Raw genomic sequence first — 72089 nt, 5'->3', positions numbered from 1 at the left:
ATTATTCAAAGAGTTTCCGTCACTTATTTCAGAGCCAGATTATACTAAACCTGTTAAACATACAACAGTACATCGACTTGTATCAGAAGTTAGTCTTCCATTTTCTAAGCCCAGGCGCTTAGATCCGGTAAAATACAAAGTCGCGAAAACGGAGTTTGATTTCCTAGTCAAAACAGGCATTTGTCGGCCTTCAAATTCTTCAGTAGCATCACCACTTCACCTTGTACCTAAAAAAGAGTTGAATGATTGGCGTCGATGTGGCGATTTTAGAAGATTGAATATTGTAACTGTTTCCGATCGATATCCCTATTGAGTTTTTAGGACATAACATTTCCGAAACAGGTATTCGACCTTCTGATGAAAAGGTATCAGATATTCGCAATTTCGAACGTCCAAAATCAGTTAAGCAGGCACAGAAATTTATTGGTATGGTAAATTATTATAATAGATACATTCCAAAACTAGCAGAATTTACAAACAAAATTTATGATCTAATTAACAAAGTAAGTAAGAAACGTGACAAAACTTTGGTATGGGACGAGAATTCGAATGAAGCTTTTGAATGCATTAAAGATAAATTTGCATCTACGATATTGTTAAATTATTTTAACAAAATGCTAAATTATCTTTAACAGTAGATGCATCTAACACAGCGATTGGGGTGTTATACAACAAAATTACAATAATAAAATTGAACCCGTTGCATTATTTTCTAAAAAACTTTCTCCAACTGAAATTAAATATAGTGCTTTTGATATGGAGTTATTGGCGATTTACTTAAATATAAAACATTTTAGATATCTTTTGGAAGGACGACAATTTGCAGTTTATACGGACCATAAACCTTTGACTGCTGCTTTAAATTCAAAAACAGAATGAAGTCCTAGACAAACGAGACACTTGGAATTTATAGCACAATTTTCTGATGACATAAAATACTATAAAGGAGAATCCAATGTTGTAGCAGATACGCTATCTAAAGCTTTTTAGGTTAATGCAATATATAATACAGAACTGAATTTTAAAATTTTACAAACTGAACAACAAAAAGTTGATGACTTAAATCAACTTGTATCTGATTCTCAATATCTAAATTTAAAACTAATTAGTATTCACATTTTAAATTTTAATATTTGGTGTGAAATTTCAGGAGAGACTCATAGGCCATTTGTACCGAGTAATTTGCGAAACAGTATTTGATATTTTACATGGAATAGCACATACGGGTACAAGAGCTCACGACGGCTCATAGTTAAAAAATATGATTGGCCTAATATGAATAAGGATATTAATATTTGGTCAAAAGAGTGTCTTAATTGTCAAAAATCTAAAGTTTATCGTCATACAAAATCCCCTGTTGTCAAAATTCAAATTCCCAAGAATAGATTTGAACACATCCATTTAGATATAGTTGGACCATTACCTATTTCGAAAGGGCATCGCTATATTTTAACAATTATTGAAAGATTTACCCGTTGGCCTGAGGCATATGCATTAAAAGATATTTCAGCAACTACAATTGCAAATAAGTTTTTTAGAGAATATATTTCTCGGTTTGGAGTTCCGTTAAAGATAACAACTGATCAAGGTAGCCAATTTACATCGAAATTGTTTTCAGAGTTAACTAAATTACTTGGTAGTCACCAAATTACAACATCCGCATATCACCCTCAAGGGAAATGGTATGGTTGAAAGGTTTCATAGACAATTAAAGACTACTATTATAGCTAGAGAGGACACAAATAATTGGTATGACAAGTTACATGTCATATTACTTGGTTTGCGATCTGTTTACAAAGAATATATTTCGGCTACACCAGCGGAAATGGTTTTCGGTCAGAATTTACGTTTCCCAAGTAAACTTGTTATGCCATCAGCTAAACATTTCTCATCAACTGAAATTTTAAGTAACTTACGTAAACATTTTCGAAATGTTAGATCAAATTTAAGTCATCATAAAGATTCTGATACTGGAATTTACGTTCCAAAAGATCTTCAAACTTGTAAATTTGCATTTGTTCGAGTCACTAACACAGCCATATGAAGGACCTTACAAAATTGTGGAAAAAGACCAAAAATGTTTTAAACTTGAAATAGATAATAATATTAAAACTGTTCCTATTGATAGATTAAAACCTGCAATAATTGAAACAACAGACACAAACACCACAAAGAATTTACATAAATTGAGAGTTACGTTCAATTTGTTTAATGTTAAATTTTCTTGAAGGGGGAGTAATGTAGGGTTCTTATTATTATACTCAGTTGAGCAGAGCTCACAGAGTATATTAACTTTGATTGGATAACGGTTGGTTGTGCAGGTATAAAGGAATCGAGATAAATATAGACTTCCATATATCAAAATCATCAGTATCGAAAAAAAATTCGATTGAGCCATGTCCGTCCGTCCGTCCGTCTGTCCGTTAACACGATAACTTGAGTAAATTTTGAGGTATCTTGATGAAATTTGGTATGTAGGTTCCTGGGCACTCATCTCAGATCGCTATTTAAAATGAACGATATCGGACTATAACCACGCCCACTTTTTCGATATCGAAAATTTCGAAAAATCGAAAAAGTGTGATAATTCATTACCAAATACGGATTAATCGATGAAACTTGGTAGATGAGTTGAACTTATGACGCAGAATAGAAAACTAGTAAAATTTTGGACAATGGGCGTGGCACCGCCCACTTTTAAAAGAAGGTAATTTAGAAGTTTTGCAAGCTGTAATTTGGCATTCGTTAAAGATATCATGATGAAATTTGGCAGAAACGTTACTCTTATTACTATATGTCTGCATAATAAAAAGGGCAAAATCGGAGAACGACCACGCCCACTTTTTAAAAAAAAAATTTTTTAATTCAAATTTTAAAAGAAATGTTAATACCTTTACAGTATATAAGTAAATTATGTCAACATTCAACTCCAGTTATGATATGGTGCAACAAAATACAAAAATAAAAGAAAATTTCAAAATGGGCGTGGCTCCGCCCTTTTTCATTTAATTTGTCTAGGATACTTTTAATGCCATAAGTCGAACAAAAATTTACCAATCCTTGTGAAATTTGGTAGAGGTTTAGATTCTAGGACGATAACTGTTTTCTGTGAAATAGGGCGAAATCGGTTGAAGCCACGCCCAGTTTTTATACACAGTCGGCCGTCTGTCCTTCCGCTCGGCCGTTAACACGATAACTTGAGCAAAAATCGATATATCTTTACTAAACTCAGTTCACGTACTTATCTGGACTCACTTTGTATTGGTGAAAAAAATGGCCGAAATCCGACTATGACCACGCCCACTTTTTCGATATCGAAAATTACGAAAAATGAAAAAAATGCCATAATTATATACCTAATACGAAAAAAGGGATGAAACATTCTAATTGTATTGGTCTATTGACGCAAAATATAACTTTAGAAAAAAACTTGGTAAAATGGGTGTGACACCTGCCATATTAAGTAGAAGAAAATAAAAAAGCTTTGCAGGGCGAAAACAAAAGCCCTTGGAATCTTGGAAGGAATACTGTTCGTGGTATTACATATATAAATAAATTAGCGATACCCGACAGATGATGTTCTGGATCACCCTGGTCCACATTTTGGTCGATATCTCGAAAACGCCTTCACATATACAACTAAGGGCCACTCTCTTTTAAAACCCTCATTAATGCCTTTAATTTGATACCCATATCGTACAAACACATTCTAGAGTCACCCCTGGTCCACGTTTATGGCGATATCTCGAAAAGGTGTCCACATATAGAACTAAGGCCCACGCCCTCTTAAAATACTCATTAACACCTTTCATCTGATACTCATATCGTACAAACCCTGGTCCACTTTTATAACGATATTCCGAAAAGGCGTCCACCTATAGAACTAAGGCCCACTTCTTTTTAAAATACTCATCAACACCTTTCATTTGATACCCATATAGTACAAACAAATTCTAGAGTCACCCCTGGTCCACCTTTATGGCAATATCTCGAAAAGGCGTCCACATATAGAACTAAGGCCCACGCCCTCTTAAAATACTCATTAACACCTTTCATTTGATACTCATATCGTACAAACAAATTCTAGAGTCACCCCTGGTCCACCTTTATGGCGATATCCCTAAATGGCGTCCATCTATATAACTATGGCCCACTTCCTCTTAAAATACTCTTTAATACCTTCTACACTCAGAGAAAAACGCCGTTCTAAAATCCAGCACCACCGGACTCATTTCAAGCTTTTCATGTTCTTACTTTTTTGTTCTTGAAAAACGAACGACCTGTTCTCAAAACAACAACCTTGTTCTTGAACTGACAACCATTTTCTTGAAAACAGAACGGCTGGTCTTAAAATATGAACAAATGTTCTAGTAATGAGAACAATGTTCTTAAATTAAGAACAATGTTCTTAAATTAAGTTCAAGAAAAAAGAAACGGTATAATTCGTGTGCACTAAAATGTTAAATACAACATTTGGCACACTCTATCAAGCAGTTGTAGTGGCTCAGCGGCTACGATGTTGCGGTTGTAATCGTGTGGCTCGAGTTCGATCACCGCCAAACTCTGAAGTTTTTTAAAACAATTTTTTTATATTCTATTTTTTTAACTCTTATTTTTCGTTCAGTTCCACTCATATATGTACAGCTAATTCTCAAACTTGTTATGAAATGTTTTAAGTATATATTCAGATTGCATCAATAAAATGAACAATTTCTCAATAAGAGAAAGACATGAAAAAATGCATATTATGCGTTTTTTCATCTTTTGGTCTTTAATAATAGCTTTTTTGTTATTAATATTTTTTATTAATTACAAAAAAATTATTATTAATAAAAATAAATAAATGAGTACTAATTGGAAAAATAACCTTCCCTCTCCATCCCCCCACCCCCTCCAACAAAGATCAAGAACAAACCGTTCTTGAATTGATACCGAAAAATTTTAAATCGACCACAAATCGTTCTCGAAGCGTGAGAACGAAAATTCTTAAATCAAGCACAAGTATTGCTTGAAATGAGCACTGAATGTTCACACATCAATACCAAAGTGGTCATAAAATACGAACGGTGTGCTTGGAAAAACTGTTCTTAAAACAAGCCCATCGGTCACGAGTTAAGAAAAAACGTACTTAGCAGACTTTTGTCAACGAATGTTCTTAATTTTGAACTTGTTTCGTTCGTTTTAGAACGATTTTTTCTCTGAGTGTATTTGATATACATGTCATACAAACACATTCCAGGGTTACCCTAGGTACCCTAGGGTGATTTTCTCTTACTTTGTCTCCACAGCTCTCAACTGAGTATGTAATGTTCGGTTACACCCGAACTTAGCCTTCCTTACTTGTTTTTATACTCAGTTGAGCAGAGCTCACAGAGTATATTAACTTTGATTGGATAACGGTTGGTTGTTCAGGTATAAAGGAATCGAGATAGATATAGACTTCCATATAACATAACATAACATAACATTTATTTAATTAATTTCATTGTACAACTAAGACTAGTCAGTCTTTTATATGTACATCAGCAATGGGATACATTCTATTATTTAGTATTATATTTAAAAAAACATTACTTAAAAGATAAAATAAAATATTTGATTCAAGCTTAATACTAATGCAATGGCACTTAACAATTTAAAAGGCAGTAAGTGATATAGATAGTAAGTGAAATTTAGAAAATAGAGAGAGACAGAAAATAGAGATTAAGATACTAGCAGCTTATTTGTATTTACGAGGCCAGTGTCATATCAAGGTCACTAAAATATTTGTATATTAGCTTTCTGAAGTTGCTTCTATTTAGTTCTGATTTTAAATTTTCTGGAATCCTGTTCCACATTTTAATTGCACTAATGAAAAACAGCCGGCTAGATGTTAGTGTACTATATTTCGGGATTATTAAGCTGTTTAGTCTCTGAGATCTGGTTAATTGAATCTTGTCATACAGATATTTAGGGGTTTTCCATTCTAGCAACTTAAACATGAAAATACAGTTCCTCGCGGCCAAATATTGCATAATACTACAACCCAAAATTTTGTCGTGCCATGGTGATATGTGAGCATAACGACTTATGCCATAAACATACCGTGTAACATTGTTGAAAGCTACATTTACCTTATTTGCTGATAGCGAGTCAAGTTTACTATATACTAATTCCGCGTACGTAAAATGGGGCACAATCAATTGTATCGCGAGTTTTTTACGTGTCTCTTGTGGCGTAAACGCTGCAGACATTCTCAACCTACGCAGAATAAAATAAACATTGCTTACCAATTTGTTAACATGATCACCACAGCTAAGTTTATTATTTATTAAAAACCCAAGGTTCTTTATTTTGTGAGTGATCTCAAGGGTGGATGTACCGATTACTAAAGGCGATATATCATCAGGGTCTATTTCGGTTTTACATATGGGTACAACATATGATTTACTTGCATTTAAACACAAAACATTTTTTTGCGCCCAGCACAATATAGCAGACAGATCGTTATTTACTTTGTAACATAAATCTTCTACAAGACGGATACGATTTGAAAGATATAACTGAATATCATCAGCATACGCATGCGCACTAACATGTTTACACACTGAAAATACGTCGTTAATAAACATACTAAACAAGAGCGGGCCATGTATTGAGCCTTGCGGGACACCTGTTTTGATAGCTTTGAACTGGGATGAGGCATTACCACATATAACACGTTGAACGCTTCCCGTTAAATAACTTAACAACAGTTTCGAAGAGCTATCAGAGAACCCGAAAAAATGCCTTAGCTTCCAGTATAACAGAGAATGGTTGACTGGGTCAAATGCCTTAGAGAAATCTAAGAGGCAAAGTATAGTTATATCTCCTTTATCAAAAGGCGTTCTTATATCATCTACAATTTTAAGCATAGCAGTAACACAACTGTGGCCAGGCCTAAACCCAGACTGCAATGGAGAAAGCAAATTATTATTTTGAATATGCACCGCAATTTGGTCAGTCATCAAATTTTCACACACTTTGGAAAATAATGGCAGGATACTAATTGGTCTATAGTCACTCGTGTTGGACGCAAGAGGTTTTTTAGGAGTCGGAAAAATAATTGCCTTTTTCCAAGCATCCGGAAAATAGCCACTTGTGGAGATATGGTTAATAATGTGAGTGAGAGCACCTACTATATACGGAAGTAAAATTTTAACAAATTTCAAGTATATACCATCATTTCCAACTGCGTAAGACTTGATCGCCATTACAGCTTTGTACACTTCATTTTCGCTGACGCAGATGAATTCAAAGGGGTTTTGGATTAAAAGTTGTGAGGGCAACTCTGTGTCGTCACTAATACTGACGGAGCTTACATTCTCAGTGAAATTCTCAGTGAAATAATCGTTTATAACATCAGGGTCAATTTCACATTGCACATTATTCTTTCCATGGATGTGCAGACTTTTCAGATTGCTCTACAGCTTCTTAGATGGGAGAGACGGATTCAATTTTAGTTGACAGTACCATCTTTTTGCTTGCCTAGTAACAACTGTCGCCGAGTTGCGGGCAACTTTATACTCACACCATGATGCATTCGTCTTTAGTCTTCTCCACTTTGCATGCAACTTATTTCGTTTTTGGATTGCAGCACTAACTCTCTTGTTAAACCATTGGCAAGATTTATTTATGACTTTAGCACTACGTAGGGGCACATGTCGATCAAAAAGGAAAGTCAATTGATTATTAAAAAACTCGAGCTTTGAGTCTACCGACTTGTAATTCCAACACTGATTCCAATATATGGCGTTACAATGAGAGAACAAAGCACTGGTATCTATAGAACGGAAATCACGGTACGAGAAAGTAACACCAGCAGCAGGACGTTCTAACACTACATCAACAGTACAGAAAAGCAAATCATGGTCCGATATGAAAAATAGTTGGTCAAATTTAAGAACTAAGGCCAGATCAGTGGTAATAAAAAAATCTAGAAGGCTTGGCCTAGCGTTATTAGCGTTTCTTGTAGGTATTTTCTCATTAACAATAGTTAGTCCAGCTGCTGATATTTGATCACGCAGTTTGATACTAATCGAATCTTTGACAAGTAAGTTTACATTAAAATCATCACATATAACATAACACTCATACTCAATAACATGAACAGATAAATCAGAAAAGTAGCCATCTAATAATAAACATTTATTCGGGTTGTATACGCATGAAACAAGTATTTTGGTGATACCATCTGTAACTTCTGAAATAATATATTCAGTACCACAACCTTCAGATTTAACCAGAGTTTTGATTTTAAGCGATTTTCTGCAATATATAGCTACCCCACCCCCTTTTTTGTGCTTTCGATCATTTCGCACAACATTATAGTTGCTAATGCAGCAATGAAGGTCAGTGACATGTTCACCGAACCAGGTCTCAGATATACAAATAATATCTACCAACGAATTATTAAAAATATATCTAACATAGTCCATCTTATCAGAGCACAGGCTCCGTGCATTAAAGTGAACTACGTTAAGACCATTCGATTGTTTACACAGTATATCCAACATCACCTTGTGTTTATCATTAGAGCCGAATATTTGTTGAACACGTTAAAATGATACACAACTTCAATGAAAACATTTCTAATCAGCAGTAAAACAAATATGCAAATTTGCCTAGTAATACAAGTAAGGTAAAGATAGGCCAACAGAGGGCAAGTGAATAGTACAGGAAAAACAAGTGTAAGAAGAATTGAAGAAGTAAACAGGAAAAAGAGGAAGTGTAAGCAAAAATTAGAGCAAATAAGAATACAGAAAAAAGCAACACCAGAGATTGAAAAAGCAATAAGAGATGTGAGGGAAAAATGCTTAGTGAAACTTAAATTAAACATAACAAATAAATCACTGCATGAGAGAATCATTCATCCTAATTTATGATGTGCCGACAATTTCATCAATTTCTTGTTTAACATTTACACAAGTCGCCTTCTCCCCGTCTCTTTTACGTACAAACACTTGCCCGCGTATCGAGAAAGCAGCTGCCAGATGTTTTTGGCGTTTGAGCTGGGCTGCATAATGCATTAGCTCACGTTTTGCTCTCGACAAACTTTCGTGCAGGTGAATGTTCGCTGCACCTTCAACAGCAATATCATATAAAGTAAGAGCTCTCTTATTGGCTTTGCAGTAGCTAGCTACCGACATGAAGAGTTTACTGCGAGCGTAAGACGAGTGAAGTTTCACAATGATGGGTGAGGAAGTCGACGTCGAAGTGTGTGGGGAGCTGCTGCCACGGTTTGATTTCGTATCAGGTACTCGGAAAATTTCTCTTACTGCTGGCATCTCATGTTTCACTGCTTTGCAAATATCAGAAAAGATCTCCAAGCAACTCTTATTTGAACAATTGGGTACGCCGTTAATTATAATGTCAGTAGCAGCAGCTGCGTTCTCTTGCTTTGCCAACTCATTTTTCAGCAAAACCACCTCTGCCTTAAGCGCGGCAGTTTCTTCACACGCTGCTTCTACAGCAGTCAACCTCACATCAAATAGTTTGACAGTGGTCTTAATACTTTGCAACTCTACTGCAATGTCATTGAATCGCTGCATAAGTCGCTCTTCGCTGCTCTTTATGTTTCCACTTAAATTCGCCACCATGCTCTCCAGTTTACTCTCCATTTGTTTCATTTGTTTCAGCCATTGCGCCGTTTGTGGGCTCTCACCGTCTCTAACTTTGCCATGAAGCGGGGTATTACCCTTCAGCGGGGATAACTTTGTGCTTCTTGTCACTTTTTTATCAACCGTAGACATTAGAAAAAATTATGAAAATCAATATTTACGCGCAAAAAAGTTAACTATAATATAATATTTCAATGCCCGAAAGACAAACAACAGATTAGCACTCAGTTTTTGGCTACTTTACGTGCATATACAAATTATAATTACAGGAAAAAGTGACAAAACCAGCAGCACAACACAAACACGTCTACACTTGCATATTATTATAACACTTATATATTAAAATCATCAGTATCGAAAAAAAATTCGATTGAGCCATGTCCGTCCGTCCGTCCGTCCGTCTGTCCGTTAACACGATAACTTGAGTAAATTTTGAGGTATCTTGATGAAATTTGGTATGTAGGTTCCTGGGCAATCATCTCAGATCGCTAATTAAAATGAACGATATCGGACAATAACCACGCCCACTTTTTCGATATCGAAAATTTCGAAATATCGAAAAAGCGCGATAATTCATTACCAAATACGGATTAATCGATGAAACTTGGTAGGTGATTTGAACTTATGACGCAGAATAGAAAACTAGTAAAATTTTGGACAATGGGCGTGGCACCGCCCACTTTTAAAAGAAGGTAATTTAGAAGTTTTGCAAGCTGTAATTTGGCATTCGTTAAAGATATCATGATGAAATTTGGCAGAAACGTTACTCTTATTACTATATGTCTGCATAATAAAAAGAGAAAAATCGGAGAACGACCACGCCCACTTTTTAAAAAAAATTTTTTTAATTCAAATTTTAAAAAAATGTTAATATCTTTACAGTATATATGTAAGTAAATTATGTCAACATTCAACTCCAGTAATGATATGGTGCAACAAAATACAAAAATAAAAGAAAATTTCAAAATGGGCGTGGCTCCGCCCTTTTTCATTTAATTTGTCTAGGATACTTTTAATGCCATAAGTCGAACAAAAATTTACCAATCCTTGTGAAATTTGGTAGAGGCTTAGATTCTAGGACGATAGCTGTTTGAAATAGCTGTGAAAAAGGGCGAAATCGGTTGAAGCCACACCCAGTTTTTATACACAGTTGGCCGTCTGTCCTTCCGCTCGGCCGTTAACACGATAACTTGAGCAAAAATCGATATATCTTAACTAAACTCAGTTCACGTACTTATCTGGACTCACTTTGTATTGGTGTGAAAAATGGCCGAAATCCGACTATGACCACGCCCACTTTTTCGATATCGAAAATTACGAAAAATGAAAAAAATGCCATATTTATATACCAAATACGAAAAAAGGGATGAAACATTCTAATTGTATTGGTCTATTGACGCAAAATATAACTTTAGAAAAAAACTTGGTAAAATGGGTGTGACACCTGCCATATTAAGTAGAAGAAAATGGAAAAGCTTTGCAGGGCGAAATCAAAAGCTCTTGGAATCTTGGAAGGAATACTGTTAGTGGTATTACATATATAAATAAATTAGCGGTACCCGACAGATGATGTTCTGGATCACCCTGGTCCACATTTTGGTCGATATCTCGAAAACGCCTTCACATATACAACTAAGGGCCACTCCCTTTTAAAACCCTCATTAATGCCTTCAATTTGATACCCATATCGTACAAACACATTCTAGAGTCACCCCTGGTCCACTTTTATGGCGATATCTCGAAAAGGTGTCCACATATAGAACTAAGGCCCACTCCTTTTTAAAATACTCATTAACACCTTTCGTTTGATACCCATATTGTACAAACCATGGTCCACTTTTATAACGATATTCCGAAAAGGCGTCCACTATAGAACTATGGCCCACTTCCTTTTAAAATACTCATCAACACCTTTCATTTGATACCCATATAGTACAAACAAATTCTAGAGTCACCCCTGGTCCACCTTTATGGCGATATCTCGAAAAGGCGTCCACATATAGAACTAAGGCCCACGCCCTCTTAAAATACTCGTTAACACCTTTCATTTGATACTCATATCGTACAAACCCTGGTCCACTTTTATAACGATATTCCGAAAAGGCGTCCACCTATAGAACTAAGGCCCACTTCCTTTTAAAATACTCATCAACACCTTTCATTTGATACCCATATAGTACAAACAAATTCTAGAGTCACCCCTGGTCCACCTTTATGCCGATATCTCGAAAAGGCGTCCACATATAGAACTAAGGCCCACGCCCTCTTAAAATACTCATTAACATCTTTCATTTGATACTCATATCGTACAAACAAATTCTAGAGTCACCCCTGGTCCATCCTTATGGCGATATCTCGAAAAGGCGTCCATCTATAGAACTTAGGCCCACGCCCTTTTAAAATATTCATTAATACCTTTCATTTGATACCCATATCGTACAAAATAAATTCTAGAGTCACCCCTGGTCCACCTTTATGGCGATATCTAGAAAAGGCGTCCACCTATAGAACTTAGGCCCACTCCCTTTTAAAATTATCATTAACACATTTCATTTGACACCCATATCGCACAAACAAATTCTATAGTCAGGCCTGGTCCACCTTTATGGCGATATCCCTAAAGGCGTCCATCTATAGAACTATGGCCCACTTCCTCTTAAAATACTCTTTAATACCTTCTATTTGATACACATGTCATACAAACCCATTCCAGGGTTACCCTAGGGTGATTTTCCCTTACTTTGTCTCCACAGCTCTCAACTGAGTATGTAATGTTCTGTTACACCCGAACTTAGCCTTCCTTACTTGTTTTTATTTAAATTTGTATTTTAGTTACTTTGAACTTTGTAATTTTAAAATGTTTTATCAATATTTTAATTTTCAATATTGATTTTTCAATTTTCAAAAATTTTCATGATGGTGAAAAATTTAAAGAGATATTGACGCATACATTTAGGCGTATTCTTTATTGAATAAAAGTTTCTTTATATATAAAATTAAAAGTGGTTTTAATCACTACAACCACATACGATGGAACCATTTAAGAGCGCGTTCAAAAGTTATGTAAAGGAGGGGCAATTCCTATGGCATCGCAATATTGAAAGTGTCTGTTGAGAGCACAAAGTTCAATTCAATTATCGAAAGTAGTACAAATACCACAGTGAAAACGGGGATGTGTGAAACAGTACCAACATAGAGACGAGCTAAATTGTAGGCTTATAGTTGTCCCGTTACCGCATTGTACTCGATTACCGGTGCCCATATTTTCACCGATACCGATTAATCGGCCGGGAATCAAATAATAGGTCGACACCGATGCCGATTACTCAAAATAAACTGAATGAACATAAAATTTAACTTTTCTTCAATAATTTTTCCCTAACAAAAACTATGAACTTTTTTAAAATTTTTCTAACAAAATAAAATTAATTACTATTCAGAATATTGCATTATTTTAATTTTTGAGTCACCCGGATGTTTAGTGCTGTCTCTCACTACAGTTTCATAACAATATTGAAAGGGTAATCGCGAAAAGCTTTGTAATTAAATAAATTATTTGAAGGCACATTTGGCCTTATTGGTGCTTATAGTAGGCCCCGTATAGACAAAAAAGGGGATGGCATATAGCATTTTCAGATCAAATGAAACTTTTTTCCAGGGATGCACCTTAACGTTAAGCTAATCGTTTATCAAAAAATTTCCACCGTTTCCGTTGAAACACTTCGAAATATTATCGATAAAGAAATTATCAAAATAAATTGTATCTCGTTTTTAACTGAAACGAAAAGCTTTCGTTAACGTTAAAAACGTTAACAAAAACGTGATACTTTATGTTTGAATTGTGCTGGCAATGCTATAGCAATGGTGAAGCCGTAAGGTGGCAACAACGAGCGCACATACACACACAAACTCTATGTAATTTGTTTGTGTAATTCGTTGGTGGTAATGTCAAAAATACTTTGAGAAATGTTCGTACTGTCAAAATTCATGAGAAAAGTTGCAATCAGCTTGGCTAATGCTTTCACCTTTAATGACTCCGCCATCAATCAGCTTTGCCAGCATAGTTTGAAATTAATATTCAACATAAACGGTTTGATTTCGTTTTGATATGGCAGAAAACGAAACGAAATCATTTCGTTAATTTGACGATCTTAACGTTAATAAACGAAACGAAATGACTTCGTTTCGTTTATTAACGTTGATTATCGTAACGAAATGATATCGTTTCGTTGGTTAAGCATGCCTGCTTTTTTCAAGTCAAATGAAACTTTTTTCGTTTCAAATGAAACTTTTTTCATTTCATTTCAAATGAAACTTTATCATTTTAAATGAAACTTTTTTCAAATCAAATGGAACCATACTACTAAGGTAATTGTCAATATATTTATATCGTACTTTATAACGCTATTTATCAAATTTTTCTTTAAGACCACAACTATTTCTAATTAACCACATTGAATGCAAAATTTTTGCCCAAATTTTCTTTGTGAAATTAAGCTGCAACTAAGGTCGGCTTAGTTTAACCTTGCCTTTTGATCGTTTCAAATTTTTAATAGATAAAATAGCAGGGTTAAACGCTAGGCAACTTATATACTACGGTTTAACCACCCACTGAAAATAAGCACCTATATTTTTTACTTGCATCTACTCTTATATATAAAGCACATTCTTCTTCTACATATACTTCGTTAATAACGTAGGAATAAAACAACGTAGAGAAGAAAGAGAATGAACCAAAGAGCATGGTGTGAGCGTATTTCCTATTCACTGTCTGACACAAACTAACACATCGGTTGAATACTCTGTATTATGCTTTGCTCTTTGTAGAGACCAACGACTTATCAAACAACATAGAACGATAGCAAGGTATTGAGAGAAACATTACTTTTACCAACTATATAGTAGAGCATGTGGACTGTGGAGAGATCTTTTTTAACTATGCTGAAAAACATAACCGTAAAAAGTGATCTTTTCTACTCTGTGGCGCAGTCACATTGCACTTCACTCGTCTGGGCCTTTGAAAACAAAAGCAAATATTCCATTATTTTTCATTTTATATTGTATTTAAATGTAATACTTACAATATATACATTAGACTGGGTCGATTTATTAACCGATATCGCGCCACCGATTTTTCGATAGGATTTGGGGTCAGGAAAAACAGCTCCACTACGCATACCCAAAAAAATAATTTTCGAGCCTGCGAAATTTCATTTTTTTTTTTTTTACTTTTTTACGACTTTGATTTTTAAGGTTTTCATATGTATACCTTGTCCGACCCAAAAACGTCCGCTAAAAACGCTGGTATACATGAAAATTATACAATCAAATGAAAATTGTATAGTGTTTATAGTGTTTAATATGACAAAGTGTACCACAAATCGATGGTACCGATTTTATATGTAATTAATGGTGCAATTTTTGTAAATTTTATTTATTTTCCATTTGTAATTTTGTCTACTGCCACATCTAAAAATATTACGCCCCTGATGATGCCAATGAAATTTGGCGAAACGTAGTATAAGTAGTTTAAGGAAACTTAATCTCCGAAAATTTTTTTAGTAGGTCATGAAAAAAACCTTAAAAATCAAAGTCGTAAAAAATTAAAAAAAAAAATGAAATTTCGCAGGCTCGAAAACCCCAAATCCTATCGAACAATCGATGGCGCGATATCGGTTAATAAATCGACCCTTTCTAATGTATATATTCTAAGTATTACATTTAAATACAATATAGAATGGAAAATAATGGAATATTTGTTTTTGTTTTCAAAGGCCCAGACGAGTGAAGTGCAATGTGAATGCGCCACAGAGTAGAAAAGATCACTTTTTACGGTTATGTTTTTCAGCATAGTTAAAAAAGATCTCTCCACAGTCCACATGCTCTACTATATAGTTGGTAAAAGTAATGTTTCTCTCAATACCTTGCTATCGTTATATGTTGTTTGGTAAGTCGTTGGTCTCTACAAAGAGCAAAGCATAATACAGAGTATTCAACCGATGTGTTAGTTGGTGTCAGACAGTGAATAGGAAATACGCTCACACCATGCTCTTTGGTTCCTTCTCTTTCTTCTCTACGTTGTTTTATTCCTACGTTATTAACGAAGTATATGTAGAAGAAGAATGTGCTTTATATATAAGAGGAGTAGATACAAGTAAAAAATATAGGTGCTTATTTTCAGTGGGTGGTTAAACTGTAGTAGCCTAGCGTTTAACCCTGCTATTTTATCTATTAAAAATTTGAAACGATCAAAAGGCAAGGTTAAACTAAGCCGACCTTAACTGCAGCTTAAATTCACAAAGAAAATGTTTCCAAAAATTTTGCCTTCAATCTGGTTAATTAGAAATATTTGTCGTCTTAAAGAAAAACTTGAAAAATAGCGTTATAAAATACGATATTGTTACGAATATTATCAAAACTAAGGGGTGCTGCTATCTCTAAGCCGATGCTAAGCAGTGACGTGAATTCACATCAATAATTCAATCATTATGTATCTACATAAACGAAACAATAATTGCGTCTACACATATGTACCATGTACGTATACGAGCAGCGGAGAGTCAATGCACAAACACATGCGTATATCTGAGATACTCCTGAAAGTATTCAATGAGAGAAGCTATAAAATCGTGCAATTGTAGTTACAGCTGAGAAGTTTGAGAGCTGATGGCAACTAGTAGATTCTGGAAGCGCCTAGAAGATGCGAACGTTGAAATCAGAGAGTATAAAAGGCAGCAAATTTAGAGGCGCTGGAATTCAGTTTGATTTGAGCTATCAAGCAGTTACGATTAAGACGCTATCTTGCGAGCCATAGCAGTATTATTTTGAAAGTCAGTTTCATTTAAGCTATCAGTTTGGTTATTAAGCCAGCTAGTAGCAAAGTATAAGTGTTATTGTGAAGTACATTAATAAAGGCAATTTTTCCACTATTCAATACTGGAGTTATTTATTCAACAGTTTAGTGATACGAACTTAGAAAAAGGGCAAATAAGAGGATTTGCATGTAAATTTGTTACAATTGGTGTCAGAAGAGGAATTGTTGAATAAATTCCAGAGGACAACAAGGACATGGCAAAGTTCAGTGAATTGAGGATCCAGCAACTGAAGAAGGAGTTGGAGAGCCGTGGATTGAATACAAGCGGCGTTAAACTCGAACTTCAGGCACGGCTACGAGAGGCAATGGAAGCAGAAGGAATTGATGTGGACGAGTATGTCTTTCATCTTGATGGCGATGAGACATCAAAATTGGAGGAGAAAAGTGAAAGAAACACCGCAGACAATGGCGAACACAGACTTGAACATGATATTGGTTGCAATATCGGCACAAATGTCCGAAATGTCATCACAAATATCCACCAACATGTCATCACAACTGAAGGAACAGAAATCGTATATGTCATCACAGATGGAATCCCAAGAGACACGAATAACATCGAAGATTGAAGCACAGGAAACACAAATTTCTTCACAACTGGAAGACCAGAAGACGTATATGGTATGCCAACTGGAATCGCAGAAAACCCGTATAACATCACAATTGGAAGAACAGAAGACATATTTGGCATCTCAACTGCAAGCGCAAGAGGCACGTATATCTGAAATGTCGGCACAAATTTCGGAACAGGTATCATCGCAGCTCTTTGTGAAACTGGAAGAGCAGGATGCAAACATTTTACACTCGAGGACAAAATTGATGCCGAAATAGAAGCGTTAAAAGGTCGTATGGAGCAGTTACAACTAAACCGCCCAGCTGTTTCAGCAAGCAATCCAAAGGTAAAAACACCATCATTTGACGGTTCTGTTCCTTTCCAAGTCTTCAAGCTACAGTTTGAGAAGACCGCAGCAGTGAACAACTGGAATGCGGAAAATAAAGTTGCTGCACTGTTCGTGGCATTTAAAGGGCCTGCAGCGGAAATCTTACAGACGATTCCAGAGTACGAACGGAACAGTTATGAAGCATTGATGGCTGCTGTAGAACGACGTTATGGAAGCGAGCATAGAAAACAGATATTCCAAATTGAGTTGCAAAACCGCTACCAAAAAGCAAATCAGACATTGCAGGAGTTTGCTTCAGATATTGAAAGATTGGCTCATCTTGCAAATGCGGACGCACTCGTGGAATACACTGAAAGGGTAAAAATTCAGAGCTTCATAAATGGCATAAGAGATGTGGAAACGAAGCGGGCTACGTATGCGAATCCAAAACTAACATTTTCTGAAACGGTATCCCAAGCACTGACTCAGGAAACAGCGTCACTTTTGAGTAAGCCCGCATACAAACTCATCGCGTGGAAGTGGAAAGGCCAGACTGGGTAGACACAATTTTGGAAGCATTAAAAGGAACGCAGCAGAAAAACCATGGTGCCGTCAAATGCTTCAAATGCGGGAAGTCCGGTCACATTGCACGTCATTGCGATCTTGGTCCTAATAGTTCCAACAATGTGGGTGGCCGTAAACGCAAAGCTGGAGGAGATGGTCAAGAGCGAGTAAGAAGTAGAGATCGAGAGCTAGATCCAGCTATTGAATGCCCTGTGATATCTGTGTTGCAAATTGGTAGAAAATCGAGCAGTCTTACCGTCAGAGGGAATGTGGATGGTAAAGAACGTGTACTGACTGTAGATACGGGCGCATCTCATTCCTTGATCCGATCTGACTTGGTCAACAGGAGAATAAAACCGTTACCTGGAGCAAGGTTGCTTACGGTCACTGGCGAGTATAACCAAGTTCAGGGAGAAGTGATATGTGAAGTCTTGATTGGAAAGGTCACGGTTCTACACAAATTCGTTGTGGCGAAGATCGTTGAAGAAGTCATATTGGGAGTGGACTTCTTGGTTGACCATGACATCAAGATCGATATGCAGAGAAAGGTGATGCGTTATGAGAGCCAGGATATACCACTTAACTTCAAGTTGGAGAAAGGATTCAGTAGTAATCGAGTAAAGGTGGAGAGGACTCGACAAAGGCCACGAAAGTCAAAGGAAAAGGTTGATGGATCGAATGGGCCAAATAAAGTGAAATTAAAAGTACCTAGGAGAAAAAGACCGGCATCGACAAACCCTAAATGGACGCACTAAAACGACTGAAAGAATTTTTCGGAAAGAATGCGAGGGTAGTTTCAAGCCGGAGCGCACTACTCTTGTGAAACGTGGGAACGATACTGAGCAAGCGCAAGCTCTACGAAGTAGTTCATTGGCCAAGCAACAGAGTGCGAGGGAACGATCCAGGATAATGAATAGTAAGATGAAACACAGGTACGACAAGGAAAATAATTTGGAAGGTTTCCGGGAGGGAGATTTGGTACTGCTATACAACCCTCACCGGCGGAAAGGTGTTCCATCCAAATATCGGTGCAGTTGGGAAGGCCCGTACAGAATTGTGAAGACGGTCAGTGATGTCATCTACCGCATACAAGCAATTGGGAAATCACGAAATAGAAGAGTGGTACATTTGGCGATGCTAGCAGCGTTTAGATCGAGAGATTTGTCTGATCGGGACGATCAGACTTAGGTGGAGGGCATTGTTGCGAATATTAGCAAAACTAAGGGGTGCTGCTATCTCTAAGCCGATGCTAAGCAGTGACGTGAATTCACATCAATAATTCAATCATTATGTATCTACATAAACGAAACAATAATTGCGTCTACACATATGTACCATGTACGTATACGAGCAGCGGAGAATCAATGCACAAACACATGCGTATATCTGAGATACTTCTGAAACTATGCAATGAGAGAAGCTATAAAATCGTGCAATTGTAGTTACAGCTGAGAATTTTGAGAGCTGATGGCAATTAGTAGATTCTGGAAGCGCCTAGAAGATCCGAACGTTGAAATCAGAGAGTATAAAAGGCAAAAGGCTGGAATTCAGACAGTCAGTTTCATTTAAGCTATCAGTTTGGTTACTAAGCCAGCTAGTTGCAAAGTATAAGTGTTATTGTGAAGTACATTAATAAAGGTCATTTTTCCATTATTCAATATTGGAGTTATTTATTCAACAGTTTAGTGATACGAACTTAGAAAAAGGGCAAATAAGAGGATTTGCAAGTAAATTCGTTACAATATAAATATATTGACAATTACCTTAGTAGTATGGTTTCATTCGATTTGAAAAAAGTTTCATTAGAAATGAAAAAAGTTTCATTTGAAATGAAAAAAGTTTCATTTGACTTGAAAAAAGTCTCATTTGACCTGAAAATGCTATATATTAAGGTCCGTTTTCAACATTTTTGGTTAACGCCAACAGGTACTTTATTTGACAGAAATCGACCGATGATCGGTCAGTCGAAACTGCTAGTGGGTGCTAACCGGAGATGGTGATAAAGAGCCATAAATCGTACAGTGGGAGAAGTCTATGTTTTGAAAATAACTTTAAAACAAATTTTAACATATCGATTTATGCATAAAGGTATGCAGAACAAAAAACTGTAAACTGATACTCCTATAATGGAGCATATGCCCAAAACCAATGAACGCATCATCATCGAAAATAATTAAAATTAAAATAATTTTGAAGTTGTTGCTATTACAGGTAGGCATTTCACAAGGTAGGTCTCCTTTCTATTCGGAAGTCCTATGTTCTAATTTAATTTTATATTGGAAACCATGATACAATAAATGACCTTAGACCTTACAAAGAATAGGTATGAGACTCTTATGAGCTACCTAAGTGTCATTTTCTCCATACTCAGCTGTCACTTCATATGACGGATCCCCGAAATATTTCTGTCAGATAAAGTGCCTGTTAGCGTTAGACGAGGGTAATGAAAACGGCTTAAGCGTTTACTAGTTTTATGCATATGATCAAATGATAAATTATTATGGTTACTATTCATAATAAAATTAAGACAAGAAATTAGGATCTAGTTCGGTTGCAACCGAGCTTTTTATGCCCGGCTATGAGTTGTAACCCATTTGATATGCACCAAACTGATTCATTCACAAAAACCACATTCCTGATAGATAAGGAACTGAGCATATTTCCAAATAAGTTATAGTTGAAATTTTTGAATTAAAATTTAAGATGATGATTGAATCGTGTCGGAAGCGGTGTTTTAGGTGTGGCGTGATCGCCTACCACAACGAAGGTCCTTGTGTCAACGCCCCTGGAAAATCAACATAATAAATAAAATGTAAGGCGCGATAACCTCCGAAGAGATCTAAGGCCGAGCTTCTCTTCCAATTTGCGTCGTGCTCCTCTTGATTTTTCCCTACAAATTGGCCGGACGGGACCTACATGTTTTATGCCGACTCCGAACGGCATCTGCAAGGCAGATGAGTTTTCACTGAGAGCTTTTCATGGCAGAAATACAATCGGAGCGCTTGCCAGACACTGCCGAGGGGCGACCCCGCTTAGAAAAATTTTCTTCTAATTGAAAAATCTTATTTCTAAAATTTTGATGTTGCTTTGCCCGGGAGTTGAACCCAGGGCATACGGTGTGATAGGCGGAGCACGCTACCATCACACCACGGAGGCCGCCATCAACATCAATACTTTAAAAAAGGAAACGAAGTCATCTCTCGGCAGTGGTTTGGCAAAAACTAGGAGTGTATTTCTGTCATGAAAAGTTTCTCATCATCCATGCCGTAGCCGTTTGCAGTCGGCATAAAACAGCAGAGGTATATCGAGCCTTGTATTTATTTTTTATTTATTTGTATGAAATCGCGAACCAACACATTTGAGCTGTCGAAAACCAAGGAATCCCTTTAAAACATTGTGTGAAATTAGAACTTGTTACAAAAAAATTGTTGCATTTACTTATTTAAACAAAAAAAACGAGAGATAATATTTAGGCACAAAACTTGTATTACTATTGCGCGAAAGATATCGGGATCCAAGCGCCAAGCCCCACAAATAATAAAAACTACGGAGACGTCGATATTCAACAACTGATGGTTGTATTCAGGGCCAGCTCTACCATATACGCGAACTACGCGACCGCCTAGGGCACCAAATTCGATAAACACTTTTGTACTAAAAGTCCTTTTTGCAAAAAAAAAAAACAAAAGAAATTTTGTAGGGGCCCTATATTTAGTTTCATTAAAAACAAAATTCATTTTCACCTTAGTTATATTTTACAACACAACTTGTCTGGTCTCATGCCCAATTTAGTATTTTGTTGACGATACCAATGTCGGTTGCGAGTGGCGAGCGTAGCTTTTCGAAACTGAAATTAATCAAAACGTACTTGCGTTCGGCCATGACTCAAGAAAGGCTTGTGGGTTTAGCATTGCTATCAATAGAGCAGGAAATTGGGCAAAATTTAGATTTAAGTAAAATTATATCAACTTTCTCTGAATTGAAGGCACGGAAAATGACGTTTTAGTAAACTCGTCAGATATTTAAAAATACTTTTGTGTGTTATATTTTCGTTGTTTTGTTGAAAAAAAAAATATATTTAATATGCAAAAGAAATATTTGTTTTGTTTTATTGACACTAAGTTTGAATTTAATATTTCTGATCTCTAATTTTCTGATCTCCGATTTCTTTTTATAAATACGGGAGAAAGGGGCCGCAAATAATAACTCACCTATGGCCCCAAAATTCTCTTAAGGCGGCCCTGGTTGTAATGTAAAACTGGACTGTCGATATTGGAGATTGGTATTAAATATTAGACCACGAGTCCAAATCGAATCATAAAAGATATAACAAAATTTACAATCACATAATGGGTATAAACAATACTACATAACTAAATTTTTTATGTAGCTTTTATGCATGTATCTTACAAGAATATGTACTGGCAATGTTCAAGAAAAAACTGAAGATAGAATGTACATATATCTAATTGTGACAAGAATTTATAACTGTAGCAATATTAAGTAAACAATTTTATATTAAAACTCAATTCGATAGTTTCTTAAAAAAATAAACAAAACAAGAACAGTAAGCAAAGTAAAGAATAAAAAAAAGGAATAAAAAGATAAAAGCCAACATTGAATCTTGTTTAAATAGGCTGGGTAAAAATATGATGTAATGGTCCTTCTCTACTGGTCACTTAAACGCCAGTGTGGCTAGGAAAGGGTGTGTCCATGTGTAGTACTACGTGCCAGCATAAAGGTCCATTATGCTTGCATAGCATAACGGCACAGCAACATTGCTCTGGCATTTGCATGTTAAATTTTTATCCGTATCTGGATCACGCTTGATTTGAACACAACAAATATCTGTTCAATGGGATTTGCGTGTACTAGATTAGACTACGCAGTGCATTGTATTGTATTGTCAAAAAATTTTGAAGATAAACCCCCCCATTGCGAGTGTCGATTGCAGTAGATAGTCGACCGCTGAGCGATAATCGATTAACTTTATAATGTATCGATTAACTTTATAATGTATGTTATATACACCTATCCCCCGATTTACACGGTACTTGTTTTACACGATTTCGCTTTTACACGGTTCATAAATCAGCAAAATTTGAAAAACTCCGAAGATTCACAAATCATTAAAAACTTTTTTGAGTCCCCTTGGCAACACTGATTGCAATATTGAGGGATTCCCCTTATTGTGAATATGTATGTACATAACCAAACGCAGAGTACATATTAGCCGTGTTTTTTAACACGCGTATATCCGTTTACGCTTAAACTTTATATTGACTGCTAAGAGACAAACTATAAATACACCTCTGAAATTGCTGCGCATAAATTTTGTCCTACTAAATTTCAATACGCATTATACTCAGATGTAACTGAAATATGTGTTTTTGTTTCACCCTTTACACTAATTCTATGTATTCTATGAGTGTCCACAATTCATCGCAACTGATTCAGCTATATGTTATACCCTATGGCCATCAGAGCGTTGCGTTTCCGCTTTTCGGTACACCCTGTTGCTGTAGCTAGTTGTTTAACCACAGCCGCTAGATGGGTCTCCTAAGCATTATCTAAGCGAAGATAGGCGTTTTTTTACACGCGCAAACGAAACGTATACGCACGTGTTAAAAAACACGGCTATTGTAACGTTTTTACTTTAATTCCCCTTAGTTGCAATCTTCTGTCAACGTTCGTATCGCTAAATTGTTGAATAAATAACTCCAATATTGAATAATGGAAAAATGGCCTTTATTAAAGTACTTCACAATAACACTTATACTTTGCAACTAGCTGGCTTAATAACCAAACTGATAGCTACTGCTATGGCTCGCTAGATAGCGTCTTAATCGAAACTGCTTGATAGCTCAAATCAAACTGAATTTCAGCGCCTCTACATTTGCTGCCTTTTATACTCTCTGATTTCAACGTTCGCATCTTCTAGGCGCTTCCATTTCCAGAATCTACTAGATGCCATCAGCTCTCAAACTTCTCAGCTGTAACTACAATTGCACAATTTTATAGCTTCTCTCATTGCATGCTTTAAGGAGTATCTCAGATATATGCATGTGTTTGTGCATTGATTCTCCGCTACTCGTATACGTACATGGTACATATGCGTAGACGCAATTATTGTTTTGGTTATGTAGATACATAATGATTGATCTATGGATGTGCCTGATATCACTGTTTAGCATCGGCTTAGAGATAGCAGCACCCCTTAGTTTTGCTAATATTCGTAACACTGCCCTCCACCTAAGTCTGATCGTCCCGATCAGACAAATCTCTCGATGTAAACGCTGCTAGCCTTTCCAAATGGACTACTTTCATTTTGGTTCGTGGTTTACCGATGGTTTGTATGCGGTACACTACATCGTTGATCCGTTTTATAACTTTGTATGGGCCTTCCCAATTACACAGCAATTTCGGGGACAAACCTTTTTTACGTTGTGGGTTGTATAACAGCACCAAATCTCCTTCCTGAAAACCTTCCGAATTAATTGCTTTATTTTATCTGGCTTTCATCTTGTCATTCATAATATTTGTTCGTTGCCTTATCAGATCATGTATTTCTCTTAGCTCTTCTTCCAAATCACTAGTGGATTTCTTGACATTTCTCTCCGCATTGGCATGTATCCCAAACTTCAAATCAGCTGGCAGTCTAAGGTTATTGCCAAAAATTACTTTTGCAGGGGTTTGGTCCGTTGTCTCATGCACTGCTGATCGGTAAGCTATCAAGAATAATGGTATGCGGGTATCCCACTCTTTATGGTACTTGTCTACTACTTTACTTAAGTGCTCCTCCAATGTTCTATTGAATCGTTCTACCATACCGTCGGATTGAGGATGCAATGAAGTTTTCCGTGTTTTTCGAATGCCCAATGATTTACACATTTCCTGGAACACAGCTGATTCGAAATTCCTGCCTTGGTCAGAATGTAACTCCATTGGTACACCATACCTTGCAACCCAATTGTTGATAAGCACTTCTGCTACTGTTTCTGCTTCTTGGTTTGGGATTGGGTATACCTCTGGCCATTTACTGAAATAATCCATAACCACCAGTACGTATTTGTTTCCGCAGTTGCTAGTAGGAAATGGACCTGCGACATCCATGGCGATCCTTTCAAATCGTGCTGCTTCATCTGGCCATGACTTCGTGTTTTGGGCCCTTTCGCTCTGTTGCAAACCTCGCAGTTGGCAATCCACTCGGTGACCGACTGACGGCAACCAACCCCATAGAATATCTGCTTAATTTTCTCGAGCGTCTTCGTGATTCCAAGATGACCTCCACTTGGACCATTATGCAGCTCATTGAGCACGTCAGGAATCCTCTTTCTGGGAACAACTATCAGTTTCTTCTTGCATTTACCATCCTCACTTTCCCATACTCGATGAAGGCAATCGGATATCAATTCTAAACTGTTCCACTGTGCCCAATATGACTTCGGAATGGGACTCTCTGCTGACATCTCTTCTCTGTTTGGTCTTTCGTTTCGATCGAGTCCTTGCATAACACGTGACAGATCTGTATCTTCTAGCTGACACTTTCTTAGCTGTTCCTTGTCCCATTCATCTGTACCTGTTATAGTCATTAGCCGGACATCTATATTGTCTAATTTAGCCTCGGCTTTTGATTGGATTATTTCAGTACATGGTCTTCGTGACATTGCATCAGCATTTCCATGGGTACTACCTTTTCGATGCTCAATGGAAAAGTCATAGCTTTGTAGTCGCTCGATCCACCGTGCCAATTGTCCTTCCGGATTACGGAACTGCAGAAGCCATTTCAACACTGCGTGATCTGTCCTGACGCCGAATCGCTGGCCGTAGAGGTACCTATTTGTGGAAATGTTTGATGCACTCTACCAATGCCAACAGCTCTCTCCGTGTAACACAATAGTTCCTCTCTGGTTTTCCAATTGAACGGCTGTAATATGCAACTACCTTCTCCTGTCCATCGACCAGTTGCGATAAAACGCCTCCTATAGCATATCCGCTCGCATCTGTATCTGGAATAAACGTGGCTCCTGGAATCGGATATACCAATATTGGGGCAGTGCACAAACGCTCTTTCATGATTCTACTTCTTGCTCCTTCTTCCATTCAAAAGCTTTATTTTTTCTTGTTAGCTCGTGGAGACTATGGGCTACGCTGGCAAAATTTGGTACAAATCGGCCGTAATATGTACACAGCCCAAGGAAACTTCTCAATTCATGCAGATTCTGTGGTATTGGCCAATCCTTTACTGCCTATATCTGTGAAGATGCCCTCTGTCGCTACCTTGTGACCCAAATAATTTACTTCTTTTTTAAACAGCGCACACTTTTTGGGACTTAACTTCAGACCAGCGCCAGCTATCCTCTGGAAAACTTCCTCCAAGTTCTTAAGATGTCCATCAAAATTCTTGCCCAATACGATGATGTCGTCCAGGTACACCAAGCATGTTTTCCAATGTAGTCCTTTCAGTTCCTGGTCCATAAGTCTCTCAAAAGTAGCTGGTGCATTACAAAGTCCAAAAGGCATCACTGTAAATTGCCAAAGACCATCACCGACACTAAAGGCTGTTTTCTCTTTATCTTCCTCTTTCACCTCAACTTGCCAGTAGCCGCTTTTCAAGTCCAGTGTGGAAAACCATTTCGTACCGGATAGCGAGTCCAGAGTGTCGTCAATTCTTGGCAATGGGAAGCTATCCTTTTTCGTAACGTTATTCAACTTCCGGTAGTCCGCGCAAACCTCATTTTTCCATCCTTCTTCTTTACAAGTACTACCGGTAAGCTCCATGGACTAGCTGATGGTTCGATGACGCCGCTGTCGCTGATTTCTTGTATGATTTGACTCACAACTTCCCGCTTCGTCAGTGGAACACTACGTGGAGCTTCACGGATCTCCAGTGTCAATTTGATGTTTCACAACATTGGTGCGGCCTGGTTTGGAACCATCCTGGTCAAATGATGTCATTTGAAAGATCAGTATTACTAGATGAAACGTGTTCCTGGAGCTGTTCACAGTTAATAACTACTTCGGCCTCTAGGCATCTTCCCAAAATAGCTCCTTTAATCAAATTGAATGGTGACTTGAACTCATTGAGTACTCTTACCGGAATACGTCCATCTTGTTTTGTCATAGCCAAGGTTTTTCCTACAAGTATGTTCAGTGCTGATTGATTTGCTGCTTCGACAACCCACAATTTGTTTGTCCCACAATCTCCATCAACCTTTTCCCAGATGACTGCTTCTGATTTTGGTGGTATTTGCTGACTCTCTTCCACCAGCACTCGTTTACTGCTGTAGCCTCTCTCGTAGCCGAAATTAAGTGGCACATTCATGTTTTTATATCGCATCTTCTTGCTTTGCATATCGATTTTGATGCCTTGGTTGATTAAGAAGTCCACTCCAATTATGATTTCATCAACAATACCTGCCACTATAAAATTGTGTAGTACCGTGACGTTCCCAATTGCTACTTCACATTCTACTTCTCCAATTACCTGGGTGTCCTCTCCCGTGGCTGTACGTAATCTTGCTCCAAGCAATGGTCTTATCTTCTTGTTGACTAAATCTGATCGAATGATGGAATGGGATGCACCCGTATCTACAGTCAGTAACCGTTCCCTTCCATCCACATGTCCTCCGACAGTAAGATTGCTTGACCTTCTTCCAATTTGCGAGATAGAGATTATGGGGCATTCAATTGAGGGAGCCAGCTGTCGCCCCTTGCGGCTGACTCTCTTTAGTTTAACGATTGAGTGGACTTGGAGATTTGCTCCTCTCCTTCAGCTCTGCGTGTACGACCACCCACATTGTTGGAACTGTTAGGGTTGGTGTTGCAATGTCGTGCAATATGACCTGGGTTGCCGTACTTGAAACATTTAATAACTCCGGCATTTTTCTGTTGTGATCCCTTCAGTTCTTCCAAAATTGTGTCTACCCAATCTGGTCTTTCCACTTCCACACGGTGAGCTTTGTGTGCTGGTTTACTCAATAGTGAGGCGGTTTCCTGAGTCAATGCATGTGATACCGTCTCTGCAAATGTTGGCTTTGGGTTTGCGCATGTGGCTCGCTTCGTTTCGACGTCCCGTATGCCATTTATAAAGCTCTGAATTTTTACTCTTTCGGTGTATTCCACGGGTGCGTCGGCATTCGCCAAATGTGCAAGCCTTTCGACATCTGACGCAAACTCCTGCAAAGTCTCATTAGCTTTTTGGTAGCGGTTTTGCAACTCTATGTGTTCGCTTCCGTATCACCTCTCTAGAGCGCTCATCAATGTTTCGTAGTTGTTCCGCTCTCCCTCGGGAATAGTCTGTAGGATTTCAGCAGCAGATCCTTTCAATGCCACGAATAGTGCAGCAACTTTATCTTCCGCACTCCAGTTGTTCACTGCTGCGGTCTTCTCAAACCGAATCTTAAACACCTGGAAAGGAACAGAGCCGTCAAAAGATGAAGTTTTTACCTTCGTATTGCTTGCTGAAACAACTTGGCGAATTAGTTGCAACTCCTGTATACGACCTCTCAAAGCATCCACCTCTGCCTCGAATTTTTCTTCAAACTGCGTTATTTTCTCGTCCATACGCGCTTCGAGTTTTGATAATATACGCGCCTCTTGCTCTTTCAGTTGTGTTTCCATCTTTCTTGAAATACGTGTCTCATGTGATTCCAGCTGGGAAGCCATATATGTCTTCTGCTCTTCCAGTTGAGATGACACTTGCGATGACATTTCTGAAATACGCGTTTCTTGTGCTTCAATCTTTGATGTTATGCGTGTCTCCTGCGATTCCAGTTGAGATGTCATATATGTCTTCTGTTCTTCCATCTTGTATGTTAAACGTGTCTCCTGCGATTACAGCTGAGATGACATGTTGTTGGATATTTGTGATGACATTTCGGACATTTGTGCCGATATTGCAGCCAATATCATGTTCAGGTCTGTGTTCGCCATTGTCTGCGGTGTTTCATTTTTCTCTTCACTTTTTGCTGTTGTCTCGTCCCCATCAGGATAAAAGACATACTCGTCCACATCAATTCCTTCTGCTTCCATTGCCTCTCGTAGCCGAGCCTGAAGTTCGAGTTTAACGCCGCTTGTATTCAATCCACGGCTCTTCAACTCCTTCTTTAGTTGCTGGATCTTCAATTCACTGAACTTTGCCATGTCCTTGTTGTCCTCTGGAATTTATTCAACAATCCCATTTCTGACACCAATTGTAACGTTTTCACTGTAATTCCCCTTAGTTGCAATCTTCTTCCAACGTTCGTATCTCTAAATTGTTGAATAAATAACTCCAATATTGAATAATGGAAAAATGGCCTTTATTAAAGTACTTCACAATAACACTTATACTTTGCAACCAAACTGATAGCTTAAATGAAACTGACTTTCAAAATAATACTGCTATGGCTCGCTAGATAGCGTCTTAATCGAAACTGCTTGATAGCTCAAATCAAACTGAATTTCAGCGCCTCTACATTTGCTACCTTTTATACTCGCTGATTTCAACGTTCGCATCTTCTAGGCGCTTCCATTTCCAGAATCTTCTAGATGCCATCAGCTCTCAAACTTCTCAGCTGTAACTACAATTGCACAATTTTATAGCTTCTCTCATTGCATACTTTCAGGATTATCTCAGATATATGCATGTGTTTGTGCATTGATTCTCCGCTGCTCGTATACGTACATGGTACATATGTGTAGACGCAATTATTGTTTTGTTTATGTAGATACTAATGATTGATCTATGGATGTGCATGATATCACTGTTTAGCATCGGCTTAGAGATAGCAGCACCCATTAGTTTTGCTAATATTCGTAACAATATGTAGTTCATGTGGAAAGAAAATCGTTTGATAAAAATTTGAACAAAAAGCCACAATTTTTACTATTACATATTGCGAATTTTTTTTGGTTTGAACTGGTAAGTTATCGATTGAATTATCTTTTCGTGAACCTTCATTAAGATGTTTTGGTTTTGTTTTATTTAAATAAATGACTGAATTGGGTAGTTTTTTCGCTTTAGACGGTTTTATATAGGAAAACGAAGATTTCACTTTACACGGTTTTGCCTGGAACCGATCTTCCGTGTAAATCGGGGGATAGGTGTACATCGAAAAGTTGAAAAAATAGCAAAATCTGTCTTGTACAAAATAACTGTTTATAATGGTCCAAAGATTTGGCGCTTAATTTGTATGGTAATAATATTAAATGCAAAAAATGGAATCGACAAATTGTCGATTCTATTCCGATCGACACTAGCAAACGGGGGGGAAGATGTTGCATGTGCGAACTTCAGTGGAAAGCAGCGGAGCTTCACAAAATTCTAGTAGGTCACTTCCATCACACCACAAACTTTAACACAATTTTTAATATAATTTAAGCACACAAAATATACTGATTGTAGTTCAAGGGAGTTAAAATGTTAAATCTGAACACATTAGCTGAATTAAAAAGTGTACAAATAATTGTTAAATAATAAATACACACAGTGGTAGTTTAACAAATTCTGCTGTGGTAAGTGGTGAATGTGACCTACTACAATTTTGTGAGGGTTGCTTCACACTATTTTTCGTTCCTGCAACATCTCTATTTTAAAATTCTCTCTGGTATTGTTCGACCTTCTCTGATTGCATGGAAATCTGTTGAATTTTGATTTTTATGTTTGCGCTATCCGCGAGACTGTCTCACTATTCGGGCTGTTAACATTCCTCGTGTTCCAATGCAGGGGCGGATTAAAAATTTACGAGGCCCGGGACCAAAATGATTATGGAGCCCACTCAAGGGAGCAAAATATGATCATTTTTTTTAAATAAATAAAAACTGTTATAATTATTTTTATAATTTATTCTCGCAAATATTCTTTCTTTGGTACTTATATATTAAAAACTATAAATTACTAGAAAACCCGGCAGACGTTGTCCTGCCCTAAATTAGGCCTATCTGCATACATTTTAATAAGCTTTTTCCGTCTGACTCTGCCCTCCCCCCTCTTCACTTGTTCCTAATCCTTTTATTCACTCCTCCCTCCGTCTTTTTCGGTTCATCTATCTCCATCTTCGTCTCATTCTATCTCTTTCTCAATCTCCTTCTCTCCTTTTCTCTTCTCTCAATTTCTTCTCATTCCTCTGCATCCCTTATTGCCTGTCCCAGAGGGTGGTATGTATTTTATTCCAGTCCCAGTCCGAGTCTCAGTCCCAGTCCTAGTCCTAATCCCAGTCCCAGTCCGTCTCTGAATAATATATTACTCTGTACTAAAGCACTCATCAACAGCTTTCATTTGATATCCATATTGTATATACACTGTCTAGGCATTCACTGGCCCATGTTTTGGCCTATATCTCGAGACCCTAGTCACCCAGGGGTATGAAAATTACCCTCTACACAACCAAAGACTCTCCTGAATTAAAAAAATGTCATGGTACCTCTAAATCGCGGGCCCCCTCATAAACCCCACCCTCTCGGCGGGCCTGGTTATGTGCTATACTTGATATCATTCGCTATAATATTTTTCAGGGATGCACCTTAACGTTAAGCTAATCGTTTATCAAAAAATTTCCGCCGTTTCCGTTGAAACACTTCGAAATATTATCGATAAAGAAATTATCAAGATAAATTGTATCTCGTTTTTAACCGAAACGAAAAGCTTTCGTTAACGTTAAACACGTTAACGAAAACGTGATACTTTATGTTTGAATTGTGCCGGCAATGCTATAGCCATGGTGAAGCCGTAAGGTGGCAACAACGAGCGCACATACACACACAAACTCTATGTAATTTGTTTGTGTAATTCGTTGGTGGTAATGTCAAAAATACTCTGAGAAATGTTCGTACTGTCAAAATTCATGAGAAAAGTTGCAATCAGCTTGGATAATGCTTTCACCTTTAATGACTCCGCCATCAATCAGCTTTGCCAGCATAGTTTGAAATTAATAATCAACATAAACGATTTGATTTCGTTTTGATATGGCAGAAAACGAAACGAAATCATTTCGTTAATTTGACGATCTTAACGTTAATAAACGAAACGAAATGACTTCGTTTCGTTTATTAACGTTGATTATCGTAACGAAATGATATCGTTTCGTTGGTTAAGCATGCCTGATATTTTTTATTGATAAGCAGGTTGTTTAATTAAACACCAAGCAATTACACGGAAGTATACCCGCACCACCTGAAAATATGAGTTCCATTGCGTAAACGTAACATTTTATTATTACGTATAAACAAAAAAAAACTGTGCATTAAAATAATATCACGACTATAAACTGAGATATAACCTATTCTATCTCTTAACTACATACGGGGTGCAAAACAAATTCAAAATCGGTTCAGTAGTTTAGGAGTCCATCGCGGCCAAAAATGTTGTGACACGTGTTTTTTATATATTAAGATTATACAATTAAAAATATTTTTTTCTTGATTTTGCTCTGGCAAAGTCACTTATCAAATCATCAAAATCAATCGATCGAAGTAAATCAACTTCAATGCTTAACTTCATCAATGCGGACAACCGAGTGCGTGTATTCTTTTCCATATTACTATTGTATATAAATTTTGAGGTGCAAAATTAAATTATGTGCACACAAATACGTAATATGATATTATTTATTTGAGCTCACGGGGGCCCTTCCGATGCTGGGGCCCGGGGTATACCTGCTAGCCCCTCCTTTAATCCGCCCTGTTCCAATGGTACACGAACCAGATACGGATAGAGATTTAACATGCAAATACAACAACAATGTGAACCATATGGATCACATTGTTGTTGCATTTGCATGTTAAATCTCTCTCTGTATCTGGTTCATGTACCATTGGAACACGAGGTTTGTTATTGAAAATAGTGGAAAACTGTAAAAATACACACCAAACTAGTTGGCTGTATCTTGATCAAAGAATAATGTGGCGAATATAACCAAGTTCGTAGCTACTCTTGAAACAGACAACCGATGATTACTCCCTACACTTTAACAGCTGCTCATGGAAAGGTATTTTCGACTTCAGGCTGTTTCAGCCATAGTGTACCTATACCAAGTGTGTTCACTAAGCGATAAACGTCAAAACTACAAACAGCCTCGCTCACCTGATGGAAATCTCAGGTCTAGAGTCGCATTTTTAGTCTCAACGACAACATTTTTGACTACCAATCGTATGGACTTTTTCAATTTTTCAATCATTCGGAGCATTCGGTAATGGTATCCATTTTGAATTCGCTGTCATTCCGAATCCAGCGAGTGGCTGTCAGAATGCTTGACAGATAAGTCAACACACTTGTACTTGTACACTATGGTTTCAGCCATGGTTCAACTATATACAGGTTGGCTCATCTGTAAAGCAACAAAATATGTCTGTTCAAATTGTCAAAATCTGAGTATTGGTGTTGGTGCGAATGGTATGAAATGGAAACATAAAACTTAGCAGTTTTTGTATGTGTAAGTAAAATGTTGCCAATGTGTTGGTTTCATTTTGAGTTTGCCATCTCCTTTTGACAATCCCTTCGACCATGCAATGACATAAATAAAATCAGCTGATGAGATGAGCCAACCTGTACATAATTGAACCATGGGTTTCAGCAAGCGCAGAAAAACGTCTAGTACAATGACGATTGGCGCACCTATTTGCAAAGAGAGGACGCTACCTACAGGGCAACGTTGTGTATTGGCTTTGCAGTATATCATATACGGAAGGGTTATCACAACGCGAAAAAGGAAGTGAATCGCTTACTTTGAAGAAAGAAAAGTTAGGTCGAAACTCTAGATAATATTTTTATACATTGCTAAATAGCGAGGAAGATGAAGAATCTGATATCTCATTCCCTGACTATACTAAATACCTTCCTCCACCCGAATATGAATATGTGAGAATGTCAATATGCCACCAGCGCCAGGAAGCGTTGGGCTACCTTATTCAGCAACGTTCAGAGTAACTGTGGTTTTCCCCCGTACAAGTGTTGTCATTTCAGTATACCGCTTTTTGCGGTAATATTGTGTGCATCCCGCTCACAAATAGTTATTTTTGGAGGAGCTCTTTGCAGCTGATTTGGTGCACACTCTCTTGCTCCGGGAAGGAATTGAGCGTAACCCTGACCCAACAAAATTGTTTTGCTGCATCTGCCACACTCTTGCTAGCGGTTTCCGTAAAAGGATGGTTGTTTCGAATGAGGTGTGCTGGCTAGATCCCAGCATTCCCTCACTTCATAATTTTTTCAAATGTTTTGTGACCCATTGGGCGTCCTGAATTCACGCTTAAGCGCACCTCCGAAACAATAGCTGGTGCTATCGCTATGCACACTGTATACCAGAACAGAATATTGTGGCGAATTTTATCATCACTATGTTGTTAGTAAATAAAGGCACAACAACAATAAAGCAAGCTGCCACTCTTGTGTACATGAACAATCAATCATCATTTACGAACGTCAGAAGAATGTGCATAAATATCAGAAATCCCCAGAATTCGTTACAATTGGTGTCATTAGAGGAATTGTTGAATAAATTCCGAAGATTGCGAATAGAACTTGGACATGGCAAAGTTAAGTGAATTGAAGATCCAGCAACTGAGGAAGGAGTTGGAGAGCCGTGAATTGAATACAACCGGCAATAAATCCCAACTTCAGGCACGGAATCAATGACCAAAAACCTGATGGGGAAGAGGCAACAACAACAAGAATTGAAGAGAAAAATGAAACATCACAGACAGTTACGAGCACAGACTTGAACACGATATTGGCTGCAATATCTGTACAAACGTCGACAGTAACATCCAAGATGGAAACTCAACTAGAAGAACAGAAGACATATATGGCATCCCAACAGGAATCGCAAGAGACAAGCATAACATCCAAGATGGAATCACATGAGACACGCATATCATCGAAGATTGAAGTACAAGAAACGTGTATTTCAGAAATGTCGACACAGATTACATCCACGATGGAAGCACAAAAGGAGCGCTTATCATTGCAGGTGGCACAAATGTCTTCGCAGTTAAAGGCACAGGAAGCAAGGGTAACATCAAAGCTGGAAGCACAGAATACAAAAATTGTACAGCTCGAGGACAAAATTGATGCCGAGATAGAAGCTTTGAGAGGTCGTATACAGGAGTTGCAAATAAATGCCCAGCAGTTTCAGCGAGTAATCCAAAGGTAAAGACACCATCCTTTGACGGTTCTGTTCCTTTCCAGGTCTTTAAGCTACAGTTTGAGAAGACCGCAGCAGTGAACAACTGGAATGCTGAAGATAAAGTTGCAGCTCTATTCGTAGTATTGAAGGAGCCAGCAGCCGAAATCCTACAAACGATTCCCGAAGGAGAGCGGAACAATTATGAAGCATTGATGGCTGCCGTAGAACGACGTTACGGAAGCGAACACAGAAAACAAATCTACCAAATAGAGTTGCAAAACCGCTACCAAAAATCTAATGAGACTTTGCAGGAGTTTGCTGCAGACGTTGAAAGATTGGTTTGTCATAGGGTAAAAATTCAGAGCTTTATAAATGGCATACGGGACGCCAAAAGAAGCGAGCTACATACGCAAACCCAAAGCCAACATTTGCTGAAACGTTATCCTATGCACTGACTCAGGAAATAGCGTCACTTTTGAGTAAGCCCGCATACAAAGCTCATCGCGTGGAAGTAGAAAGGCCAGATTGGGTAGACACAATTTTGGAAGCACTGAAGAGATCACAACAGAAAAATGCCGGAGTTATGAAATGGTTCAAGTGCGGCAACCTAGGTCACATTGCACGTTTTTGCAGCACCAACCCTAATAGTTCAAACAACGTGGGTGGTCGTAAACGCAGAGCTGAAGGAGATGAGCAAATCTCCAAGACCACTCAATCGTTAAACTAAAGCGAGTCAGCCGCAAGGGGCGACAGCTGGCTCCCTCAATTGAATGCCCCATAATCTCTATCTCGCAAATTGGAAGAAGGTCGAGCAGTCTTTCTGGAGGGCATGGGGATGGAAAGGAACGTTTACTGACTGTAGATACGGTCGCATCTCATTCCATCATTCGATCGGATTTAGTCGATAAGAAGATAAGACCATTGCATGGAGCAAGATTGCGTACAGCCACTCGAGAGGATACTCAGGTAATTGGAGAAGTAGCATGTGAAGTAGCAATTGGGAACGTCACGGTACTACACAATTTTATAGTGGCAGATATTGTTGATGAAATCATAATTGGAGTGGACTTCTTAATGGACCAAGGCATCAAGGTCGACATGCAAAGCAAGACGATGCGATATAAGAACATGGATGTGCCACTTTGTTTCGGCTACGAGAAAGCCTACAGCAGTAAACGAGTGCCGGTGGAAGAGAGTCAGCAAATACCAGCAAAATCAGAAGCAGTCACCTGGGCAAATGTTGATGGGGATTGTGGGACAAACAAATTGTGGGTTGTCGAGGCAGCTAACAGATCAACACCGAACGTACTTGTAGGAAAACTGGCTATAACAAAACAAGATTGACGTATTCCGGTAAGAGTACTCAAAGGGTTCAAGTCACCACTCAAACTGACAAAAGGAGCTATATTGGGAAGATGCCAAGAGGCTGAAATAGTTATTAACTGTGAACAGCTCCAGAAAAACGTTTCAACTAACAAGATTAATATTTCAAATGACATCACGGCATAGACGAAGGGGCTAGAGGAAGACAAAACAATTGCTCCTAAAATACGCAAACATATTTGACCAAGATGGTTCCAAACCAGGCCGCACCAACGTTGTGAAACAACAAATTGACACTGGAGATGCGAGGCCGATCCGTCAAGTTCTTTGGTTGATGGACAGGAGAAGGTAGTTGCATATTACAGCCGTTCTTTTGGAAAACCAGAGAGGAATATTGTGTTACATGGAGAGAGCTGTTGGCATTGGTAGAGGCATTAAACATTTTCACAAGTACTTCTACGGGCAGCGATCCCGCGTCGTGAGTGATCACGCCGCGTTGAAATAGCTCCTGCAGTTCCGTAATCCAGAAGGTCAATTGGCACGGTGGATCGAGCGACTACAAAGCTATGCCTTTTCCATTGAGCATCGGAAAGGTAGTACCCATGGGAATGCCGATGAAATGTCACGAAAAACATGTAATTTGAAATGCAAGCACTGTTCGAAAGCTGAGGCTAAGGAAGACATCATAGATATCCGGCTTATGACTATAATGTGTTCGGATGAATGGGACATGGAACAACTAAGGAAGTGTCAGCTAAAAGATATAGATCTGTCAGATGTTATGCGAAAGCTCGAACGAAACGAAAGACCAAATAAAGAAGAGATGTCAGCAGTGAGTCCTATTGCGACGTCATATTGGGCAAAGTTGAACAGTTTAGAATTGATAGCCGGTTGGCTGCATCGAGTGTGGGGAGTGAGGATGGTCAAGGTAAGAGGAAACTGATAGTTGTTCCAAGGAAAAGGATTCCTGACGTTCTCAGTGAGCTACATAACGGTCCAAGTGGAGGTCATCTTGGAATTATGAAGACGCTCGAGAAGATTAAGCAGAGATTCTATTGGGTTGGTTGCCGTTAGTTGGTCACTGAGTGGATTGTCAACAGCGAGGTTTGCAGCAAAGCGAAAGGGCCCAAAACCCGAAGTCATGGCCAGATGAAGCAATATAATACATTTGAAAGGATCGCTATTGACGTCGCAGGTCCATTTCCTACTAGCAACCGCGGAAACAAATATGTACTGGTGATTATGGATTATTTCAGCAAGTGGCCAGTAGCAGAAGTGTTTACAAACAATTGGATTACAAGATATGGTGTACCAATAGAGTTACATTCTGACCAAGGGAGAAATTTTGGTATGGTATGGTGGAACGTTTCAATAGAACCTTGGACGAGCGCTTAAGGAAAGTAGTCTACAAGTTCCATAAAGAGTGGAATACACGTATATCATTATTCTTGATGGCTTACCGATCGGCAGTGCATTAAACAACGGGCCAAACTCCCGCAAAGGTAATTTTTGGCAATGACCTTCTACTGCCAGCTGATTTGAAGTTTGGGATAGATGCCGATGCGGAGAAAAATGTCAAGAAATCCACTCGTGTCTTGGAAGTAAAGCTGAGAGAAATACACGATCTTGTAAGACAACGAGCAGAGGCTATGAGTGACAAGATGAAAGCCAGATACGATAAAGCAATTAATTCGAAAGGTTTTCAGGAAGGAGATTTGGTGCTGTTATACAACGCACAACGAAAAAAAGGTTTGTCCCCGAACTTGCAGTGTAATTGGGAAGGTCCATACATAGTTGTAAAACGGATCAACGATGTAGTTTACCGCATACAAACCATTGGCAAACCACGAAAAAAATTAAAGTCGTTCATTTGGAAAGGCTGGCAGCGTTTAGATCAGAAAATTTATCTGATCGGGACGATCCGACTTAGGAGGAGGAGTCAAGTGTCGCGAATTTTAGCATCGCTATATTGTTAGTAAATAAAGGCACAACAACAATAAAGCAAGCTGCCACTCTTGTGTACATTAACAAATCAATCATCATTTACACACATACATATAAGGCAACGAAGAAATATCTCACAAACATATGTAATCATCAGCCGAAAAAGTTACTCACACATACACCCACATGTGGCTATAAGATAAACATAAACTACAAATATACATGTATATTGCAGGCATACGTGCCTAAGCTAAGCGCCCTTAGTACTTTAAGTCATTTAAGACACACCTAGGCTGAAGTGTGTTTCGGCCTTAAGCCTTTTAATTAGTACTTGTATGGCAACATTGTTACTCGCTAAGATAAGTTATAAGGAACAAAGAAAATAAAAGCATTCATTCGATCATAGTGTACAAGTACAAGTGTGTTGACTTATCTGTCAAGCATTCTGACAGCCACTCGCTGGATTCGGAATGACAGCGAATTCAAAATGGATACCATTACCGAATGCTCCGAATGATTGAAAAATTGAAAAAGTCCATACGATTGGTAGTCAAAAATGTTGTCGTTGAGACTAAAAATGCGACTCTAGACCTGAGATTTCCATCAGGTGAGCGAGGCTGTTTGTAGTTTTGACGTTTATCGCTTAGTGAACACACTTGGTATAGGTACACTATGCATTCGATATTGACGTCATAGTGTATAAGTACAAGTGTGTTGACTTATCTGTCAAGCGATCTGACAGGCACTCGCTGGATTCGGAATGACAGCGAATTCAAAATGGATACCATTACCGAATGCTCCGAATGATTGAAAAATTGAAAAAGTCGATACGATTGGTAGTCAAAAATGTTGTCGTTGAGACCACCCTGCAAAAATCGTGTGACCAAAAACGCACACAAACACACGAATTTTTGACAGGGGTGACGATTTGGAATGAAAAATTCTTCAAATGAAATAGCATGTTGACAAATTTAGCTTTCCCACAATGTATCGTGCTCTCTCGCACCTATTATTTTTATAGGGATAGCAAAATACGTAATTTTTGCGTGCAAAAAAATTCGCCATTTCTAATTCAGCAGAGACAGCAAAACATTTGGTGGTCGAAAATTTTTTCAATTTTGAGAGTTTTAAATGGAATATCTCCGGAAATATTTAAAATTAACAGGGAGTTCTCCAGATCACATATATATAAATTTTAAAGCTCGCAAACTTATAATTTAAAAGTACTTTGGTGTTAAAGTTTGCAAATTTCTATACAAATTTTATATGTGTATACGTATATATATGTGGCAGCACAGCTTTGTAATGTCATCAATAAAATATATATATATATATAAAATATATATATATATATATATATATATATGTGCATGTTGCTACAAAAGCGCGATTGATTTAATAAAAACATTTATAATAAGTGAAAACAATGCAAAAATGAAATGTGAAATATACTAAAATGCAATTTAAGTTTATCGTTGCCAATTTATATAGATATGTATGTGGATTAAGGTTTTGAAAGATGTGTAAATTGTAATTTAAAGTTCTTTAGAAATTTGTTAAATTTGCAAACGTTACAACAAATAACTTTTAAATTATAAGTTTGCGCACTTTAAATATATATATTTGTGATCGGGAGAGCTCCCTCTTTCACTTGATACCAAGTTTTACCCCGAACTCGGGGGTGGTATTCTAAAATTTTCCCAAAGTCTTTAATATACAATGATTTTTGCTGTTTATTTCGACAAAAATTTTTGATTTGATTTTTGTGCTCATCGAAAGAATTCACAATTATATAGCACCATGCCGCGAATAATGATAAAAGGTGGTGTGTGGAAAAACACTGAGGTAAGCATTTGACGCGACTAGTTACTCTTGGCCGTTTATTAACTAAATTGATAATTTTCAGGATGAAATCCTCAAAGTAGCTGTAATGAAATATGGCAAAAACCAGAGGTCACGTATTGTATCACTGCTGCATCGCAAATCTGCAAAGCAATGTAAGGCACGCTGGTACGAATGGCTTGATCCTAGCTTAAAGAAGACAGAATGGTCACGCGAGGAAGATGAAAGGTTTTTGCATTTTGCCTAATTAATGCCAACACAATGGCGTACAATTGCGCCGATTATTTCAGAGGGTTAACTGGCACCAATTGGTCACACCAAATTGATAGGTACAGGATTCGCCACGGGTAGGTGAGGTTGGCAATCACAACCCCTTGAATCATTTTGGTCGGCAGGTATGCCGCGGATATATTCTTGGCACTTGTTATTGATGGCTTTTATGATGCCACCAACACAACCTGGACAGACGCCAATGCTCAGTCAACCACCCAAGCCGTGTGAACCCCCAGTACCCGGACACGTCCGGACGTCCTGGTTATAATGTATGCTAATACAACTAATAATTTACAAATTTGCTGATGATTATTTTTGTGTTATTTTCTTTAGCAACCACCTGCACCTGTTACTGGTAAATATCAACAGCCGCAACAGTATGATCAAGCCCAACGCCGTTTAGATCCCGATCAGATGCCAAATCCGATAAGCGTTATCATTGAAAATCAAAATAGCGCTGGTGGTGCTTTTATTACTAATGCTCAGGGTTTATTACCACCATTGAGGTAGAAGATCAGGGTAACTCCTCGCCACGTTACGTTAGGTATCGATAATCGAAATTAATGTTTTGTTTGGCAATTACATTGATCTTTCTTCTTTGCAGGTCGTCTTTGTATTGCATACATGCAACAGCTGATTTATTAAAAACAACAGCTTTGTCCATTACACTTACGGCCTCACCAATGGCACGACAGGTTGAGGGTGAATATGAGCCACCCATTGTAAATTTTGGTGAATTGGGTGCAATTAGATATAATCGTTGCAAGGCTCAATAGCAACTTGTAGATGCTGGTCGTCGTTTCCAATGTCTAATGTGTAAAGTAACAAGAGATGGTAAAAAAAATCTTTCACTTTTACTTGTGTTCATTGATCCATATTTTTTCTCAACAGTGCCAACTGCATATTTCCAACATTTGGGCCATACCGGACAGCGTGTCGATAAATATGAACGTCCTGAACTTGTATTGGGTACATGAGTATTTGTGTAAAAAATACTTGGGTACCGATAGCTCTCATGGTAAACCTCAACTCATATCCACATCAATGCCTCGCAATCAATTGGGTTCACGTAGTATGGACAAGCATATTGTTGATTCCAGTGGTAAGGCCACAATTTCAAATGATGGGGCAACCATTATGAAACTATTGGATATTGTGAATCCAGCCGTAAAACTCTAGTAGACATCGCCAAATTTCAAAATGCTGAGGTAAGTTTTTTGTTATATTAGAATGTGTAGAATAAAAATGTTTCTCTTATCAGGTCGGCGATGACACCACTTCAGTAGTACTTTAAGCAGGTGAAATCTTAAAACAAGTTAAACCCTATGTTGAGGAAGGCGTGCATGCACGTATCATCATTAAAGCTATACGTAAAGCATTATAATTATGTATGACCAAAATATGACATGGCTGTACATGTGGAAGCGCCAATCAAAGGAACAAGAAACTGCTTTATTGGAAAAATGCTCTGCCACATAATGTCCTCCAATGTCCAAGAGTATCAGAAAATTGTTTATGCTGAATGGCGCCTCCTGTACAATAAAATAGGTAAGTAAGGCGCCAATGTTGTGTTTTCTAAACTACCAATTGGTGATGTTGGTACACAGTATTTTGCAGATCGTGAAATGTTCTGTTAGTGTACCAGAAGAAGATTTGAAACGTACAATGAAAGCTTGTGGTGGAGCTGTTATGACTACAGGTAATGATATTAATTCAAGTGTTTTGGGTCAATGTGATTACTTTGAAGAACGTCAAGTTGGTGGTGAACATTTCAACATTTTCCAAGGTTTGATAGTGGGTTTGACATTAACTTAATTTTTATAGTTTATAATTATTTAAAGGTTGCGTTAATGCTAGAACATATACATTGATTTTACGTGGCGGTGCCGAACAATTTTTGAAAGAAACTGAGCTTCGTTACATGATGCTATAATGATTGTGCGGCGTACAATTAAACATGATTCTGTTGTTGCTGGTAAGTCAAAATACAAATTGAAAAAAATTTGTAATCTTAAATTGTTAAGCAAAATTATGAAGAGATTGTGTCCAACTCCGGAAGAAAAAACTATAAAATTTGTGTCAGTGAAATGATAATTATTGCTTTTGGTTGTTATTTTGAGGCATCGTCATCGAGTTCCTTCTGATCGTATATGCCGATTCTTTTGCATTCTTTTACATGCATAAAGTTCCGTTTAAGCTGTCCTCACCCTCCTCCACGTTGAGCTTCCATGACAGCTTACTGTCTAGGATCATTCCTAGATATTTTGTGCAAGGTTTCCCCGTAGGGTCGCCCCTCCTAACTTAGGCCTGGTCCAATTAGGGACCTTGTACCTCTTTGTAAACAATACCATATGCAACGTCATCTGCGTAAACCGTAAGTTTTTCTGGTCCCTCGTAGAATCCCCTAAGCAGTTGGTTAATGACCAGCGTCCACAGCAGAGGTGATAGCACCCGGAGTGCCCCTGTCCACTAATTTCGTGTCCGCGTACAATCCCCATTGCGATGTAATCTTACTGCAGTTTAACATGCAGTCGATCCATCTGGGTAAGGCTGGATGTACTTTAACGTAATTAAGACCATCAATAATCGCCCATTTAGAAAGCCCCGGCAATGCTTAAGAAGACTTCCAGAGCATATTCCTTATATTCCAGGGCTTTTTCTATGCTTATTACCACCCTATGCAATGCGGTGTCTACTGACTTGCCTTTGGTGTACGCCTGTTGTGTTGTGGAGAGCAGCTTTTCATCCACGTTGAACTTTATGTACACATCTATCAGCCTCTCAAAGGTTTTGAGCAGAAATTATGGGTCTATAATCTTTGGGATACACGTGACCGATCTTCCCCGCCTTTGGTAGGAAAGCTACACGAGCAGTTCTCCAAGAGTGCGATACATGATTCAGTTTATGCACCCATCGAATATTATTTTAAGCCATCCCACGACCGCCCTACTTGAAACTTGTAGCATGGCCGGACATGTACCATCTGAGCCCGGCGATTTCACCACCACTACGAGGTCCTCAGTAGTGTAATTAGGCAGCATATATGAATGCAGCTGTTTCCTTACCATTACTACAGCTCGCACCCGTCCTTCCGTTTGCGCATAGTAAACGCCAAATCCGCGCGCGCTAAGTCCAGAACCCTTTCCTTCCGATGGAAGCCACGGCTCCTGGATCAGCGCGTTAGGAGGAGGGGTTCGCTCGACGCCACTTTACTGTGTTGGAGGTTTATCTGTATGACTCGCAGTACCAATGGGCTGACGTCGTCGTCCTCCTCTAGCCCTTTTGGTTTAGAGTGTTCGAAGCCCCCTTCAGCCTCTTGTACCTGTTGTGCCGGGTGTTCCTCTGTGCGACTCACAGCACCATCTGGCTGTTGGTCCCCTTCTAACACATTCGGGGTGACGTGGGCTACCTCCACCTGTCTTTTTTCCCTTAGGCTTTTGAGGTCCTTTTCGACGTCCACCGTGTTAGGACTTTAATACCCGCGACTTCTTTTCCTGAGTCGCATATACATTTTGCCTGTACCTAAGGACATATTTCCAAGCTGCGCGTACAATATATCCTCCGCCTGCTTGTTTATTTGGAAGATGTATAACTAACCTTCGTCCGTAGGCCGAGATACAGTAAGGACCTTCGAATCCTGTGTCGGTATGTTCGGATTCTGATTTTGCAAAAGTCGCAGTGTATCCTCCGACTTCAGCACGCATGGTATCCATACCTTAACTTTTGTTACCTTGGGGATTTGCGCTTTATCCACCACCTCAAAACGAGCGTTCGCGCCCTGCCTTTGGAGGTTTGGAACCACTTCCTCCAGCCATCGCTAGCTCGCGATGTTGTCGCACGCTATCATCTTCATACCATTATACCATCCCCCGAATCAAAGGTTGGAAGGAGCTTACTTGGTTATTCCCGCATCATCTTAACTTACTTACTTACTTACTTAATTGGCGCTTAACCGTCTAAACGGTTATGGCCGTCCAACAAGGCGCGCCAGTCGCTCCTTCGGGCACACCAAGGGAGTTTAAATCGTTTTCCACCTGGTCCTTCCAACGGAGTGGGGGCCGCCCTCTACCTCTGCTTCCATAGGCGGGTTCCGATAGAAACACTTTCTTGGCCGGAGCATCATCTTTCATTCGCATAACATGGCCTAGCCAGCGCAGCCGCTGCGTTTTAATTCGCTGGACTATGTTGATGTCTGCGTATAGTTCGTACAGCTCATCATTAAATCTTCTTCGGTACTCTCCATCGCCAACGCGTAGAGGTCCATAAATCTTTCGAAGAACTTTTCTCTCGAACACTCCCAAAGCCGCTTCAGCTGCTGTTGTCATGGTCCATGCTTCTGCCCCATATAGCAGGACGGGTACGATAAGTGACTTGTAGAGTATGATTTTCGTTCGCCGAGAGAGGAGTTTACTTTTCAATTGCCTACCTAGTCCAAAGTAGCATTTATTGGCAAGATTGATTCTTCGCTGGATTTCAGTGCTGATGTTGTTGCTAGTGTTGATGCTGGTTCCCAAATAAACGAAGTCTTTTACTATTTCGAAATTATGGCTGTCAACAGTAGCGTGGTTGCCAAGGCGCATATGCGCTGACTCTTTGCTCGAAGACAGCAGGTACTTCGTTTTGTCCTCATTCACCATCAAACCCATCTTTACCGCTTCTTTTTCCAGCTTGGAGTAAGCAGAACTAACAGCACGGGTGTTTAGGCCGATGATATCAATGTCATCAGCATATGCCAGTAATTGCACGCTTTTATAGTATATTGTTCCAGTGCGGTTAAGTTCTGCAGCTAGTATAATTTTCTCCAGCATCAAATTAAAGAAATCGCACGATAGGGGGTCACCCTGTCTGAAACCTCGTTTAGTTTCGAACGGCTCGGAGAGGTCCTTCCCAATTCTGACTGAGCTGATGGTGTTGCTCAACGTCATTTTGCACAGCCGTATAAGTTTTGCAGGGAAACCAAATTCAGACATAGCGGCATATAGGCAGCTCCTTTTCGTGCTGTCGAAGGCGGCTTTAAAGGCGACGAAGAGGTGATGTGTGTCGATTCTCTTTTCACGGGTTTTTTCCAAGATTTGGCGCATTGTGAAAATCTGGTCGATGGTAGATTTACCAGGTCTGAAGCCGCACTGATAAGGTCCAATCAGCCGGTTCACGGTGGGCTTCAATCTTTCGCACAATACAATTGAAAGGACCTTATATGCGATATTAAGAAGGCTGATTCCACGATAGTTGGTGCATTTTGCAGTATCCCCCTTCTTGTGGACTGGGCAAAGAACACTTAGATTCCAACCGTCGGGCATGCTTTCGTCCGCCCATATTTTGCTAAGAAGCTGCTGCATGCGCCTTACCAACTCCTCGCCGCCGAACTTGAATAGCTCCGCAGGCAATCCATCAGCGCCCACGGCCTTGTTGTTTTTCAATCTGGTTATTGCTATTCTAACTTCGTCATAATCGGGCGGGGGGACATATATTCCATCATCATCGATTGCGGGATCGGGTTCTTCATCTCTGCGCGGTGAATTGCTGCCTCCATTTAGGAGAGCAGAGAAGTGTTCCCTCCATAATCTAAGCACTCTCTGGACATCAGTTACAAGGTCGCCGTTTTCATTCCTACAGGAGTTTGCCCCGGTCTTAAAACCTTCCGTCTGTCGCCGTATTTTTTGGTAGAATTTTCGGGCGTTATTCCTGGTGGCTAGCAGCTCAAGCTCCTCGCACTCACGCCTTTCTGCTTCTGCTTTTTTCTTCCTGAAAAGGCGTCTCGCTTCCCTTTTCAACTCACGATAGCGTTCACACACTCCTCTTGTCGCGCTCGCTTTTAACGTAGCCCTGTAGGCAGCGTCTTTTCTTTCGGTTGCAACGCGGCATTTTTCATCATACCAGTTGTTTTTTCGTGGCCGCCGGTAACCAATTTTTTCCTCGGCGGCAGTATGAAGTGCTTTGGAGATATGCTCCTACTGCTCCTGTATTCCTTCAGGATGAGTTGTGCCCTCAGAGAGCAGGTGTGAGAGTCGAGTTGCGAAATCATTGGCAGTCTGTTGTGATTGAAGCTTTTCGACGTCTAGCTTTCCTTGTGTTTTTTGTTCCTTGTTTTTAGCCGCGTTGAGGCGGGTGCGTATTTTGGCTGCAACGAGATAATGGTCCGAATCGATGTTAGGTCCTCGGATCGTTCGCACATCTAAAACAAGCACATCTAAAAAGCATGCCGTCCGTCTATCACAACGTGATCGATCTGATTGCGAGTATTTCGATCAGGAGACAGCCATGTAGCTTGATGTATCTTTTTATGCATGAACCTCGTGCTTTATATGACCATGTTTCAAGCACCGGCAAAAACAATCAGCCTCAGTCCGATAGGAGAAGTTTCATTGTGTAGGCTGAACTTTCCGACTGTAGGGCCAAAAACACCTTCTTTGCCCACCCTGACGTTAAAGTCGCCAAACACGACTTTTATATCATGACGGGGGCAGCGCTCGTATGTGCGTTCTAATTGTTCATAAAAAGTGTCTTTCACCTCATCGTCTTTCTCCTCTGTCGGCGCATGGGCGCAGATGAATGATATATTAAAAAATTTTGCTTTTATTCGAATAGCGGCGAGACGCTCGTCCACAGGCGTGAACGCCAGCACTTGGCGACAAAGTCTCTCTCCCACCACGAATCCGACGCCGAAACTGCGCTTATTCGCATGGCCACTCCAATATATGTCACAATTTTTGATCTTCTTTCTTCCTTGCTTCGTCCAACGCATTTCTTGGATGGCGGTGATGTCAGATTTTGCTTTGGCGAGGACATCAACCAGCCGGGCATCTGCACCAATCCCATTCAGGGAGCGGACGTTCCAGGTGCATGCCCTCAATTCATTGTCCTTCAAACGTTTGCCATGGTCGTCATCAATAGAGAGTGTATTTATCCGAGGCTTGTTGTTATATTTCATTGGAGTATGGTTTTACGTGGCGGGTCCCAAGCCCAGCGCACAACCCGCTCAGCGGGGGTGAAAATATTACTTGGCACGTTTATATAGCGAGCCGCTTGCTCCAAGACAGACGCCCGCTTGCAGCCGCGCCTAGAGGTGTACAGACGCTGCCGATGAAATCTCCCCCGGCTAGCCCTTAAACCGATTATGTCAGAGTGGCCTAGCCACGTTGTCGCCTTCTCACATTAGCTCACCGCTAAACGGGTGTTTAGCGGCTACCCAGAGGATACTTGGCCGCAAGCGACCGGCAGTAGTGAGCTGCTTGAACCGCATGCAAAAGAATCGCTCTGGCCATTCCCAGGTGAATGGCGGTCAGAAGCTTTCCCCACTTTCGTGGACTTCTACACACGGCCCCACCCTCCCGCATCATCTTAAGCACTAAGCTAATAAGCTCCTTTTCTACAGATCTGGAGATCGGCTAAGACCTCACACCAACGACGATTTTCGTTACAATTGCTAGTGCATGCTCTCCAAGATGTAGATCCTGATCGAAAGTCACACCCAAAATTTTAGGGTGTAAGACAGTCGGTAGGGTAATGCCATATGGTCGACATTTGGCGCGGTCATGTTTTAAATAAGGTCACCTTGATTTGGTTGGTGACAATATCAGGTTTCGCGAGGCGACAAAACTGGAGAGATTGGGGAGATAGCTGTTTATTTTATTACAAAGCTCATCGATGTAGGAAACAATAGCATAGGCGTAGAAACAATAGCAACTCCTGGTGGTAAAGGTAGCTATTGATATGTAGAAGTTAAGCAGAAGTTTGAATATGAGTTTTTTAAGTTATAGCAAAAAAAGCGTTGAGGATTTTTAATATCTTACCAGGTACCTTCGTACATGTTTCTAAGAATGAAGAATAAAACCTATTCAAACTCAATTTTCACCAGGACAAAGCCGCTGAGACTTCGCTATACTTTAACATACAATACGTTACCCCATTTTAGCACAACTATCATTTTTTGATTTTATTAAATTTTATAAAATGTTTCTTCCTCTACAATTCTATTTCGGTATGGGATGGTAAATATGGCTTTCGCATTTTCTCCATCAATAACTGTGAAAAGGTGGAAGAAATCTATGCGTGTAAATCTCACATATTATCTTGGTCGAGCGTTTCTTCAATAGCTCTCTAGTGGTGATGGTGACAGCAGAGAAACCCAACTGTTTACAAATGTTACACTTCAAAAAGAATCAAAATATCTGCCATTGCGTCTACGGCTCAAATACCCACAGTATATGAATGAATTGATTGCACCTAATTGTCTGCGTAACGGATAGTATACATATTCATCAAATCGAAAATATTGCACCAAACGAACTGGGTCTGAATACTGAAACAGTACACATATTCAAAATCGATGAGGAGGCTGTGAATTTGGTATAGGATGAGTTGTTGAATAACATACGAAAACCACTTTAACCCATCTATATATTTGCATTACAGCTAAAGCGTTACAAACAGCAAAAATTGCTGGCGCCAAGCAATTGGAAAAGGCAGGGAAGCTTTCATCACACCGTACGGATGGTGTAAAGTTAGAAACTGCTGTTGTAACAGCTGCCACCGACACAGCGGTCATCTCTACTTCGCCGAGTAGCGGCTCGTCCGACTATCTATCGAAGACAGTATAATCATATCTTTTGCCAACACAGGTTAGCGATGTGCATGCACAGGAAATGATTTCAATTGGAAAACAAAAATCAATTAAGAGAGTTGATTTATTATTAAAGTATTTACTTTTCTTTATATCAACAGTATTAATTTAAGTTGCAATATCACGTACATATATAATAAGGGATGTGATACGATTGCTGTCGGAATTAGATTTGAAACCAATCAATACTCCTGCTATGGGTTGTAGAATTATTGTTTGAATAATTAGATTTAGAACAATAATAAGTCTGACTTAATTACAAGTCGTACATTTTTAAGTTCATTAATTATGACAGCAATCGGATTCCACGACACCTTTGAATATTATTGATCTGAAAAAAGAGTAAACCTAATCTAAATTTCTACTAAGCTTTAAGTTGTAGATTATTCAAATAATTGGAGTTTTTTCTAAAGCTTAAAATTATTTTCTGCTCGCTTAGAAAAGATTTCAATTGGAAAACAAAAACCAATTAAGAGAGTTTATGTTATTATTAAAGTACTTACTTTTCTTTATATCAATTGTATTAATTTAAGTTGCAATATCACGTACATATATAATAAGGGATGTGATACGATTGCTGTCGGAATTAGATTTGAAACCAATCAATACTCCTGCTATGGGTTGCAGAATTATTGCTTGAATGATTAGATTTAGAAGAATAATAAGTCTGACTCAATTACTAGTCGCACATTTTTAAGTTCATCAATTACGACAGCAATCGGATTCCACGACACCTTTGAATATTCTTGATCTGAAAAAAAAAGAGTAAATCTAATCTGAATTTCTAATTAGCTTTAAGTTGTAGATTTAAATTGATTCAAATAATTGCAGTTTTTTCTAAAGCTTAAAATTATTTTCTGCTCGCTTAGAAGAGATTTCAATTGGAAAACAAAAACCAATTAAGCGAGTTTATTTATTATTAAAGTTCTTCTGTTTTATATGAACTGGATTAATATAAGTTCCAATTTCATGTACATATATAATAATATTGAAAATAATAAATATTGAAAATTCAATTTTTTTGGTTCATATTTTATTCATATGGCTGTTCCAGGTAGAGTAAATCTGCAGGTAAAATTCACGTTATATGGCGGTTATATAAATGGTAAAACCGCAGTAAAATTGATCGTCAAATGACTCGAAAATGTAGAGTGAAATGACGGAAAAATGACCGCCATTTGACGAGCATCGTGACGTGTGTGAGCAGCACAGTACTATGCTCACATCCTATAGGTGGGAGCGGAATGGACTATCACATTAATAGGAACGAAACGGAAAATTTGGTCACAAAACCTAATCCGCCCATGCAAAAATGACTATGAATATAACCGCTGCAGAAAGTCACAAAGACCGTAAAATGACGTGGAGCGTTTTTGCAGGGCAAAAATGCGACTCTAGACCTGAGATTTCCATCAGGTGAGCGAGGCTGTTTGTAGTTTTGACGTTTATCGCTTAGTGAACACACTTGGTATAGGTACACTATGATTGACGTATAAAGTGAAAAGACGTGTTATTTTTTACTCCTGCTGAAAGGCCATTCCTTGCATCAGAAGTGGTCGTGAAACCACCCCCGTTTATATATTTAACTACAAAAGAACTAAAAGTAGAAAAACAAAATGAACAAAGAAAATATAAGTGCGGAAAGATACAGCCTCCTTCAGCATAAAGCGTGGTGGTGCACGTCGGGGTTAACGCAAGCGGCGCAAAAGCCTCATTGGCAGCAAGGCTGAACGAATTGTCTGCACAAGCTCGCGGACTGTGCCCAGGAACTAGTCCAAATTCCGAAGCTGATAATGGTAGTACAAATATTGACAATGTAGCACAAAATGATGCGTCCAAAGATGAAAATATAAATGTGGAAAATGTAGCGGTAAATATCGAAAATGGTGCGGCAAATATAACGGACAACGGTACTGTGTACATAACGGACAACGGTGCGGCTAACACGACAAATACCGGCGAGCGTAACGATGCTAACTCAGCAGTAATTGAGGTTGGCGAAGAAAGTGCAAACACTGACTACTGGATAAATGGGCGATACGGTATAAGCCCGAGCTCAGTCAGGAATGTAACAGGCGTAGCGACAAATGCGGGTATACCGAATGCTGACGAAAACATAAAAATTAAATTACTAGAAAAAGAAATTGAACTATTTAAATTAAAGATGCCCAGCAAGCATGAGACGGGAAACGATACATATTAAGATAAAATCCCGTTTGAGACAATGAAGCAACTAGTGTCCGAGTACGATGGTGGAGAAATTTTTGAAATATGGAAATCCCAACTACAACATCTACGACAAACCCAAAAACTTGGAAGCGAGACACTTGGCCTGTTATCGCGCCTAAAGTTGAAAGGTATAGCACTAACCTGGTTCAACAGCAACAAAATGTTCCAAAAAAACCTCGACGAAATATTAGATGAGATGGCTGCCGTGTTCTCACACGGCAATAACGTTCTTACATTGCGACGGCGCTTTGAAAAACGAAGCTGGAAGTATGACGAAATCGGGCTAAATCTGGGCGATGCGAAGCTTATTGAATACGTCATAGACGGTATACCAAACGTGCAACTTCAAACACAAGCGAAAATTATGAATTTTCCAACCACCGGAGATCTAGTAAGAGCGTTCCGTACAGTCGAGCTGCCACAACGCTCAGATCCGACCACTAGTGAGAGGATACCAAGGTGCTACAACTGCAATAGTCACGGACACATCTCAAAAGAATGCAAGAAAGCAAAACGAGAGGTAGGCGCTTGCTTTGCCTGTGGAGAAAAGGGCCACTACGCCCCCAAGTGTGACAAGTACAAAAAAAAAAATCACAGTGCAACGATTTTGTAAGGTACTTTATTATTAGTATTTTAGCTAAACCTAATGTTAATTTAATGGTAGAAAGCTTAGTTGATTCGGGGAGCCCCATAAGCCTAGTCAAGCGAAACTTAGTTCTGGAGAGAGTACAATTAACAGAAGTGACGGAATCATATTTTGGATTGAATATGTCAAAATTAATAATACATGGAAGAATTAAATGTAACATTAAAGTTTTGAATAAAGAAGTTTCGATTGAACTTATGGTGGTCCCTAATGAATCGATTGGATATCCAGTTGTGTTAGGTAGAGATTTTATAACGGCAAGTAATGTCAAACTTAAAGTTGGTAGGGTAGAACTTGTGGATAAAACTGTGTATACGATAAGTGAAAATTTTTTACAAGATAATGCTAATGACAAAGAAGATAGTGCCGATCACGAACCCAAAGAATTAAGCGATGCTATAAACGAAATTTTAGCAATACAAGTTTATGAAATAGGCAAAAAGTCGTATGTGGTTGGAGATAAAGTTAGTTTTAGTTTCAAAAACAATTTCGAAGATACTGCACAAAGAGTACTTGAATGCGGTTAAGCCACAAATCCCTGTTGTTAGAAAAGAAATACGGCTTATGTTAGAACATAATAAACGGTTTAGCTGTGCTCCCAGAAGATTGTTGAGTTACAAAAAATGTTAGACGAATATATGGCAAAAGGCTAAATCAGGCATGCTTAACGAACGAAACGATATCATTTCGTTACGATAATCAACGCTAATAAACGTGACTTCGTTTCGTTTATTAACGTTATGATCGTCAAATTAACGTTAATTTGTCGTTCTTAACGTTAATAAACGAAACGAAATGACTTCGTTTCGTTTATTAACGTTGATTATCGTAACGAAATGATATCGTTTCGTTCGTTAAGCATGCCTGGGCTAAATACTGTCTAGTGATTCAGAGTTTGCTTACCCAATAGTGCTAGTTAAGAAGAAAACCGGCGAATTACGGCTATGCATAGACTACCGAAAACTTAACAAAATAACCGCGAAAGATAACTATCCTTAACTATACTCTGCCGCTAACTGATGACTTGTTAGACAAGTTGGCAAATAAGAGGTGGTTTACAAAACTAGATTTAACCAGTAAGGAAGGCTAATTTCGGGTGTAACAGAACATTACATACTCAGCTGAGAGCTATGGAGACAAAATAAGGGAAAATCACCATGTAGGAAAACGAACCTAGGGTCACCCTGGAATGTATTTGTATGGCATGTGTATCAAATGGAAGGTATTAAAGAATTTTTTTAGAGGGAGTGGGCCATAGTTCTATAGGTGGACGCCATTTAGGGATATCGCCATAAAGGTGGACCAGGGCTGACTCTAGAATTTGTTTGTACGATATGGGTATCAAATGAAAGGTGTTAATGAGTATTTTAAAAGGGCGTGGGCTTAGTTCAATAGGTGGACGCCTTTTCGATGTGGGGTGTGAAAGGTGTTAATGAGTATTTTAAAAGGGAGTGGGCCTTAGTTCTATAGGTGGACGCCTTTTCGAGATATCGCCATAAAGGTGGACCAGGGGTACTCTAGAATGCGTTTGTACAATATAAGTATCAAACGAGAGGTGTTAATGAGTATTTTAAAAGGGAGTGGGCCTTAGTTTTATGGGTGGACGCCTTTTCGAGATATCGCCATGAAGGTGGACCAGGGGTGGCTATAGAATGTGTTTGTACGATATGGATATCAAATGAAAGGTTTTAATGAGTATTTTAAAAGGGAGTGGGCCTTAGTGCTATAGGTGGACGCCTTTTCGAGATATCGCCATAAAAGGGGACCAGGGGTAACTCTAGAATGTGTTTGTACGTTATGGGTATCAAATGAAAGATGTTAATGAGTATTTTAAAAGGGAGTGGGCCTTAGTGCTATAGGTGGACGCCTTTTCGAGATATCGCCATAAAGGTGGACCAGGGGTGACTTTAGAATGTGTTTGTACGATATGGGTATAAAATGAAAGGTGTTTATGATTATTTAAAACGTAGTGGGCCTTAGTTTTATAGGTGAACGCCTTTTTGAGACATCGCTATAAAGGTGGACCAGGGGTGACTCTAGAATGTGTGTTGTACGATATGGGTACCAAATGAAAGGTGTTAATGAGTATTTTAAAAGGGAGTGGGCCTTAGTGCTATAGGTGGACGCCTTTTCGAGATATCGCCATAAAAGAGGACCAGGGGTAACTCTAGAATGTGTTTGTACGTTATGGGTATCAAATGAAAGGTGTTAATGAGTATTTTAAAAGGGAGTGGGCCTTAGTGCTATAGGTGGACGCCTTTTCGAGATATCGCCATAAAGGTGGACCAGGGGCGACTTTAGAATGTGTTTGTACGTTATGGGTATAAAATGAAAGGTGTTTATGATTATTTAAAACGTAGTGGGCCTTAGTTCTATAGGTGAACGCCTTTTTGAGATATCGCTATAAAGGTGGACCAGGGGTGACTCTAGAATGTGTGTTGTACGATATGGGTACCAAATGAAAGGTGTTAATGAGTATTTTAAAAGGGAGTCGGCCTTAGTGCTATAGGTGGACGCCTTTTCGAAATATCGCCATAAAGGTGGACCAGGGGTGACTTTAGAATGTGTTTGTACGATATGGGTATAAAATGAAAGGTGTTTATGATTATTTAAAACGTAGTGGGCCTTTGTTCTATAGGTGAACGCCTTTTTGAGACATCGATATAAAGGTGGACCAGGGGTGACTCTAGAATGTGTGTTGTACGATATGGGTACCAAATGAAAGGTTTTAATGAGTATTTTAAAAGGGAGTGGGCCTTAGTGCTATAGGTGGACGCCTTTTCGAGATATCGCCATAAAAGGGGACCAGGGGTAACTCTAGAATGTGTTTGTACGTTATGGGTATCAAATGAAAGATGTTAATGAGTATTTTAAAAGGGAGTGGGCCTTAGTGCTATAGGTAGACGCCTTTTCGAGATATCGCCATAAAAGGGGACCACGGGTAACTCTAGAATGTGTTTGTACGTTATGGGTATCAAATGAAAGGTGTTTATAATTATTTAAAACGTAGTGGGCCTTAGTTCTATAGGTGGACGTCTTTTTGAGACATCGCCATAAGGGTGGACCAGGGGTGACTCTAGAATGTGTTTGTACGATATGGGTATCAAATTAAAAGTATTATTGAGGGTTTTAAAAGGGAGTTGCGCTTAGTTGTATATGTGAAGGCGTTTTCCATATATCGGCCAAAATGTGGACCAGGGTGTAACCCAGAACATCATCTGTCGGGTACCGCTAATTTATTTATATATGTAATACCACGAAGAGTATTCCTGCCAAGATTTCGAGGGAGTTTGATTTCGCTCTGCATAATTTTTCATTTTCTTCTACTTAAATTTTGCGTCAATAAAACAATCCAATTGCCATTTTTCATCTCTTTTTTCGTATTTGGTATAGAATTATGGCATTTTTTTCTTTTTTCGTAAATTTCGATATCGAAAAAGTGGGCGTGGTCATAGTCGGATTTCGGCCATTTTTTATACCAATACAAAGTGAGTTCAGATAAGTATGTGAACTGAGTTTAGTAAAGATATATCGATTTTTGCTCAAGTTATCGTGTTAACGGCCGAGCTGAAGGACAGACGGTCGACTGTTAAAAAAACTGGGCGTGGCTTCAACCGATTACGCCCATTTTCACAGAAAACGGTTAACGTTACAAAATCTATGCCCCTACCAAATTTCACAAGGATTGGTAAATTTTTGTTCGACTTATGGCATTAAAATTTTGTTAAAATTTGACTTAAAAAAAAATTTTTTTTTTTAAAGTGGGCGTATTCGTAATCCCATTTTGCTAATTTTCACTTAGCACACATATAGTAATAGGAGTAACGTTCCTGCCAAATTTCATCATGATATCTTCGACGACTGCCAAATTAGAGCTTGCAAAACTTTGAAAATACCTTCTTTTAAAAGTGGGCGGTGCCACACCCGTTGTCCAAAATTTTACTGATTTTCAATTCTGCGTCATAAGGTCAACGCACGTACCAAGTTTCATCGCTTTAGCCGTCTTTGGTAATGAATTATCGCACTTTTTCGGAAATTTTCGATATCGAAAAAGTGGGCGTGGTTATGGTCCGATTTCGTCCATTTGAAATAGCGATCTGAGATGAGTGCCCAGGAACCTACATACCAAATTTTATCAAGATATCTCAAAATTTACTTAAGTTATCGTGTTTACGGATGGACGGACGGACGGACGGATGTGGCTAAATGAATTTCTTTTTTCGTCCAGATCATTTTGATATATAGAAGTCTATATCTATCTCCATTAGTTTATGCCGTTACGGATTACCGTTATGCGAACAAAGTTAATATACTCTGTGAGCTCTGCTCAGCTGAGTATAAAAAAGGTATTTTTGCGTTTGGTTGAAAACAAACTAGACTTACGACTTGATAAATGTGAGTTCGTCCAATCTGAAATTTAATATTTAGGGCGGACAAAAAAGGGATTCAGGCCGTTGAAAGTTTCGCAATGCCAACAAAAACACACGAAGTACATAGTTTCTTAGAGCTTTGCTCATATTTCCGGAGATATATTCAAGATTTCTCCATATTGGCAAAACCACTGTATGACCTCTTGAGAAAAGATAAAAAATTAACCTTCGGTTCAGCCGAAATAGAAGCTTTTGGTACGCTTAAAAGGAAATTAGTTGAAGCTCCCGTGTTGGCAATATGTAACCCCAATGATCTTACAGAACTGCACTGTGACGCCAGTGCATTGGGATTTGGAGCAATATTATTTCAAAAGAAGGAAAACAAGAAACTACACCCGATATTCTATTTTTCGAAGAGAACAACTGACGTTGAATCCAGGTACCATATCTTTGAGCTGGAAAAGTTAGCAATAGTCTACGCGCTTAAACGGTTTAGGGTATATCTGCAGGGCATAAAATTCAAGATTGTCACCGACTGTAATTCGTTGACCTTGAAGCTCAATAAAATAGACATTAACCCACGAATTGCCAGATGGGCACTCGAACTACAAAACTACGATTCTGAACTTGAACATATAGCTGGTAAGAGAATGCAACATGTCGATGCACTCAGTAGAGTTAACAACGTTTTGATGATTTATACTAATACATTAGAAGAAAATTTTATTATATTCCAAAATAGAGACGAAAATATAAAGAACTAGCAGTCCTGGCAGACGTTGTTCTGCCCTAAATATGGCCTATCTGCATTTTTTAATAAGCTTTTTCCGTCTAACTCTGCCCTCCCCCACCCCTCTTCCCTTTTTCCTGATCCTTTTATTCACTCCTCCTTCCGTCTTTTTCGCTTCATCTATCTCCATATTCGTCTCATTCTATTTCTTTCTCAGTATCCTTCTACTTCTCTCTTTTCTCTTCTCTCACCTTCTTCTCATTCTTCTTCATCCCTTATTGCCTGTCCCAGAGAGTGGTATGTATTTTGTTCCAGTCCCAGTCCCACTCCGAGTTTCAGTCCCGGTCCTAGTTCTAATCCCAGTCCCAGACCGTCTCTGGTTAACTTCCAGGAAAAAAGGATCGTAAATACTAATATAGGCAAATTTATATACCAAATTTTCAAATTTTGAATTTTTTCTAAAAAAAAAAATCATAACTCAAGAATGGCTAAACCGATTTGGGATTTCAAAATCAACTAACCATCATCTCTCCTTCCTGTATCTTTCCTAAAAATTTCATGGCAATCTTTCTATCCGTTCTCGAGTTATGGAGTGACAATCAAAATGTGCACTTCTTTTTATATATATAGATATTAAAGAACGGTTAGAGAAATCAGAGGATAGTGAGTATGAAATGAGAAATGGAGTTTTGTATAAAAAGAAAGATGACAGTGTATTGTTTTACGTACCTGAGTCGATGGAAGATCATGTATTATATAAGTACCACGACGAGTTAGGGCACATAGGTGTTGACAAGGTAGTAGAAACAATAAGTAAGACCTATTGATTTCCTAATATTAGAAAAAAGGCTTGCAAACACGTAGATAGCATTTTCCGCAAAGCATTATAAAAAAGAAGGATTAATCAACATGATTCCTAAGGGAAACAAACCGTTTGAGATGGTGCATGTTGACCACTATGGGCCAATACTTAGTTGTAGCACAAAATTCAAGCACATATTGGTAATAATAGACGCATTCACTAAGTTTGTGTGACTGTATCCAGCAAGGACTACAACGTCAAAGGAAAAAATAACGGCGTTGAAATCTTATTCCTGGCTTATAGTCGTCCAAAGTACTTAACGTCGGACAGAGGCACTTGTTCATTGTAAATTTTACCAAGTAGCGCAACTAACAGCTGATCGATGAAAATTCGCACATTCACACGCACAGTTCTCGACTCAGTTTCAAAAAAAAACTTTAGATTATTTAATTCAAATTTTAAAGTGGGATAATCCTTACAAATTTATGTATACAGAATATATATGGCGTTTTTGTTGTTATTAAATCAATAGTTTTATTTATTATTAAAGCTTTTATAATTTTTTTTTTAACTTTGAAAAAACTCCGAACACCATTCCTTCATTATATGACATTCGACTGCCTAGTCCACTGCCTTCAACTCTATTCGCAACATAACCTCTACTTAAGCTGCCAAACTATATAGTAAACAATGCACTTGTTTCACGTCCAGTGAATTCGAAGAATTCCTAGATATCAACAACGTTCAGCACATAAAGATAGCTACAAATTCCCCACAAGCTAACGGGCAAGCTGAAATTGTAAACAAGAGCCTAGGTCCGATGCTGACGAAGTTACTGAATACAGAAACAAATACAGGTTGGCACAGTAAGAGTTCGCTATGAATAACACTGTACATAGAGCAGTAAACGAACACGCAAGTGTGTTATTGTTTGCAGTTGGGCAAAAAGGCGGCATTCTAGATACGTTAAAAGAAGATGTCTTAGAGTCACTGCAAGCACCCAATAGTAGGTCAATCGAAGAGATTAGGCAAAAAGCACAGCTTGTTCAACAAAAAGCACAGAAGTATAACAAAAACTATGCAGATACTAAAAGGATGCAGGCACGTAAATTTAAAATAGGCGACTATGTTGTTATAGCTAATGCCAGTTCTCAAGTCGGAGCATCAAGTAAGTTTATTCCAAAGTTTAGAGGCCCGTACGAGATAGTGAACATTTTGGAAAATGATCGCTATATAGTTGAGGATGTAGAAGGTTTCCAACAGACCCAAATTCCTTATAGGGGTTCGAGGTGGGTCACGAATCTAAAGCCTTGGGATAAATGTAATAATCTAGAAAAAAATCATGTTTGTATAATTGATTGTGTTGAAGATGTAGGATCAGGAGATTCTTTTTTTTTTGTCAGGACGGCCGAGTTGTAGGCATACGTGCCTACGATAAGCGCCCTTAGTACTTTAAGTCATTTAAGACACACCTAGGCTGAAGTGTGTTTCGGCCTTAAGCCTTTTAATTAGTACTAGCATGGCAACATTGTTACTCGCTAAGATAAGTTATAAGAATAACAACTCTGTGTACTCCATTTTGAAATATACAACGAAGAAAATAAAAGCATTCATTCGATATTGACGTATAAAGCGAAAAGACGTGTTATTTTTTACTCCTGTTAAAAGGCCATTCCTTGCAATATAGATAGTAACCAAGCAGGAGATACAAAAGTTCTAGAACGTGAAACGTCTAAACCTTAGGAGAAATATGCGAACGAAGCGACGAAGAGTGTAAAAGCAGCGCAAGCTGAGTAATCAGGAATCAGTTTTGATTTAAACACGCTATTGGTCGTGAAGTACTACTCCCAAAGTAATCTAAATAAAGATCAGTTTGCAATACTGAATATTGGAGTTATTTATTCAACAGTTTAGCGATTCGAACGTTAGCAGAAGGTGCATAAATTTCAGAAATGCCCAGAATTCGTTACAATATATACGCTTGAGGCATCTGTCTACAGCAGCGATTGCACTTTTCCAGTTGTTCTGGACCCAACAACGTCATCTTCGTACTGCAAAATACATACTGCAACTCAGTTGTAACAACTTAACTAGAAAGATCAAAGAGATCATCGATTTTCTGAAAAAGTACAATATCCGTAATACTCCGCTAAATACACGAAGCTAATCGCCAAATGTTATTTGCAGATTTCCGATGGCTAGTACTTTAATAGAAAACATAGCAATGGAGAAAATGGTGACAAGCCCGCAAATAACCATCATTCCGTACAATATTATTTATTTCACCCAGACATCGGTCATTGGAATAGTATTTTACGAGGACAAGTTACAAGTATATGTATATTTCTTCTGCAAACCAATTCATGAGCTCAATCCAGATCACAAAAACCTTGAAGATTTTTTTTACTTTTTCTTTGGCAGCCAAACTTGAAGTGTTTTTATTTGGAAATTTGTATTTTCACTGTTTATCATCCATTTTCTTTATAAAACTACTTTCGAAATGCCGATCCAAGGCGAATTCAGTGGATTCGCCTTGTGCCGATCTCAGCAAAAGTAATAATTGTGAAATTTGCGCTAATTCAAAGCACTTCATTATTTTAAACCATATCGACTGCTGAGAGGAATATCACTCTATCTGGGCTGCCGTTTCGAAAGCGCCCTATCACAGAGAACGTTTAAATAACGACTCACTTCAGAATTAGCTTCAAGAACGTCCTATCTGAGCTCACATTAATTAAATTTTGGCAATAGCTTTATGTGATAATTCTTATATAGAGCGCTGTTCAACCAAGTTCTGAAAAAGGGCGTTTTTGAAAAAAAATTTGAAATAGCGCGTTATTCAAACGTTTTCTGAGATAGGGCGTTTTCGAAACGGCAGTCGAAATAGGGTGATATTCGACTCAGCAATCAATATGAAGTATTATCTTAAAGGTTAGAATTCAAGTTGTTACTCATATAACAGGAAGTTGATAAACGTTTTTTATACTTTACACTAGAAGGGGAAATTGTTGTTAGCATGTTATCCACTAAATCTAAATGTACAAAACGAGATCCACGGGATGGTAAAATTTCTTTTTCCTTTGAGATCAGATCATCAACATCTAAAGAAGGATGTACTTTACCCGAAAAAGAGGATTTCCTCTAATTTAAAGTTAGATCTTGGAAAAATTAAAAAACACCATTAATCAGTAAAAGTTTTTTGAATTTGCAATATAAGATCGCAAGAAAATGCCGGAACTCCGGAATTTTAATAAATACAGCCCAATGATTTCGGGATGGAAAAATGGATCGGGAGTCCCAGAGTTCGGGATCGCAACTCGATGCGTTACTTTAAAGGCCAATTATACTTCCTTAGCCCTAACGCCATAGTCGTAACCATACCCATATCCATAACCATCTCCAATGTGATCGATCAATGGTGCCTTAACCTAAAAATCCTGAAAATTTCATAAAAATGAAGAAAACGCAAAAAATTACAAACGTATTCCACAAAAAATAGGTCCCTTAGTCAAAACATATCCAAAACAATAAATAGAATATACAAAAAGTTAATAAATTCCCCAACTAAATTTTTTTTAGGTTATGGATATGGTGAAAAACCAAAAAAAGGTTGGTTGGCTATGGCGTGAGCGAGATTGCGCATTGCGCATGTAAACAAAAATCAGCTGTTTTTTATGGGCAATTTATACGTCATTTTCCTATAGCTCTTGTTTTTTCTCTCTTTCTTTCATTCGCTCAAACAGTTAAGTGTGACGTAGCTGCTCCGAACGAAGCAATTGTGAACACGTGAATGCGCAATCTGTAAAAGTGATTTGTGCTAAGCCATTGTGAATTCATACGTAGTCACTAAAATCAGCTGTCATTCGTCATTGTGAATTCTTTACTAGGAATCTGTGTTTTTTATTTTCCTAGAAATTTCTGGAGCTGCTTGAAATATAATTTTGGAATACAAATGCCTCACGGTCATTCACATAATCATGGCCAGGATTGTGGCCACGAAGCAACTGATGTCGATCATGCATTGGAAATGGGTATTCAGTATTCTTTGTATCAAAAAATCGACATGGACAATGTGGAATGCCTGAATGAAGAAGTTGACGGAAGCGGAAAAAAAGTATTTAAAGCCTACGAGAACCGCTTGAATCATGCTGAGGTAAACATGAAATTAGACACAATTTAACGTTCAGCGTTATAAATTAATATATATTACAGTTTGTGCAGAGCGATGTAGATGAGGAGCTGCTCTTTAATATACCATTCACTGGCAATATAAAACTAAAAGGCATAATAATAGCTGGAGCTAATGACAATACACATCCTAGCAAAATGAGACTGTACGTAGGGGCAAATGGATTAAGCTATTTAAGATTTATGTTGATAGGTTTTTATTGATTTAGTTTTAAAAATCGCCCTAAAATGACATTCGATGAAGCACGTGGGAAAGCTGATCAGGAATTCGATTTATCACGAGATCCTCAAGGAGAAATTGAATATTCACCAAAGTAAGTAAATATTTGATAATGTGTAGCATTTGATTAAAACAACATTGGGTTAACAACTGCCACTATTTGATGATAGATACTACAAAGGAGTGAAATTTCAGACATCCGGTATATGTGTCTTTCAAACACGCACGTTATTTGTATTGTTGTAGTCCACCAAACAGTACTCGAAACATTTTAACGATTCCAGGGTACTGTGCTAATGCCCTAACAAGCTAAATTTTTGTCTGCAAAGAGCTGCTAAGCCAGCAGGTTTCCACTAAACGTGAAGGAAAGCAGAATATTTTATTTGTCGATGAATGGCGTCATATCCATAAATCGCGGTGGGGCATCCCTTTCGTAAAAAGCGACTTAATTACACAGGCCCAAAGGATCTTGGGATCAACAAAATAGTGCAATAGTTCCCCCAGCGGGTTAGGGGGTCAGTCGTAAGAGGCGACTAAAATACCAGATTCAAGGGGCTGTGTAGCGCAACCCTTCAGGTTGCCAGCAAAATATACAGCTTCTCCAACCCCAATTGTCAACCTCACATATCCGCGGCGAATCCTGTTACACTAAGAGACGAGCCTCTGGCGACGCCAAGCTCCTCATGGATCTTGTGGTGGGGAGGGAGGGATGGCCTGAAGGTTTAATATGGCCACATAAATCGTTCCCGAGATGGTCGGGCTAGCACCTTAATGGTGCTGTGTTCCGGATCTGTATCCGGCAAAGGACCATCACATCGATAACACTCCCCAAAACCTTCGGGGAGCAACCTTATCGCTACAACAACAACATCATCAACAAAATAGTTGTTTTCGCGTGATTCCAACTTTTGGCTTTCGTTATTGATGCATCGTTACTCCTTTGCGATTTTGGCTGTTGATTATAAAGTTCCGTCGTCCCTGCTTCGCGATAGCATGATCTATTCAGCGAAGGCATTGTGCTGCAAGAGTCGTTCCAGAAAGGGATGAGCTTGTACCTTAAGTTACTATTTCCGGTCAATACCTGATCATTATTCTGAAAAAGAGTGTTTTTATCAGTACTACCAATACTAATGCAATAACAGTTGACAGACTAAACAATTGAACAAGATTGTATTTATCAGTACTACCACAACAACAGTTGGCTGAGCAGCTAATTGAGTGGGGTGGTAGTGACTTGGAACTCAATATTTGATCTACTTATATAACACATCTCATATCAGTATCAATCTCCTACTTTCTCCCACACATCTTTTGTTGGAAAAATTAGCACGGTGAGTCGAACATTCAAAGGGGAATCAAAGCGCTCCCGCGGCAATTTGACTAATATCAGAAGCTGATCCGATTTACAACGGGCTAAAAACTGTTGAAATCTTAATCCTTCGGGGAGTGCTTTTGTGGTAGCGTGAACGTCTCGCGTTACCATTGCGCAGGGGACGATTACCCTGGCAGTACTACGTGTTGGGTACTAGAAGCAGTTAAATAATAACATGGCCACGCTGTTACAATTATAACTATACTTTGCGACAGTCAAGCAGCCGCGGCAAATGTCGACCATATTGGACATCCACGTCGATGGCATAACGCTCCCAACTGTCTGACGCCCAAAAATTTAGGGTGTGACGTTCGATCAGGATCTACATTTTGGAGAGCATGCAACCGCAATTGTACCTAAAATCCAGAGCTTTAATAAAATCCTCAAATCTCTTGTCGGCAGCACTTGGGGTAAAGACAAAGAAATGCTCATTACCACTTTCAAAGCAATTGGCCGGCCGATTGCATGCTACACGTTCCTGATATGGTCGCCTAGCCTAAAGGTTACTCACTGGAAGAAAATACAGGCCTGCTAAAACACTGCGCTCAAAGCCGCTACGGGCTGTCTTCTTATGTCCCCAGATCACCATATACACAATGAGGTGAGAGTACTCGCCATTATGGAGAGATATGAAATGCTGAACAAACAGTTTCTCTTGAATACCCAGAAACTTGGGCATCCCAAGAGCCAACTGACTGATGAGGCTACAACTCCCAAGGGAGGCCATCTTCGTAAGGATTATGAGGAAATCCGGCACCTGACAACACAGCCGTATGAAGCAAAAAAGCACAAGCAGGTCCTCAGTGATACCCACAAACAGGCCTCTATGCCAGGAATTGCCCGGCGAATCCAGTTATTAGAGAAAAGTACCCAGAACTCGCAGACGTGGAACGTACTCTCCCTAGGGAAGCACACGTCACTCTAGCTCAACTTCGATCTGGGTACTGTAACAGGTTAAACTCTTATCTATCCAGAATCACCCCGACACTACAAAATGTATGTCCTGCTTGAGATGTGTCCCCACATGACACCAACCATCTCTTCAAGTGCAAGGTGGAACCAAAGCCTCTAACACCACTCTCACTATGGTCCACCCCTGTTGAAACTGCAAGTTTCCTTGGACTACCGTTTGGGGATATTAATGAAAATTTTGTGATCGGTCGCTCCTATTGGATGGAGCGAAGCACTGCTACAACAACAACAGTCAAGCCGCATTCAACTAATATTTCCGTCAAATATTAAATAAAACGGTTTCGGGTTTTATCTACTAAATAATTAGGCATATCATAGCTGTGTTTTTTGTTTACATGTAGATACAAAGGCTCTTACACTTTCAATGGACTTCTAACTTTATCTAAATTTATAAAATTGTTTCGCATAAAATCCATGAAAAATATGAAATATGACATATGTTGGCTAGCGAAGTTCACAATGTTAAAATTTAGAGCTTCCCTGAAAGGCCCTTAGAGACATATTAATCGGATCTGGTTACTCTTCTTACTGTAGCGATAAAGGTAATCCCCCAAGGTTTTGGGAAGTATTATCACCGCGTAAAAGTTTGGAACAGGGGTCGGCTGCTAATACGCGTCCAAAAATATCGAGAGAGGTGTCAAAAGACGCGTATTAATCTCGACAACAATAATCCGAAGGCGGAAAAGAAACCCCTGTTCTGGACTATTACCAATTTTTTTTTTTTTTTTTTTTGTATATATCTTAAAATATTTGACAAAATATTCACCGCTTCGAGTATAGCGGTGGGAAAAAACGTTGATGAACGAGTTTGTACCGTCATGACGGCCGTAATAACAATTTATTGCCCCGCCGCTATATTACGTTACGGTGAACTTCGCCATCTTCTTAGTTTCCACATAATTACTTTTACATTGCAACATTTTTGACAACGTACTCTACCGCTACGTAACGGCCGCTATATAGCGGCACCGCTTTCCAGACGGTTTGGAAGAACAAAGTATTCCACTTTAAATTTTAACCCGCCATTTCGATGTAAATACTTATTTTATTAAAAAAACGCAATTAATAAACGCTGATGCCTAATTATTTTTTTACATCTATATACGTTTACGCTTAAACTTTATATGGACTGCTAAGCGTTAAACTTTATCTACTCTTCTGAAATTGCTGCGCAGAAAATTAGTACTCCTAAATTGCAATACGCATTATACTGAGATGCAACTGAAATATGTGTCTATGTTTCACCTCTACAAATGGTGCGTGTCCAGTATTCACCGCAACCGATTCAGCTATAGGTTATACATTATGGCCATCAGAGGGTTGTGTCTCCGCTTTTCGGTACACCCTGTGCTGTAGCTAGTTATTTAACCACTGTCGCTAGATGGGTCTCCTAAGCATTATATAAGTGAGGATAAGCATTTTTTACGCGCAAACTTAGACGTATATACGTGTAAAAAAACACATCTATTATTTTATAAACCATATATGTATGTATGCACATGTTCTTTTTACTAGGGTGGTAACTTTTTCATCAGTCGATCATCTGTCCTTGCATTTTCCAACCAATTTCGGAAATGATGCCACACGTATCTACTACATAGGTAAAATTTTATTGCACGCTGTGTTTATTCGATTGTATAAGTTGTAAAATAATTTTTTGTCTTTCAAAGGCCTCCGTGGTGAATTTAGCGAAGCACACTACCATGGCGTGACTATATGTACCTATGAAGTGCGCCCAAATGTTAGTGATCATAAAAATGAAGATTTCGATGATGTTAATCGCCCTATACTATAATAAAAGTATCAAAGAAAATATATTTTATGAAAGTTAATATTAATTGATCGTTTGAGTAATATAATATTAAATATTTTTTATTAATGTTTTTCTATGTATGAAAAGAAATGTGAAAAAAATATATTTATTAATTGTAAAAGAGCAAGGTAACATGTAATAGCATGGTAATTACTGCGCGTTTTTTTGTAGACCTCCGAAATTGTTTAGCAGCAACTCGTTTAATTTGGTTTTGCTTTTTCACAAAAATTTTTTTTTAAGCGACCAAAAAAACTGTTGAAGCTTAAGAAAAAACGCCCATTATATAGATATGCATAGAATTTTCAAAGGTTATGAAATTACTTTAGCTTAAAACAGGCCTTTCTTGAAAAGGAGAGTAAAATGTAGGCACTTTGTATAACGAAAACTATGTAACACAATTCCGATAAAATTTTCGAAAAAACATCCCAGTTAAGATTTCAAAACTTGTTTTCTTTTTTCAAATTTAAAGACATTTTTCGAGTATGCAGTCTGAATTGGTCGAGAGCCTTCAAAGCTGTGCTAAAATGGTTAGAACATAAAAGTTTCCTCAAATTCTTAAGCCAAATTTGGAAGCTTTCCTGAAGATTTTTAAAAAGATCTCGAATCTTCGAAAACTTTTCTAAATAGTTCTACTGAGTTTTCGTAAGAAAATTTATTAAATATATTATTGTTCGAAAACAAAAAATAAGGAACCAATTGATAAAGTTTGCAGGTCTTTCCAGTTTCAAGAGGCGGGACGACTATCTTCAAAATGTGTACTTTAAAAAAAAAAAATTTACTGTGGTAGATGGTTTGGCAAGTTCTCTTAGTTCATTTCTGCAATGGAATCCATCTATGAGAAAACTCATCCGCTTAAGCAGACGCCGTTCGAAGTCGGCAGATTATGTTAGTCCGCCAAATTGTAGGAAAAATTAAATAGCAGTATACCGAAAATTGGAAGATTACCTCCGCCTCATTTCCCTCTGAGGTACATAGATATATCGCGTCAAATTACACTATACCATAAAAGAATTTTAGTCTGGGCATTGGACCAACCCGACTATTTTGTAGATATTCAGGGTGTCATGGAATCTAAGTCGGTTTTAAGTTTTGTCGGAATTGCAAACCTTGGTGTCATGAAACCATATTGGTTTTTTCTTTTCGAATGTGAAAAAAACCGAAACAGCGTGATTACAAATTCTTTTACTGTGCTTTTATCAATATTTATAGAGAACTTGCTGGTGTATAGCATAATATCGCCTAAACAAAGAGGCTTTCCGAATGGTACTGACACGATTGCAGACCGCATGACACGTTCTTACATCAGTAATGCCGCATAACAATGCCTAACAGAGCTCCTGTATAAGTATATTTTTATAAATGTATATTTGAAATTTTTTCATTTCAAAAATATGAATTCTTCGCCTTGTTTTTTTTACTATTTATGTAAATAATGTACTTTGTATGGCTGCAGCCCATGTTTAAATAATAAATACATCAAGCGTTGTATTGTATTTGTTGGCCTTTTCATTGTTTAATGACTAAACTGAGATTTTATAACAATTAGTATGCAGAAGTTGGGTAAAGGGGATAGTGACCCGTTGTTTCCCTTTAATACTTTTTTTACACACGCTACTACAGATCACTAACACTAACAAAGCCCGCGCATGCGCAGAAAATACATTTGCACAGTTTCAGCAAATAATGATTGACAGAAAATTTGCACATTAAGAAGATAGGAAGGTATTGATATAGAAGTATTATATATATAATTGAGCCATGTCCGTCCGTCGGCCCGTTAACACGACAACTTGAGTAAATATTGAAATATTTTCACCAAATTTGGTACACGAGCTTATTTGGACCCAGAATAGATTGGTATTGAAAATGAGCGAAATCGGATGATAACCACGCCCACTTTTTATATATATAACATTTTGGAAAACACAAAAAACCTGATTATTTAGTAAACAATACACCAAGAATGTTGAAATTTGACGTGTGCACTGATATTTAGACTCCTGATAAAAATTTGAAAAAATTTTTTAAACCGCTCACTTGTGATAAAATCAATTTTACAAATATTATTAATCATAAATCAAAAATCGTTAAACTTATCGTAACAAATTTCGGCAAAGAGGTTGTCTTTACTATAAGGAATGCTTTGAAGAAAAATCAACGAAATCGGTTAAGGACCACGCCCACTTTTATATAAAAGATTTTTAAAAGGGTATTGGGCGAATAAAATAAGCTATATCTTTGCAAAAAAGAGCTTTATATCAATGGTATTTCATTTCCCAAGTGGTTTTATAACAATAAATAGGAAAAATTTCACATTTAAAAAAGTGGGCTTGGCGGCGCCCCTTTTATGACTAAGCAATTTTCTATGTTTCAGGAGCCATAACTCGAAGAAAATTAGTTCAGAATAGAACCATATGTATATGTATTATTGTACAGCCTTGTAACGTTATTAAGCACACAAAACAACCAACAACAGCATTTCAAGTGTACAGCTGGGTATGTAATGTTCTGTTTTTTGCTGTGCTCTAACTTTGCAATTCTTGTGTGTTGTGGGAAAATAATGCGCTAAATTAGATGCATTTACCGAAAAAATAACAGAAAGTGATGTGAAACTATTTTTTTTTGACAATCCCTATACCAGTGAAATGAAAAAAAATTAAATCAGCTGATGAGATGAGCCAACCATAAAATTGAACCATGATCAAATGTAAGCGACAGCTCTGTTAAAAAAAAAATCAAATAAAAAACTTTCCTAAAAATTGCGATGTTGACACTTATTAATGTCACTAAAAAAATATCAATGAAAATTGTTAATATATGTTGATGTTACAAAGATTTCAACGCAGAAATCAGTTAGATTGATTGAGAATCTGTAAATTTTACAGAATATTGAAAACTTGAGACCAACAGTTTCTTTTCTGTTGAAATGACCAAACAAATTTGTTTTCTTGACAAAAAATTCGGTTGAACTAACCGTAATGCGATCAATTTTACTGATTAACTGTTAATTCAAGAAAAACAAAAATGATTTGCTGATTTAACTAGTTTCATTTCTTAATGTGCAAATAAAACAACAAATAGTTTTTTGTTAATATTTTCAATTATTTATTTATTTTTTTTTTTTCAGTAAGATGACCTATTCACTATTTTCATTATTATTATCTGATTTTTGTTTTTTGCTTATACAATCGGATTTTTCGAATCACGTGTTTTATTTTTAAATATTATTTGTTTATGTGTATGCCGTTTCTGGGTGACTTTTTTTTTTTTTTGTAGTATACATATTTCATGTTAATTAATTTATGTAGCTTTTTGTTACTTTTCTTATAGATCCGAGATTTTATATGCTGATTATATTCACTTAGCATATATCTGAGTAAATTTAGCAAGTCTACAATTATATTTTTTATTAAATTTTTTATTGTTTTATTATTAATTATATATAATTTATTATTAAATTATCGCTTATGGTATATTGCCATTGTTTTTATCAGGCATGCTTAACGAACGAAACGATATCATTTCGTTATGATAACGCTAATAAACGAAACGAAGTCACTTCGTTTCTTTTATTAACGTTGATTATCGTAACGAAATGATATCGTTTCGTTCGTTAAGCATGCCTGGTTTTTATACACCACAAATCTACAAATTTGCTATGATTCAGTACAAGTATTATAAATATTTATTTTTAATATGTATGTATAGTTTATAAACAATGTTTATGTGTGTGTATTAGGCATATGAGTTCGTAGGATTCGGAAAAGTTTAATATATTATATAAGATCTTATTATTTGCGTTATATTGATAATTCATTTGATTTCTGTTAATTATTATAAATTTCCTAATATATGTATGTATGTATATGATTTGTGGACTTTGTGGTGCATGTTAAGGGTGTAGTTATGTATATAGGCAAAATTTTCTATGTTGTTATTATTTACATTTTATAAGTTAAGATCGTATCTATGTAGTTAAAAAATCTCTGTATCCAAATTTGTAGGTATAGCTGGTTCCAAAATACGTTAATTGCTTGTGTTTAGAGTATCCCTTTTCATGAGTGTATATTAGACTGGGTCGATTTATTAACCGATATCGCGCTATCGATTTTTCGATAGGATTTGGGCTCAGGAAAAAAGTTCCCCTACGCATACCCAAAGAAGTAATTTTCGAGACTGCGAAAAAAATGGGGGAAAAAAATATTTTTTGTGTTTTGGGGAGTCTTTTGGTCGAAAATTTACCCTTTCGCCATTTTTTTTCGCATGCTCGAAATATATTTTTTTGGGTATGCGTGTTGGAACTTTTTTTCCTCAATGGCGCGATATTGGTTAACTTTCGTCCATACAAATCGACCTAGGTTAGTGTATATGTATAATTCGCGGTTATGTATGTACACCTCCGAACACAAAGCCAGCAAAAACTTAAGCAAATCTTATCATTTTTATACTCAGCTGAGAAGAGCTCACAGATTATATTAATTTTGTTCGCATAACGGTACCCCCTAACGCAGGGCCGGCTCAAGAGAATTTGGGGCCCTAGGCGAGTTAGTATTTGCGGCCCCTTTCTCCCGTATTTATAGAAATAAATTGGAGATCAGAAATATTAAATTCAAACTTACTGTCAATAAAACAAAACAAATATTTCTTTTGCATATTAAATATATATTTTTTTTTTTCAGCAAAACAATGAAAATATAACACAAAAGTATTTTTAAATATCTTAGAGTTTACTAAAACGTCATTTTCCGCGCCTTCAATTCAGAGAAAGTTGATATAATTTTACTTAAATCTAATTTTTGCGCAATATCCTGCTCTATTGATAGCAATGCTAAACCGACAAGCCTTTCTTGAGTCATGGCCGAACGCAAGTACGTTTTGATTAATTTCAGTTTCGAAAAGCTACGCTCGCCACTCGCAACCGACATTGGTATCGTCAACAAAATACTAAATTGGGCATGACACCAGACAAGTTGTGTTGTAAAATATAACTAAGGTGAAAATAATTTTGTTTTTAATGAAACTAAATATAGGGCCTCTACAAAATTTCTTTTTTTTTTTTGCAAAAGGGATTTTTACTACAAAAGTGTTTATCGAATTTGGTGCCCCCTAGAACTTGGTACCCTAGGCGGTCACGTAGTTCGCGTATATGGTAGAGCCGGTCCTGCCCTAACGACATAAACTAATCGAGATAGATATAGACTTCTATATATGTATCAAAATGATCTGGGTGAAAAATTAAATTCATTTAGCCATGCCGTCCGTCCGTCTCTCCGTAAACACAACAATTTGACTAAATTTAGACGTATCTTAATGAAATTGGTATGTAAGTTCCTGGGTACTCATCTCAGATCGCTATTTAAAATGAACAAAACGGTCGATATCGAAAATTTCGAAAAACCGAAGAAGTGTTATTACTCATTACCAAAGACGGATAAAGCGATGAAACTTGGTAGGTGGGTTGACTTGATCACGCAAAATAGAAAATTAGTAAAATTTTGGACAATGGGCGTGGCACGGCCCATCTTTAAAAGAAGGTAATTTACAAGTTTTTGAAGCTGTAATTTGGCAGCTGAGTATGTAATGTTCGGTTACAAACCAACTTAGCCTTCCTTACTTGTTATACTCAGCTGATCAGAGCTCACAGAGTATATTAATTTTATTCGCATAACGGTAATCCGTGACG

General features: G+C 38.1%; 1 protein-coding gene and 1 long non-coding RNA gene across 5 annotated transcripts; both read left to right on the top strand.

Annotated features, from left to right (window-relative positions):
* The first annotated feature begins 39199 nt into the window (after positions 1-39199).
* On the top strand, positions 39200-50074 carry LOC137240599 (uncharacterized). 3 transcript variants are annotated; one of them, XR_010949772.1, is made up of 10 exons: positions 39200-40171; positions 40233-40710; positions 40775-40985; positions 41046-41275; positions 41333-41649; positions 41703-41989; positions 42059-42227; positions 42283-42416; positions 48477-48790; positions 48857-50074. It is a non-coding gene; the product is annotated as an uncharacterized lncRNA (long non-coding RNA). The 3 variants fall into 3 exon arrangements; XR_010949771.1 differs by having other exon boundaries at positions 42049-42227; XR_010949773.1 differs by lacking the exons at positions 48477-48790; positions 48857-50074 and adding an exon at positions 48238-48309 and having other exon boundaries at positions 42049-42227.
* Positions 50075-50573: 499 nt separating this feature from the next.
* Positions 50574-66556, top strand: LOC137240598 (PITH domain-containing protein GA19395). Of its 2 annotated transcripts, XM_067767085.1 has the most exons (6): positions 50574-51907; positions 61754-61994; positions 62054-62175; positions 62239-62343; positions 66109-66194; positions 66264-66556. In XM_067767085.1, the coding sequence occupies exons 2-6, from the start codon at positions 61794-61796 to the stop codon at positions 66386-66388; spliced, it is 639 nt and encodes a 212-aa protein (XP_067623186.1). In that variant the 5' UTR covers positions 50574-51907; positions 61754-61793; the 3' UTR covers positions 66389-66556. The 2 variants fall into 2 exon arrangements, with proteins under 2 accessions (XP_067623186.1, XP_067623185.1); XM_067767084.1 differs by lacking the exon at positions 50574-51907 and having other exon boundaries at positions 61699-61994.
* Positions 66557-72089: the final 5533 nt, after the last annotated feature.

The sequence above is a fragment of the Eurosta solidaginis genome, chromosome 2 (genome assembly GCF_040869045.1).
Source record: "Eurosta solidaginis isolate ZX-2024a chromosome 2, ASM4086904v1, whole genome shotgun sequence".
NCBI classification, from domain to species: Eukaryota; Metazoa; Arthropoda; class Insecta; order Diptera; family Tephritidae; genus Eurosta; species Eurosta solidaginis.
The sequence above is the reverse complement of the archived record's forward strand: the minus strand, read 5'-3'. Positions and strand labels throughout refer to the sequence as shown.

Bases quoted from the DNA above. Each gene is read 5' to 3' on its own strand.
- LOC137240598 (XM_067767085.1), top strand. From the start codon at position 61,794: ATGCCTCACGGTCATTCACATAATCATGGCCAGGATTGTGGCCACGAA. The intron at 62,176-62,238 runs GTACGTAGGGGC...TTATTGATTTAG, and splicing joins CATCCTAGCAAAATGAGACT to TTTTAAAAATCGCCCTAAAA. The intron at 66,195-66,263 runs GTAAAATTTTAT...TGTCTTTCAAAG, and splicing joins CACACGTATCTACTACATAG to GCCTCCGTGGTGAATTTAGC.